Source organism: Aedes albopictus, chromosome 3, assembly GCF_035046485.1.
Source record: "Aedes albopictus strain Foshan chromosome 3, AalbF5, whole genome shotgun sequence".
Classification (NCBI taxonomy): domain Eukaryota; kingdom Metazoa; phylum Arthropoda; class Insecta; order Diptera; family Culicidae; genus Aedes; species Aedes albopictus.
The window spans coordinates 262515903-262577567 of record NC_085138.1 but is presented as its reverse complement, the minus strand read 5'-3'; the positions used below and the strand labels follow the sequence as shown (position 1 = coordinate 262577567).

Genomic DNA, 61665 nt, shown 5'->3' with positions numbered 1-61665 from the left:
AAATCGACCCAAAAAACGGATCTTTTAACGCCGCTGGTTTCGGTACGTGAAGTTGACCATTTATGACGTAAAAAAATACGAGAAATCGATTGGTGCTAATTTCATTCACCGCACGGCACGGGAAGTGGTCCATTTTGCCCCATTTTGCCCTTTTTTCATACAAAAATAAAAATAAAATGTACTTTCAAACCACTAACACGACTGTAGATCATTGAAAATAGCTGCAGGTGTAATTAGAAGTTTATAGGAATCATAAGAATACATGAAAGGTCCTTTTGAATGCTTATTTTGCCCTATATGCCCCAATAACTGTCACATATTCACAATTTTTCCTAATTATGAAAAGATTTTAAATGTTACTGACTTAAAGTTGATTTGTTTGGCATAAACAAAAAGCGGTAGATCGTTTATCACCAGAATAATCTTCAAGAGTTGTCCAATTTGCCCTATTTTGCCCTATTTTCATGGAAAAATGAGATTTTTAATGTTTTTATGAAAAACAAATACTGCTATGGAACGTTGAAATTAGTTTTAGGTACAATTGGAAGCTAACAGTTATCATGCGTATAAATGAAAGATATTTTCCCTATTTTACCCTACATGCCCCTAAAACTGTTGAATTCTAACATATTTTGTATGATTATGTAATGTCGCTGGATGCAAAACATGAAGCCCTGGATCTTTTTTGATATATACATACAAAGGCGGTTTATCGATTAATACTACAATCATTCTCGGAATGGTATATATGCTGTCCATTTTACCCCAATTTATCATGATTTTCTCATGTAGTGAATAAATCAATTTGCCCTGATTTTTTGTCAAGTAATGAATAAATTAATTTCCCTTATTAGCATTGGTACTGAAACCAATCTTATCAAAAAGACATATATATGAATCTTTCTATAATTTCAGCTTTTGATGGGGAACTAAGGGCCTAATAAGCATTTTATAAAATATGTCAACTATGCGCTAAACTGATTAAATGGGGCGTCTCAAAGCAAATTATATATATTTAAGATGCCCTGTTTAATCAGTCGTGTGCATATTTAGGCATTTGGACTACAAATTAAGATTAGGGTTAGTGCTTATTATACCCTGTATTCCCCACTAAAGTCATATATTTTAACTGTCCTTTCGATTACATTGGTTTCAGTAACAAAAGTCCATCAGTTTGGACATAAGCAAAGGGGGGAAATCAACTCATTCATGAGGCGACAACAAATCAGGGCAAATTGGGGTAAAATGGACAGCTATTTGTACCCTCCCGTGAATGATTCTAAACCTTATCGATAAACCGTATTTGTCTATATAAAAAATGATCTAGGATTTCATGGATTGTAACCAGTGACATTACAAAATAATAGAAAAAAATGTTATCATCCAGCAGTTTTAGGGGCATGTAGGGCAAAATAAGGAGAATATATTTCATTTATGCGCATGATAGCTGTTAGCTTCATATTGCAACTAAAAATAACACTAGTTTACAGCATTTTTGAACTCGGTAAGCTGATGATCATTTTTGGCGCAGAATCATGCCCTGATTTCGAAAACGCGAAGGATAAAAATTACAGTAGAGCGGAAATTTTTTCGACTTTCCATACAAGGTTGATGATTTGAAATCGATTTTTGTTCTATTTTTAAGTAAAGTCGCTCACTTAACACATCTCATTCTCCGGAATCAATGCTCCGATTCAGCTGAATTTTTAACTGTAACTCGCCTACATATGATATGTCAAATAAACGGTGAGAAAGAATTTTTAGATTGGTTTTTTCTTATTGAAAAAAATACATTTCTTCATATATTTTTGGAAATTTTGCTAAAATTTAAGGAGATCGTCCCAAAAACTTGCCAATATCTTGAATTTCATCAATCTGACGCAAAACCTGCATTCAGATGATCGAATGGTATTGTATTCAGCTTTAAATTTATAAAAAAAGATTTGAATTTGGTTGCACAAAACGCAAGATATTTGAATTTTAGTAAATTCCATATTTTAAAAAATTGTAAAACTCGATATTAAGCTAAAACTCAAAAACTGTTCTACTTTAAATTTTTTGAAGCGCGGATTCGAAATCAGCACTAAATTGTACTTCAAAAATTTTGGTCGTTGATAGAAGTTCACGACTTTCGTTTTATTTTGTAAACTAGTGTAATTTCAACGTTCCATTATAGTATCTGTTTCTAATAAATGCATTTTAAATCTCATTTTTCTATGATAATAGGGCAAAATGGGGCAAATTGGACAACTACTGAAAATGGTTCTGGTGATAACAGATCTAGCGCTTCTTGTTTATGTAAAAAAAAGAAAATCAAATCAGTAACATTAAAAATCCATTCATAATAATGTAAAAATCACAATTTCCAGCAGTTGTTGGGGCATATGGGGCAATATAAGCATTTAAAAGGATCTTTCATATATGTTTATGATTTCTATTAACCTCTAATTACACCTGCAGCTATTTTCAATGATCTACAGTCGTGTTAGTTGTTTGAAAATACATTTTAATTCTCTTTTTGTATGAAAAAAGGGCAAAATGGGGCAAAATGGACCACTGCCCGTGCCGTCCTCCTCTCCTCTTCTTGGCGTAACGTCCTCACTGGGACAAAGCCTGCTTCTCAGCTTAGTGTTCTATGAGCACTTCCACAGTTATTAACTGAGAGCTTCCTCTGCCAATGACCATTTTGCATGTGTATATCGTGTGGCAGGCACGAAGATACTCTATGCCCAAGGAAGTCAAGGAAATTTCCTTTACGAAAAGATCCTGGACCGACCGGGAATCGAACCCGTCACCCTCAGCATGGTCATGCTGAATACCCGTGCCGTGCGGTGAATGAATTTAGCACCAATCGATTTCTCGTACTTTTTTACGTCAGAAATGGTCAACTTCACGTACCGAAACCAGCGGCGTTAAAAGATCCGTTTTTTGGGTCGATTTTTCCCACTGTGAAATGTGAAGCGGTGGGGGGTCGCGAAACGAAGGTTGGGAAGCTATGGTCTAGTTCATTCAAATCTCACCGGGGACTACGACAAGGTGTTGCCTGCTGTTGAACATCGGCTTTTTGTACATAAAATGAAGAAATCGCCTGTTTGATAAACGCCTCGCCTGTTTGATAAATGTGATGTAGAGCTAATTAGTGTACATATGTATGTACAACTCTTCTCTGCAATTATGACAAAACACTTCAAAGACACTTATTTTCTTTCAGTAATTACATACAACAAAACTTTCGATTTTAACTGAACGGTCATTTATTCATCATTACCATCGCGCACTGAACCACTTCCCATAAAACATACAGTAGTTACCATAGAACTTATCCCGGTTGGCTTTGCTTCCAAAGTCAACAGCATGTTTAATACCTCCGATTTCGAAGTTGAGCCTTATTTCCGATTTTTTGCTCTGCTTAACGACGCTCACGCCTCGTACAAATTTATCCTTGAACACCATTTGAATGTACTTCTCGGCATTGCGATTGCAATCCTTCACCATTTGAACCCGAACACACAGTACTGCTTTCTCGCATATGAACACCCGGTGCGAGCTCAGCGTTTCATTGCCATAACGGACCCTGTCGGTGTAGAGCACCAGACCATAGCTGGATGCAGAAATGTTTTCATCTAGATTGAACAGCTTATAGTTTTGCATGAGTGTTTTGCGGAACGAATTGATCTGCACCTCTACAAATGCCAACTTGCGGAACAAATCTTTCTCCGGCTCAGAGGTAGTTTCACTCATTTTTTCGGATAGCTGAACAATTTGTGATTGTACAAAGTTCAGATATTTATTCCAAACTTCAATGATCAGGAAAGTGAAATCGTCCGTCGTCTGGGCTACCATTGTACTGCTCAAAGAAGTTCGCTGTTGATAAGAAACAGGAAAACCGAGAATTAGGATCAGGATAGATACCGTTAAACTCGAATTACTCACCGAAGCTCTGTGAATGTTTTTCATGATACCGGCTGCTTTCTTAAAGAGTTTCAAGTACTTATTGTAGGGCTCGAATAATTCCTCCTAGTAATACAAAAACATAGATATTTATTTCATATAATAAGATCGTTGTATGAGTTTTACCTTGAAGTACTGAATAAAAAATTCGCAAATTTCATCGACTCCCACGCTTTCTTTGGAGAAATCTTCATACACTCTTTTCATGTGAATTACAACCAATTGATCATACGCCGAAATGAAGCGATGAATCTGTTGTGATAGTTCTTCCGGGAGCTCTCCAAAATAATACTTTCGATTGATTGCCAAAATCTGGCAAAAATGCTTTTGAGCTGTGACCAAACTTTGTACTGGTTTCTCAGAATCCCTGAAAGCAAATATCGCGCAATATGTAGTTCTGTAAACAAAAGTATACCATGACCATCACCAAACGGATATACCATTAGCTTACCAATGCAGAACGGAAACAGATGATCGAATAATGGTAATGTGAGGTAAGTGACAACACGATAATGAGTTCTCTCAACAAACACATATATTTTTTGGTTTCAGCTAGATAAAAGCGTATTTTTATACGTAATATGTACACAGTCAAGCCCCTAACTGTAACCTCAGCTAAAGCGTTGCACTCATAGAGCAACATACCATGTAGTTTGAGAGCCAGATTCATAACTGTCACCTGTAAAAACCAAAAACATAATCAGGCAATTTCCAAAAATCTCAACCAAGCCCAACGACTTACGACTGCTGTTATTGCTAACGATACTTTTGCCGCTGGCCGTGCTTCCCCGGTTGATGGTCATCACGCTGGGCACTCGCTGTTCGTGCCATTCCTTCTTGCTGCTAAGATCGTTGATTCGTTGACGCTCCTGCATGGCGAAGCGTTTCATCGTGTCTTCGATGTAACCGGCCATCTTCTGCACGGTGCTCATGTCGCTGTTAGAAATTTCCACCTCCTGGATGCCGCGCTTTTTTGCGAACACGCACAGCTTCGTCTTGCCGTCGTTGTACAGCCCCACCTCGGAATCGACGAAGTGGCCACGGTATTCGAGATAGTCTTTGATCTTCTCCGTGTAGATGATGCACTTCTCGAAGAAGAAAACCTTCGCCGGATAGCGGCGCCTTCGGTCCCAGTCATAGACGTCCATTTCGAACATTTTGCGGAACTTGCCCTGGTGGAAAAGGTTGAGCTGGAAGAAGAGTAGAGATGACGTTCAGAATTCGGTACAGTGAGACAATGTTTCTTTGGCCTTGGTTGTTGTGCGTGTTTTTGTGTAATGTGGTTTTATTCAAATGTGTCTTAAACAGTTTATACTGGGCGGTATAAATAGTAACATTCATTTCCCATCAAAGCTTTATCAAGAAAATATTACATATTATGAGGCGAAATCCGACTCCTAGTTTTCCCAAATTTCTTTCAGTTTATACACACATTTTTATTTACAAGACATACATCAAACAGATAGTTAGTAGGAAAAAAATAGGTAGTTATACAATTAGTCAACTAACTCCACTCCGGTTTCAGAAATACCGATTGATTTATACCTAAAGGTGTCGAATAGGAACCGGATATCATAGAGCTCAGAGTCATCTGACCACTAGGTATAAATCATCAGCCTCAACAGAAGAATCCTCTTCAACAGCTTCCCGGCAGTGGCCGGCAGACAAATTGGTCTGTACGCCGACGGGTTGCCAGCTGGCTTCCCATGTTTGTGTATTAGAATCAATATTTGTCTTTTCCTCCGCATGTGTAGAGTCCAGGCAAACCTGTATAGCCAATTACTTTCTAGATTCCTCTAGACAATCCATCTGGTATTTCTCCAGCAGTTTGTTGTGGGATTCCTCCATTTAAATCATCTGGGTCTCCTCCAAGAAATTCTTGCAGGGTTCCTCTCCTCCTAGAGGTTTTTGCGAGATTCCTTCAAAAACTGCTAGGGTTTCCTCCAGATACTCCTTTTGGGATATCTCTAGCAACTCTTTCCGAGTTAATTTGAGGAACTCCTTCCAGGATTCTTTCGGGAACTAATTCTGGGGTTTCTCCAGGTGCTCCTACCTGGATTCCTGCATGATTTTCTCCCGGGGTTCTTCTCCCAGTATACGTCCAGCCAGAAGGTTCTTCTGGGATTCCTCCAGCAAATCCTCCCGGTCTCAGCATTCCTCCAGGAGTTCCTTCTGTAATTCTTGCAGATTGTTATGGAATTCATCACCAGGTTCATTCTTGAATTCTCTTAGATGATCATGAGTTGTTTTATGCAATTACTCCAGGACATACGTATGGAATTATTTTATCAGTTTTTAATACAATCTCTACCAAACTTTCTTGGTGAATTCCCCCGCAAACTTCCAAGGGTCTCTAGGGGTTTCTTCCAGATTTCTTCCAATAGTTGTGCAAATAATGCCATCTAGGGATTCCACCTCGAAATCAAGCTTGGAGTCTTAGGAAAAAACTTCTGAAGACAATCCAAAAGAAAAAGTCTTGGAAAAAATACTAATAAGAAAATCCCTGACGGAACTTTTAGTCTTATCTTATAATGGGCCCCCATAGGAATCTCGAAAGAATTCCTGAAGGATTCCCGGAAAAAATCTCTGTAGGAGTTCCATAAGGAGATCTTGGAAGAATCAAAGATAGAAAACTTGGAGAAATTCCTGATGGAATTTCTTCAAGAATTTGAGAATCAATCCTGATTATATCCCTGGAAAAATCATGAGTATTTCCGGAATAAAAATCAATATTCATGGGAGGTTCAGATTGATGTTCTGAAACTATTTCAATGAGGTCTCAGGAGCAATTTGGAAGAATATATCGTTTCTAGATTATTCAGGGAATCTCACCGGAATATATCAAACAAATGTTTATTATATCTCACCGGAATGTCTCCTGTCATAATAACAGGCAAGCTAACAACGGAGTTCTCCTTCAAAATTAGCCCCAGTTCCACTAGATCATCGATTCCTAAACTTGATTCTCGCAACCCTTCAGTATGTTGCTACCAAGCTTGCTCTTCCTATAGCCACCGGGGGGGGGGGGGGGGGGGGGGGTTTAGGGTTAAACCCCCCCCCCCCCTTCAGAGCCAAAATATGTGGAACAAATTTTTAGTATAAAGCGCTTTGCGACGAAAAAATTTTTCGGCTGCGCCGCTATTTTGAAACGACAAATACAATTGCTCATTACTGTTTACAAAAGGTAAGTGTCTTATCAAAAAAAGTATCATTGATTGTTGAAAACCCCTCCCAGAGACAATTTCTGGCTACGCCACTGACAAACAGACATATTACTTGGAAGAAATTGGTTTCAAAAACATCGGTTGGCACCTCAGTAGCACTTTCTATAATGCTCAATCCGAAGCATTCATTTGCAGGTGTTGTTTCCCTCGGCTCGATGTAACAATTTAGCAGATGACGACTCCCCCCGTGGCGTCATCCATTCATGAAACATGAATGAAGGTTCATGATTGATTTATTGTATGTAAACATTGATCGGCGTCGCGTTCATTTCTTTCCAATATTAAGAGGTGATGTAGGCACTACAACGCCACCATGCTACATGCGAGCACAGTCCGAACCACACTTTATTTTCAAAATGACCGTTAAATCGTGCGATGATTGCGATTTGAGTAGTATGTCTGTTTGTATGTGCTATAACAGTCTAAGCGTGCTTATAAACGGACTGGGCACAGACAAATAGACGTAAAACTTGCAAAATTTCCATCAACTACACTTTTAACGATAATTTTAAATCTTCATATTTGTGGCTTTAACAACCAGAAGCGCATGTATCGTTTTTCTTTGCGTTTGACGTTTCACACTAGCGCGTTCTGTTGACGATATCACACAACGCAGTGTTTCGTGAAACATTTCCATTGATGATAGTGTGAACTGGGTGATGGTTTACCAAGACAATTGTTCTAGTTGTTATGTCTGTTCGTCTGTGGACTAAGGGTCGCCAAACGAAGTTTAAAAGCTATGCATTCGATCATTGCCCCTATCTGTGGAATCAACAAAGCATTAGAATCCCACCATAAAGCCTTTTAGAGTCTTCTTAAAACCCCATCTACACATATCATACAGTCCAGGGGTTTTCAGATCGTGCACCGCGGTGCGCTTGATACACCGCGAAGCCTTTGCAAGTGCACCGTGGCAGTTCGAAAGTTCTACCTTCATTTAAAAATTCTCCTTTCAATGCTGTGAATGTTAACAGCATCAAACACCCTACAAGGAATTTGTTTTCAAGAATTTTGCTAAAATATCTTAGAAGTAATCCAACTAGTTATACCTCCTCCCCCTTTGGATTGAATGGCACCTTATGCAAATCAACAGATTTCGTTTTTAATTTAAACTTCTGGCAGCCCTGTGAGCATCGATAAACACTTTGCTGGTAACCTTTTATTGCTGTTTTGATTTGATTCGGAGTTCTGTTCCAACCCGTTCCATGAGCAGAATGACGTTTGAACCATTTTAGTTTGAAAGATGTGCAGATTAGCACATGTCAAATTAAAAAGTGTTCAGATTAGAAGCGATCAAACTAACGGGGGTAGACGGTTCTGCATATATAGGACGTCAGAAGGGACCCATAAATGATTTCTATCAGTTTTCAGGAATTCAATAAAAAATGATTTCAAATGAACCTTTTTCGGATTCAGAAAATCTTGAAGAAATTTACCAAGGGTTTGTAGGGATTTTTGGCAAAGATTTCTTCAGAAATCCTGCAATCTAATTGGAAAAACAGATGCCAAGCAGGAGTACGTCGAGGTTCTAAAAACCCGCCAAAAGCTTTTTAATGTGGCAAGAATTCCACAATGAGCCTGTTAAGGACCTCACACGAAAATGTAAAAAAATATGCCCAGCAAGAAAACATTCATTGTCAAACAACTGTGTCAATCAAACGAAAATCGAACTTGTAATAAAAACAAAATGCATGTCAATGTAAAAATCACATGTGTGGGAAAAATTATTTCTAAAATGAGTGCATGCACTCTTTGGACAATCATGAACAGGTGCACCGCGTAGAGATTTATTTCCTAAAAGTGCACCGCAAATTAGAAGGTCTGAAAACCACTGTACATATATGAGGAATATATTCAACAAAAACCGAAATGTCAGGTAGCATTCCTCCAGAATTACATTGGAATCTCATAATTTAGATTTTTTTCAGCATCCACCCAACAATAGTCATAAATTAACACATTTCCGCATGCGAGTTAACTACACCAAGAACTATGCTTTATATTATGTTTCCAGTTCAAAACCGAATTAGCGACATTTTTTCTTCGACTTCCGCTGCTTTTGTCTTGCGTTAAACACAATGTCGGAAGTGGGGCGCTGTATAGAGCACCAGGTGTACAATACAGCGCCCCACTTCCGACATTGTGTTTAACGCAAGGCAAAAGCAGCGGAAGTCAAAGAAAAAATGTCGCTAATTCGGTTTTGAACTGGAAACATAATAGATTACCGTGCAAATGTTCAATCGTCTAAAATATTTGTTCACACGTCAAACACCAAGGAAAGTAGCAAGTAAACAAACCGATTATTCCATGCACCACCCAAAAAGTGTAACCGACGCTTAAAATTTCTAGCAGCGAAACGAACCAATGTATGCTTTTCCTGGTGGGAACATATTGTGATGTGACAAAAAATTTCTGCAGGGGGTCGAATACGGTGCAAAAAAAGCAATATGCATTCCGAATTCAATCGCACACTAGGTAGGTAGGTATTCATGAAAGTCACGAAACGTCAAAGATTTGCATAGCAACAACGGAGCGATTGCTCTATAGGGGCTGTCCATAAACCACGTGGTCATTTTTTTGGGACTTTTCAACCCCCCCCCCCCCCCCCCCCCCGCGTGGTCATTTGTTCATACAAAATTTTTAATTTGTCCATACAAAATGAACATTGGCCGAACCCATCCCCCCCCCCCACCCCGACCACGTGGTTTATGGACAGCCCCATACTGCTGTTCTACGCCCAATTGGCCCATGTTATATGGGAATCTCATATTGCATCTTTTGCACCGTATTCGACCCCCTGCAAAAATTTTTTGTCCCACCACAATATGTTCCCACCAGTTTTAGCATACATTTGTTCGTTTCGCTGCTAGAATTTTTCAGCGTCGGTTACACTTTTCGGGTGGTGCATGGAATAATCGGTTTGTTTACTTGCTACTTTCTATGGTGTTTGACGTGTGAACAAATATTTCAAACGTTTGAACATTTGCACGGTAATCTAAAGAGCAAAGCAAGATGCATGGGACAACTATGCATAGAACAACAGTATGAGGCTCTGCATGACATTCTCTCCCACCCTTCTGAAATTCTCTCATTGAAATTTTGTAAATAACAAGGCCAGGGCCTCCATTTATCCTAGTGGTTAATTCTATTCATCGCCAATCCGGAGAAGGCGGGTTGTCTTTGCCTCACAATATACAAATTCATACAACGGGAGCCAAACGAAAGTCCTACAATTGATAACGTAGAGCCATAAAGAAGAAGAAGAAGTAGAAAAAGAAGAAGAAGAAGAAGAAGAAGAAGGCCAGTAAATGTCAAAATTCAATAGAAAATCAAAACAATGCAAAGGGATATAGGGCACTGCAAACCGTGGCTGCTAAGTCTTTGTCGTTTCGTAGCCTTTTTGTTTACGATTTGGACTTGGAAAAATGTAGCAGCTTTTGGACTTCAAAGAATTTTGCTGGCTTTTCATAGGTGGTTTGATTTAATTTAAAAAATAGGACTCGCGTGCGTATAAAAGTGTGCTTATTTATGATTTGATGACGGCACGATGGCACCCCTCTAGGATCTCTATAACTTCACAACAATTACATCCGGGATTCCTCCTAGAGATCTTTCATGATTTCGCCACAAGTTTGTTCCAAGACTCCTCCTATGTGGGATTCCCAGGAAGTAATTCCGGGACTCTTCCAGAGTTATTTTCCGGGATTTCTTAAGGAACATCTACTGAGATTACTTCAGGAATTCCTAGATTCCTTCATCCTACTGAAATTCCATTCTAGATTCTCCTTGGAATTCCTCCTATTTTTCATGGAATTCCTCTGAAAGTTGATACTGGAATTTTTAATGAAAATCCTCCAAGAGTTTATTTGGGAATATTTTGAAATATTCGTCCCGCAACTTTTGTATATGGAATTTTCCTTAATGAAATTCATACATAATTTCCTTGAGGAAATACTCTAGCAAGTTCTTTCTGGTTTTCCTTAAAAGGAATTTCTGGAGGATTCCCAGAACTCCACGGGAAATCCTGGCAGAAAACCCTTGAAGTTCCAGTAGGAATCTCAGAATGAATCCTGGAAGGAGGTTCTTTCATGCAACCTGTTAAGAAACTCAAAAAAAAACACCTGGAAGGACCCCAGAGGGAATTTCAGAAGGAACCCCAAAAAGACTCGCATATATAGCTCTCTGAGAAATCACATGAAATCCTAAAGGGATACTAGAAAAAAAGTGGAGAGACCACGGAAGAAATTCTTTGAAGAATCTCAGAAAAAAATGCTGGGCTAATCTTGGATGGAGTAATCTTAGAGGTATCTCGAAATCAATTTCTAGAGAAATGTCGGAAAATCCAGGATTTCTTAAAATAGTTGATTTTGATTTGTCTTTGTTCAAGAGACTATCAACCCTTGGCTGGTTCGTCTCTCCTTAAAATAGTCTCAAATATTATTTCACAAATTAACCAGACAAAAATCTCTGGAAGAATCCCGTGAGTACTTCCTGGAGGAATCCTGGCAAGAGCTCTTCAAGGAATCCCAGACGAAACATCTTTAGGGATCTCAGAGAAAACTCCAGCAAACAAAGATAGGAGCACTCACTTGCAAAGAGTTACAATCCTTGCTATTTTCTCAGCTCAGAAGTGTGCAATCAAGAAACGATGTATGGACGGCTTTTGCCTTGTGGCTTTGTCTAAAAATTTGCCGAATAGAGTAGGAGTCGCACACACATACCGAAGTCGTGGGGGAGCTACGAAGGCAACTCTCCACAAGGTGAATGTAAATTACACTCACCTCATGGAGAGTCGCTTTAACAGCTCTGTCATGACTTTGGTATGCGTGTGCGATATTTACTCTGTTTGGAAAACTTTTAGGCAAAACCACAAGGCAAAAGTCGTCCATACATCGTTTCTAGATTGCACGCTTCTGAGCTGAGACAATAACAAATGAGTGTAACTCTTTGCAAGTGAGTGCTCCCATCCCTGCCAGCAAGAACCCAGCAGGAAACTTCTGAAGGAATTCTTAATAAACTTCCGGAAGAATCTCATCAAAAATGCCCTGGGAATTCCACAAGAAACTTCTGGAGGAGCCCTGAAAAAATCACGAAGGATTTCTTGGAGTAATCTCGGATGAAGTTCCGGTGAAATCCCAGAAGTACCAAAGCTCAGGAAGTTTCAGAGAGTTCCAGGGAGTTTCAATGGCGTTTCAGTGTGTTTCGGGGGATTTCAGAAGGGTCTTGCGTGTTCCTCAGGAGGTTTCATTGATGTTTAATGGGGACGATTCAAGAAGTAGTATTTTAGGAGGTTTCAAAAGTAGAGTTAGGGAACGTCGATAAATAACGTCACGCTAAAATTGTTCGTTTTTCTACCTCCTCACCCTATATCATACTTTTTGTATTCGAGCTCCGAGAGTATTTGTATGGATCACACTTTGCTAAATTCGCCCCCTACCCCATCAAAGCGTGACGTGATTGATTAACGTTCCATTAGAAAGAGCTTTAGGAGATGTTCTCTGAAACGCCCATTTAAAACTCCTCCGGCAAACCTCCAAGAACAAATCTGAACCCCAACTGAAAAGCCCTTGAAACTCCATGAAATCTTCCAGTAACCCTTTGAAACGCCACTTAAGCGCCCTTGAACCCCTCATAAAGTTTTCCTGAAACAAATGCAGTACATAGGGTATGTGTGCCACCAGTAATCTTACGCTCCTATGTTCATACTATTCGAAAACAAGCGATTACGGCATCGATTGATTCCGTTCTTTTTGTTTTCATGGGTGCTCACTTCTAACAAAAAATACAAAAATAAGAAACAAAACAAACAGCGCTTCAATCCTTTGTTTTTCGTAGGATGAAAATGGGAGCCACATTATTAAGCATGTGGCATGTGGGAACCAATACCCTAGTAACTCTTGGAAGATCGCTATTTTAGAACCCAAAAAATGAAAACGGTCGCGAAAACGCTGGAACCATTATAGATTCCGTTCTTTTTGTGTTCGCGCGTGTTTACTATGAGAAAGAAATGGTTCTGGAGGAATTATTGAGTAAAGTAATCGAGGAACAAAACACGTGCCTATAAATTTCCCCAGAGAAAGGCCGCGTGACTTTTGGGCAAATACACCAATATCTAGCTTATTTATTGTTAGTGTACGATCAGTGTAAAGCTTGTTGAGTGATACCTTCCACCACGTGTGTTTTGAGTTGAACCCTTAACGATGAAGACACTCACAGGTTTATTTTTGTCCGGATTCTTGTTATTGTTTGCCCTCAGAATCAGTACCGGAGGTGTGTCAACAATTTTGCCAAAACAATTTGCTGCCACAGAGAAGGAAGCCATCAAGTCCGTCCGAATGCATTTGAAATCCTTCTCCGAAAGCAGGTTAAATCTTTAGAATTCCAGATTCCAATCTTGCAAACACATGGAAATGTTCTACTCACCTCGTAACATTCGCAAATATCGTTGATGCTCATGGCCTCGTTTACGATGTCGATAAACCGCTCCAACCGTTTTTCTGCCTTACACAGAACTCCGATCTCATCTTTTACTGTATCCATAAGGGCGTCGGCTATCAACTTCAGAGCTTCTTTGTTGATTTCGGCTAGCAACAGTTTGTACCTCGGTAATCGTTGAATCGGTTGAAGAAGAAAACTGTTGAGTCCTAGTTTATCACCAACTTGGTTTTGTCTTTCCTGGAATTGGTAATTGGGGAAATAAGTAAATCCTATTCTAAATAGGTATCAAACTCACTTGAAAGAAGTCCAAGTTTTTATTGCAAATCTTCTCCGACTTTGGTCGATTCAACGCAAACAAGATGTAGCAGTAGAATCGATTTTCCTCAATGAATTGGATAAAGGTCTCCGCGACACCCTGTATACTGGCACAATTTTCGCGCAGTTTTGGTAGGAACTTGTCTTTGTGGAACTCGTAAATGCTCTCAATGTTACCAAAAATGTGGTACTTTTGTCCCCTCAGTGCAGGCGGCAAATCCTTTTCGTTCATCACACCCAGGTAGTTCTCGATTCCTTTCTCGAGAGTTTGTACGTAGTTTTCCTCATTTTCCAACAACTCTTTTATGATGTTGCTGATGCGTCTACAAAAGAAATGGAAAATCTTATCACGCTATCAAGAATGCATTCAGTCCGGATGCCATACGCTGATTTGATTGACGAATCTGAATCAGGCCTGGAATTGCTTAGCGCAATCAGTTCCTCGTCATCGGAAGAATCGAATGAATCAGTGTCGCTGAATTGGTCGTCGTCATGGTAGTGCCCATGACCGGCGGGCTCTTGAGATATGAACGCATTTCGTGCTTCTGCCACCACTGCGGGTTCTTGTGACGTATCCGAAAGCTCGAAGTCAGCGGAGTCCCTGAAATACATTTGGAATTTATTAACACCCACGAACGTTTCCAAAACAGTTATTATGACTAACGGTTATCAAATTACGCAAACAAAGGGAGCGACAGCACGTCACAGTCGGGAGGGGAATACTGATAAGAAATTAGCTATAAACAACAACTGTATTTCCCGCTTCATACAGAAATGTAATTCAATACGGTTCGAGTGCTTTGCAGGTGAGTCACATTCAACAGGCACAAACAGTAAATAAATCACATAAAGGATTATCGTGGAGTTCATTTATTAGTTCAATGTTAAGTAAACTGTAGTTTAAGTACTAGAAATGTTCCAGTGAGTTCCGATGAAAATGCTGAACTCACGATAGACTTCGATACAAAAAATGAAAAAAAGTATGAGTGATTTAAAAAATCAAAGAATTACGATGGGAAATCCGGGTGATCAAAATCCCTTGAATTTCTAGGAGCACGAAATACTGATGAATCATCCCATTCTCAGCATTCTCGGGACGAATGTTTCTGGAATTCCTCTAGTTTTGTAAATTTCTTAGAAGAATTGGGCAGAATTGAAAGTGGAATTCCAAGAATAATTCCTAAAGAAAAACTTTGAAAGAGATCATGTAATTCCCACAGGAATAAAAGTTATAGAAAGAATCCATGATGATTGATGCATTGAAATGTTGAGAGAAATTTCCTGCAAATCTCAGAAAAAACAACCTGGACTGAATTCTAGAGCAAACCAGCACAGCAAATAATTTTGAAATATCGGCGGCCAGTTTGCTGCGTGGAAAGGATGTAATTTGTACATCACTTCTACGGCACGCACTGGCCCAGTGATGAATTTTTCGTTTGACAACAAATTTTCACCGACTAGAGCGGGAATCGAACTCACACTCCGAGGCTTAGCGATACGCCTAGATGACTGACGCCTCTAATTGCACGGCTACGAAGCCCTGAAACGGTTGGTGCGATTGGATGTGTTGTTTACGGCAATTTATGCGACTAATGTGTATAACCTTAACACTGTAAAACAGCGTTTCTCGAACTATGGGTCGCGACCAACAGATTATTTTTGGTGGGTCGAGAAAGCTTGAGCGATATTATAATTAATGATTTACCGTCTCCCCTCGTTGGTTTGACCACATCTAATCTGAGCACTTTTTAATTTGACCCCTTCTAATCTGCACATCGTTCAAATTAAAAATGATTTAAACGTCATTCTGCTCATGGCACGGGGTGAAACGGAACGCAGAATCAAAACAAAACAGCAAAAAAAGGTTACCATCAGTGTGTTTTTCGATGCCCACAGGGTTACCAGAAGTTCAAATTAAAAAATGAACCTCGTTGGTTTGCATGAGGTGTCGTTCAAACCAACGGGGGTAGACGGTACTTATCTTATGTCAAATGATATTGTAAGGCATTCCCAAAGTTTCCTTATACTCTTTTGGAAAATCGGCAGAGTTATCAGATTTATTTGGAAAAATCTTATTAGAATTTTCAAATATAAGCTTTCTTCTTAATTATATTCTTTTCTTTTTTGTAACGAGCCCGAAGTATTGAATTGAAACTACTGAAACCGTGAGTTTTCAATCAGAAGCTTTAACATTCTGGTAATGTTTTTAATTTTCCTTGTGTTGCAAAAATATAAGACCAAGTTGTTGCATTCACACGCCATGTTCAGTCATAAAAATTTCAGAAAAAAAATCAGCAAAAAATGCCAAGTTTTGATAAGAATTCACCAAACGTTTGATAATGTCCACTTTATTATCTGTCACGAAAACTTATCTCAAATTCTTAAGATGTTTTTAAACTGATCACTACCTTTTGTCATATTTTTTTATGAAAAGAACGAAAAGAACACTGTAGATAAAAAAAAAAACTTTTAAAATTTGTAACTTTAGGTGCTACATAACGCAAGTTAAACAAAACCTGTCATGAATGCGATAAAATATATGTATTCAAAAATTTAGTCTAAATTTTCAAAAAATGGCATATTATGTACTGGTGGGTTGCCAATTTATTTTACAATCATAAATGGTCGCAAGCTGAAAAAGCTGCTATTAAATAAGTTTTTTATTATGTTCAAGATATGAAACTTGATAATCAATTATCTCACGAAAGGTATTTTTGATTATCATTTATTTATTTTATGATAAATATGTTGTAGCGGACATTAAATGCAGTTTGATGGGTCAAGCTGCAGAAATGATGAGCGAAATAGTTGTAGTGAAAGAGTTGGATTTTTGAAAATTGTTGAGATCCGCTTTATTGATTTCACTGCCACAAAAAAAACAATAATATGGCCATATGTAGCACCTTATCGATGTCAGGACCTTTCGTAGCGCCAACATCGGCTTCGACCACTACCTAGTGATGGTCAAACTGCGCCCAAAACTCTCTGTCATCAACAATGCACGGTACCGGCGACAACCACGGTACAACCTAGAGTGACTAAAATAACTGGATGTCGCCTCAGCATACGCGCAAAATCTCGAGGCCAAAGGTATCGTGTGTCCCATCTACAAGTTGGATTACGGGAACTACCGCGCTATCGCACTACTGAGCGCTGCCTACAAGATACTCTTTCAAATTTTATGCCGCCGTCTATCACCGATTGCAAGAGAGTTCGTGGGGCAATCCTCCACTCCTCTTCATGGCGTAACGTCCTCACTGGGACAAAGCCTGCTTCTCAGCTTAGTGTTCTATGAGCACTTCCACAGTTATTAACTGAGAGCTTCCTCTGCCAATGACCATTTTACATGTGTATATCGTGTGACAGGCACGAAGATACTCTATGCCCAAGGAAGTCAAGGAAATTTCCTTTACGAAAAGATCCTGGACCGACCGGGAATCGAACCCGTCACCCTCAGCATGGTCATGCTGAATACCCGTGCGTTTACCGCCTCGGCTATATGGGCCCTATTAGGCTGGATTTATGGGTGAACGCGCTACAACGGACCAGATGTTCGCCATCCGCCAGGTGTTGCAGAAATGCCGCGAATACAACGTGCCCACACATAACTTGTTCATCGATTTCAAATCGGCGTATGATACAATCGATCGAGAACAGCTATGGCAGATTATGCACGAATACGGATTCCCGGATAAACTGATACGAATGATCGAGGCGACGATGGATCGAGTGATGTGCGTAGTTCGAGTATCAGGGACACTCTCGAGTCCCTTTGAATCTCGCAGAGGGTTACGGCAAGGTGTTGGTCTTTCGTGCTTGCTGTTCAACATTGCTTTAGAGGGTGTAATTAGGAGAGCGGGGATAAACACAAGTGGAACGATTTTCACGAAATCCGTTCAGCTGCTTGGTTTCGCTGATGATATTGATATTATTGCTCGTACATTTGAGACGATGGTGGAAACGTACATCCGACTAAAGAGTGAAGCCATGCGAATCGGATTAGTAATCAATGTATCGAAGACAAAGTACATGATGGCAAAGGGCTCCAGGGAGGAACCAGCACGCCCGCCACCCCGAATTTATATCGACGGTGATGAAATCGAGGCGGTTGAAGAATTCGTGTACTTGGGCTCACTGTTGACCGCCGACAACGACACCAGCAGAGAAATTCAGAGGCGCATTGTGGCAGGAAATCGTACTTATTTTGGACTCCGCAGTACTCTACGATCGAATAGAGTTCGCCGGAACACGAAGTTTACTATTTACAAAACGCTGATTCTCTATGGGCACGATATATGGACCCTACGTGCAGAGGACCAACGAGCCCTTGGAGTTTTCGAACGGAAAGTATTGATATTCCAAATTGCAACCATATATTTCAACTTCAGAATAGTGTGGATAGATACTCCACGATGCCCCTATGAAGTATATACAAGTATCACATGATTCTACTGATGACCAAAGCGCACTATACTAAATTTTAAACGACACCGGTGCATTGTTACGAGTGTAGATATAAAGCCCTTAACTCCAGAATGATTTGGATGGCCCAAGCAATCGTCATTGATGTAGAGTCAATCTCGCATACTATAATTTACCAGTATGGATCTAATGAATTAGTTCTGACATACATACATTGGTTTAGTATTCTATTACAAGTAAAGGCCTTACAATCAAAACTCCAGAGCGTTTTATATTGCCTAGAACATCACCAGGTCATGGCCACCATCATTTCATGTTTTAAAATATATCTTTGAATGTAACGAATGAAGATCAAGTGAATTGAAAAGAAACAAGATTATTTGTATTCAGTAGACTAAGTTCAAAACTTCTAAATCATTTCTGCCTAACACAAACAAGGAGTTTTGGGCAATTTTCATTACAATATATCAGATTTACATAGAAATATTACCCGAAACCGAGTGCAAAACAAGAGGTGTACACTACATTTGCAGCTGTATCTCCGAAATGTTCTTACATAACATAACCTCTATGTATGCATATGATAGCACAACTAATCCCCTTGATAAAAATTCGTTTTGATTTTGTAAATCCATCCACTAGGTCAAAAGCTACGAGTAAAAGTATAAAAATAGGTTGTCCACATCCTTTAAGGGTTAAAGGCATCCAAAGGGGTATCAGAAGCATCTTAAATTGATAACGATAATTTCAAGAGCGTTTCAATGTGATTACGAATGTTTCAGGGGCGTTTTTAGGCATTTCAGATGTTGGGTATATCAGAGGGTTTCAAGAATATCCTTAAATCGAAAGGCATTTCAGAGGCGTTTCTAAAAAAATATTGTGATGGGGCCTCTGAAAATCATATGAATTTTCTTGACATGCCTTCGAAATCCCCCTAAATCCTAGTGAACCCCATGTACCTAACGCAGGGACACTTCGAAACCACCGAAAACACCGCGTAACGTCTTCGAAACCCGCTGAAAATCCTTTGAAACTTCCTTAAATGCATCAGGTCCCCTCGGATCGCATGTAACGAACCAGATACCCTCCGAAACCCACGAAACCGCCTCCATAAGTTCTGCGTAACGCTTCTGAATTTCGCCAAAAATACTCTGATACTCTCTGAAATGCCTTCAACACCCCTGAGATCTCTCGGTACCCCACTGATACTCTTTGGGACCCCCAAAATGACCTTACATCCTCCCTATAATACCCACCCCCTCCCCTCCCTCTTACTTAAAAAATAGAGAAATCCCTGGAGAAAACATAGAAGCAATTCCTGACGAAATCCTTAAAGATATCAATGGAGGAGTTGTAGAAAACATCTTGCAGAATTTTCTGGTGGACTCCTCTAGGAATCACACAGCGAAACTTAAGGTGAATTTATGACGAAGCCACACCTCGAATTTTCAAAAGCACAAATGTGAATAAGGGGCCGTCCATATACCACGTGGACAGAAAATTCATGGTTTTTGACCCCCTCCCCCCTCCCCGTGGACAAGCGTGGACTTTTCATTGACCCCTACCCCCCTCCCCCATTGTCCACGTGGACATCAGAAAAAAGTTTTTTTTCATATTCCTAAAATAAATGGAAAAAGTGATTTTGAAAAGATTTTTTTAATATTGTATATTTTTTCTTCGTAAGCAATGTCTTGAAAACTTTATAAAATACAAATATTCAATAGCGTTACATAGAATACAAAGAATAGCACAAAATAGGTACCTACAGGTTTTCAGCATTGTTTTTATTTCAGCTTAATGTTTGTGAGAGTGTGGATTCGATTATTGCTCCAGTTGATGAAAAATTTTCGTCAAACGGAAAAATTTTCATTGGGTGTTTTTCGTGTAATGTCCATCGCCTGATGTTAGTGATTGTTCAATGTTTAGTCTGTACAGCCTTTGGTTGAAGACGGTGTTGAATGAAGAATGTTTGTTCAATCTATGATTGTCTGAAAAGCTAATTTTAAATCTTAGATTTATGTTGAGATAAGATTATATTTCTTAGGTTCTTACAAAAAAACAAGACTTGCATCAATATCACACATCAAGATAGTGACTATGTTTAAAGTGTATTTAACCTGTAATTTGTAAGTCCTGATGTTAGTTTTGTTGGAATTTGTAACAGTCGTGTTCGAAAAGATGCGGGGTTTTTACGCCTTCTGGAGACTGAAATTCAATGTTGTTGTTCAACACCACAGGGCTTTTCCCCACCACCTTCATTAAGCCAAAAGGCAGATGAAGTGAAAATAAATAAAGAAAATAAGCAACATAATTGTATTGCTGAGGTTTAGACTTAAATACCCATTAGAAATATCTTTTAAAGGAACCTACAAAAAACAGCTTCTGAGATAAGCCTGCCAATCCCTACATATATGTTGAAACTTTGAAGTAGTTTAAAAATTTATGATACTTCGAAAATTCCATACAGAACTTCTGACTGAAACACAAACATTTGCATGGTCTACATTCCATTTTAAATCATCAGAATATTCCTCGATGAAGAAAACTAAGTAATTAGAAATTCTGATAAATTTAAAACAAATTAGTCTGTGAATCAATACCATGATTTTTTTTTTCCTTGAAGAAGTAACGTACAACTAAAAGACAATGTATAATAAAATAAAATGTATGAAAGAACTGTTGAAGAGAATCTCATCAATAATGCGACATAGTTTGTTTCGTTTGTAGATTCTTGTTTTCTAATTTATATGTCAATGTTGTCCACGTGGACATTTGACAAACCCCCACCCCCCTCTCCGTGGACAAGCATGGACTTTTCGCTGACCCCCTCCCCCTCCAAGCTGTCCACGTGGTATATGGACGGCCCCTAACCGAATATTGGTTTGCGCTGAAAAGTTGATCGATTGGTTAGCAACAGCGGGAAACCAATCGATCAACTTTTCCGCTCAAACCGACATTTGGTTCTCCAGATTTGTGCTCTTGAAAATTCAAGGTGTGGCTTCATTATATATTCACCTTAACCGTTATGTGGCCGGCAAACCTTTTCCTTTTTTCTACACCGTGTATTTAAAATGGGTGCTGGGTACCCGGGTACCCTGCCGGCCACATAAGGGTTAAATTAACTTTTTATACTAAGCATACGCGTCAACTTATGTCGTAGGTGGGGGGCGGTGCAAGGCCTCTCAAAACCAATGATATACGATTGTATGTCATTCCCCAGAAATCCATTCCCCAGAATGGGACATTCCCCAGAAAAATATGAGAATCAGTAGTTCCATAATAACTCAGGTGAATTGTTAGTTTTTAGAGCTCTAGGTGATTTGATCGAACTCCAGCGGAAGACCAGATCACTTCAGCGTGGTTTAAATCACCCATCCATCTTGGAAAATTGAAAATCGTTTAATGAGATATCTTTCAAATTGAAATGGTTTCCATATAATGATATCTTCTTCAGTGTATTTCAAAATTCATTAAATGCATATTGAGTTAAGAACAAAAATGCGGCAACCTTACTTAAAGAAGGTTGTATTTCTATAAGAGTGGTAACTAATGTCAGTCATTTTATCATTCAACATCCAATAAAAAGAAAATTTTAATTCCAAAACATCCCAAAAGAACAGCCTGTTATTTAAAGAAGGCATATTTCAGATGAAAAAAGTCAGCCATTCTATTGGACGCACCTCGGAATGACTATTTCAGCAGTACGTTTGCTTGTGGAGTTGCATATTGTTGCTTCAAGTTGAATTATATACCAGTGTTATGAAAAATGAAAAAAAAAAGATGGTGGCTCATTAGGATAAATATTCCATGAACTGAAAAATAATAAGGCCAAAAGGACACTAGGCTGCAAAAATGTTTTTTTTTTAGTTTCTTTTTATTCGTGAATTTTAACTTAGGCTAATTCTTCACATGCAAAAATGTAGTTTGGACCAGTCGGAGACAAAACAGCGCATTCGCAGAAAAACCAAAACATATACCGTCAAGGCGCCATTCACCGTGGGGGCTCCATTCACCGTGTGCCTTCGAATATTTTTTCATTATTTCCATATTATGATTGAATGATATGACAATTCCCCTTCAATTTCACCAATACAACACTACCGTGTAAAAACAATCATTAGAAACAGTTAAAAGTATCATTTTGACACTAAAGTGTGTTTACATGAAGCGGGTTTCTGCTCGTTCACTGCATTCATAGTGAAAAAACGAAAACTGCACTAAGGTGATTTAAGCGATAAACTTAATGTAGTAACGTTTTTATTCCATCAAGAAGCAATTAAATTCACATATCAGGTATGTATTTTGCATTACCGAAGTAAGTTTAACAAGAAAGTACGATTACTCGTACTTTTTTATTGAAACAAAAAGGCACGGTAAATGGGTACCCTAAAAATCAATTGTCTCCATTCACCGTGCCCCATATTGTCCCATATATCTAGAAAAAAAATCGAAAATTTGAACATTCGTTTTTATAATAAAATCTTGCAAGTTATTACTTGAAATGAATTTAAACGAAGAAAATTCCCTTGGCTGGGTTGTTTTGATCATTTTTAAACAAAGTAGAATAAAATTTCTCATACACGGTGAATGGAGACCTACCACGGAATTAGGCGACCCTGCTACCCTTTACTAATTGTACTATATCACCAAATTTTGTGAAAAATTTTCTACTTCTGTGGATATTGCTTTAATTTTAACCTATAATGAAGGCAATTAAAAGCGGCACAAACAATATTTATAAGACTGGTGTCAAATGACAACCCTTATTTGCCCCGAATCCTCTTAGATCCACGGTGAATGGTGCCTTGACGGTAGATGGAAAGTTTAACTGTATATTCGGTAAACTACTCCGCTACTCCGCTACAGTTACAGTTTAGCTGGATCCTGCGAAAAGAACCAAATCGGTTGTCCAGATATCTCCATTCATCGCTGTCAAAACATTTCCATCAAGCTGTCACAGCTCCAACAGCTACTGTTCTTATTCGATTTCACACGACAGAAAAGTAATGCAACAATATTTTTTTTGCAATTTCTCATCGTAATAGGCTGTTTTACCTCACGCATATCTGACAGGAAAACGCCTACTTTCCCACACCAAATTAACAGTGCTGTAATGGTTCATTACAGCACTGATTTGCGTTGCGTAATGAACCATTACAGCACTGTTTTCAGTTTTGATCAACTTCTTGATGCTTTCTGGATGCAAGTTTGAAAAATTGTGACAACTGCACAGTATAACCTGCTATGATCAGATTTTCTTAAACATGTCTATGAGCATTAGAGTGGGTCATCGTTTGTATGGAAAAATGAAAAATTCAATGGTATCTCATCAGATCAAAGCTTTTTTGATCCCATTTCAGGACCCAAATAAGTGTGCAAAATTTGGTCACGATCGGTTTTGTCTACGTTTTGCGCATCGCGTTTGAAGTTTGTATGGGGTTTTACATGGGAAAACACACTTTTTTGCATTTCTCTCATAACAAGCTCGAATTTTTCTAAAACCGTGTAACCGATAAAGTGAAAACATAGCCTTGAGTGTCCTGAAAAACTTTGTCGAAGACCGCGAAGTGATCTGATGCTTATGAAAAAAGTTGTAGCGTTGGCATTGCTTGGCGAAACAGCATGATTTTGTTGCTATTGTTATTCCTTTACATGTTAAAACATAAACACATACATGCAGTTTGTTGGTTATAACTATTTTCACAAGCATCGGATCGCTTTGCGGTCTTCAACAAAGTTTTTCAGAACATCCTAGGCTATCATTTTACGGTATCGGTTAAAAAGTTTCAGAGAAACTTTTTCAACTTATGGCTAAAATGCAAAAAAGTATGTTTTCCCATACAAAATCACATACAAATTTCAATTGCAATGCGCAAAGTGTAGACGCTACCGATCGTGCTCAAATTTTGCACAGATACTCAGGACCCGAAACGGAACCAAAAAAGCTTTGATCTGAGAAAACGGTTCCGATGACCCACACTAATGAGCATCAGTATGCAGTTTGATGAAAAAGTTTCGTTTGAAACTTCCCTCAAGCGGTAATTTATGAGCTTGCAAAAAACGTTGTACGCAACTCGGTGCAGAACTCGATTTTTACAGCACTCGTCGTAATTATCCAACTCGGCAAGCCTCGTTGGATAAATGTACGACTCGTGCTGTAAAAATCGTCATTCTGCACCTTGTTGCGTAAACTACTATTTCTGAACAAGTCAAACAAGACATGACAAAGTGCACTAGGTCACGTGGAAATCAAGGTACCTTTTAAAAACTGTTATTAGTGCACTGTAGTTAATTTTGCAACGACGATACATTAAAATTTCCACCGAAAATTAGAAATGGAAAAATTTTGAACTAGAGAAAACTTTTGGAGCCATGGGGGGATTAATCATGTTTACGTTTTTCAAACAGTGGTGGTGGCATGAAAATTCAACACTCGTGCGTGTTTTCAAACCGAGCGTCAAAAGTGTGTTGATGTGCGTAGGCTAGCTTGAAAAATAAAGCTGTTCCTATTCGCAGAACCCAGCAGTTTGGGCTTTTATTTGTTACAGTTTGTGCTCATGTAATTTGAAAGTATTCCTTCGTTATATATCCAGCTTAATTTGAAAGAACAGCATATAATAAATAGAAGGAGGAGTCTTTTATAGAATAAGCCGTTTGCCCGCCAATTGGCTTCTTTGGCGATGTTGAGATAATTCCATATTCTGAATCTGCATGCAAAACTGAGCCGAAATCCAAATTTTCATGAATTTTGGTGCCCGGGAACCTATTTAAAAATCAATTTGAAGTTTGTATGGGAGCGATTTGTCCAATCACCCCTCGTCGCATTTTGTACTGGGTGGAGCTGTCAAACAGTTACCCAGCTGTCAAAAGGTGATTTCAAAAAATTTCTTTGAAATTGATTTTAGGTACCAAAATAAAGTTCTAAAAATCTGAAAAAAATCATAGTGGCTCAGAAAAAGGTGCTCTTTCGTATGAAATCAAAAAATCGATACATTTTTCTTAATTTAAAAACCCAATATACTACCTAACAGCAAAGGTGATTAGAAGGAAATGATAAACGAAATATTCCATTGTTCGATAACACGAAAAAAATTGTAAAAATAGTTCTACTTCAAATATTATGAATGTGTAAATATAACCTTTGTGTAAATCAAGTTGTCAAATGCCTTAGTGAAGGTTTTCGGATGCCAGACACTGGATTTTATCCTTATGACCAAATTCCCTTCAAATTTTCTTGGGACGATGCAACCATAATGTTATTATTCCAATGTGCATTCAAAAACAATTAGTGGAAAATTACATACTATTCATTCTACTTACACATGCTATATAAATCCGATATATTAAAACAACTTTGTTTGCATTATTAAGACATATACAAAAAAGTAGAATTGGGTTTACTCGACGCAATTTCGTGTTGCCCTGTTTTAGTGTGATTTGAGTTAGCAATTTGGACGCTCAACAGATGGCGGTATCATGCACAGTGTGTCGCAGAGTACGAACAAAAAATTAGAGTCCGTCATCTTTTTCCTTCTAACCATGTTTGATAATAGTGCAACTAGAAAGAACAGCCTTTGATGATAAGAAGGAACAATCTCTTATATAAAGGTAAGCAGTTTGGCCGCCACAGATCTCTCCAACAAAACAACTAGAAAGAACAGTCAATTTCAAAAAAGAAGGGATAATATCAGATGAAGTCAGCAGCTACTATTACAAGTCACCAATCAATTAAGTAATGGTATATGTAGCCAACCACTAGTGCTTAGTAAGCTACTGCTCAACCTACCGTATCAGGGTTACTCAAATTTTGTCACGAAACCAATTTGAAAATAAAAATGGAAACGATTCTGGAAATGTCCTTTTCTGGGGAACGGCTCTCTGGGAAATGTCCCATTCTGGGGAATGGGATTCTGGGGATTGGCATTCTGGGGAACGGCATTCTGGGGAATGGTATTCTGGGAAATGACCTACAACCACAGAGAACAGACGTCCAAGCTCATGTAGTGCAGTTGTGTAAAGCATTGCAACGGTTGTTTTGAAATAACTGGGAATGTGGCCATTACGCGGCGCTGTCAAATTTCGAATCGGGGTACAAATTTGCCGTTGTTTTACCTTTTGGCGCTAGTGTCACCAAGTGTGCACCCTAGTATAGGTCCACCAAGAGAATGTGTTGGTTTTACTTTGAAAACATTAATTGAATTCTTGTTCAACTTGTTTCTTATTGAAAATAATGAAACTTATAATCAATGGGTTGCTCAAATTTTGTTGCTGGATTAGTGAAATAATCATAAACATCTTGTTGTTTAAGCAAATACAGCTCAGAATCTGAGTAGGAAAATTTAAAGGTGCGCTAGTGAAATATTTCTTCAGAATGCGCCATCATGGTGTCGAAACTAGTTTTTGAGTGGGAAAGTCACCGTCGATGTCGCTACTGAGCTTGTTTTTTCTTTACACAAGATTTTCAAGCAATTTTGTTCGAGCATGTTCGTCTGTTCTCTGTGCTACAACCATGATATACTATCAAAAATTATCCTGTTAACCCTCTCATACCCATCCCCGCCTTAGACGGGGTACAGTTTGAGCATTTTTGTATTTTTTCTTGCCTGGGCAATCAAAACATTTATATTCTTAGCTCATATTTAGGACTGTTCTGTATATCTCACAATAGTTTTTGGTGTCTTTTAAAGGGTATTAACATTTTTTAACAATCATTGAAAATTGATGTTTTAGTCACCTTTTTGATGTCATTGTTTCTTTTGTATTAAATCGCACCAATTAACGTATTTTAAATTTTTCCTCAATCATTCTATTATAGTATAAGAGTTCTAGGAAGATGAATACACACTAAAATAATTTTCCTAAAAGTTACACGGAAAATAAAATTTCCATGAGAAAAAAAATTAAAAAATAATAATTTAACAATAATTATAAAATCTCAAAATGTTTTCATCTCAAAAAATCGGTATGGCAAATAGGCTTCCAGGAAAAATATGGAAGTGTAGGGATGTTCAAAAATAAAAATTAGAAAAATCAAAAACCAAAATTCACAAAATCGAGAATTAAAAAGAATCATCTTCCAAAACATGTTTAAATCCATTTTAGATGACGAAAAATGATATTTAGATCAAAATAAAAAATTTGGGTATTAGAGGGTTAATTCGAATCAGACATATTCACGTGGAAACTAGGGCGTTTAGTAAAAAAAATGCATTTTGTTCAATTTTGAAGGGCTCTGGCCCAACTACGCCACAAGTTGCCCTGGCCGCCACAAGTTGCCCTGGCCTAAGTTAATATACACAGAAATAAAAACAAAAAAAAAACAATTTTTGGTTTATCGTAAAAGTCAACTTATTTGATAAAATCAAGCCCTAAATCTAATATTTTGCCCTGTAGGTAGAGGTATAGCTCAAAATTATGACGTGTTAGAGCAAATGTGAGCCCGAATTCCAGCTTCTCAATATCTGTTCGAGACACATTAGTTTGCTTCTGAGACAAAATATGTTCCGCTGTGTCATCCGATGAAATACTGGAGAAATACTAGTATTTTTTTTTTTTGGAAAAATCCTTGCAGAATGAATTTTCAACGTTATTCTTAAATCTAGGGAAAAATTCTTGGAGACATCAACTTAAACGTAAAAAATGCAATATTCCTTGAAATATTTTCAATATCGCAAAAATGTTCGGCAAACCTGTCGAGCATTCTTAATTTTAAGTACTAATAACGAAATAAAACGAAAACCATGATTTGTTATCAATATTTTTTTCTTATTAAGCATGTGGTGTTGAGATGTACCAGCCTCGGGCTGAAAATCTCAAAAATAAAGACATAAAAAAGCATGTGGCTCCTATTTTCATCCTACGAAAAACAAAGGAATGAAGCGTTGTTTGTTTTGTTTCTAATTTTTCTATTTTTTGTTAGAAGTAAGTACGCATGATTCGCATGAAAATAAAACAAAAACGGAATAAATCGATTCCGTAATCGCTTGTTTTCTAAAAGGATAAATATGGAAGCTTGAGATCATTTGTGGCATACGTACCCTACATAATAAAGACAAATACACCGTTTGCGGTCAGAAGCCGCACAGACTGAACATTACTAACATTAGACAACGGACAACAGATATAATACCCAGTGACCCATTGGAGAATTGTCCGTTTGTGCTGATTTCGAAACGGTGCTCCAAAAACAATGAAGGTAGAACAGTTTTTAAAGTGTAACACACCACATCAATACCAAACTCTGCTCAAATCCCTTCAATTATTATCAGAAAAGTTCTCATAACACTTCTGAGAATAACTTTGCAATAACAGTTTTAGATATTAGAGCACAGGTTGTTCATTGCACAGAACAATTTCTATTCAACCATCAACCAGCGTTTTGTCTTGAAACATAATTGAAGTCATTATGGAGTTTCAACACACACTATTATCGATTCTGCAAAACTCGTTTTGGATCTTTTGAAAATTTTTTTCGACATTCCGCTGAGAAATTCCGGTTGTGAATTATCAAAGCTGTAGATAACTTTTTTAATCTTTCGCATATTGGATAGGGCTATACGAATGAAATCAAATATTGACGCACAATTATTGGCTTCGCTTTCGAGTAATTTGTCTAGGCTACCTGCCACCACTGGTCAGCATTTTCATAAGAGGTGGGCATAAGAATCAGAAAACATTTAAAAAATGGACTGGCCTAGTGTGGATCAATTATTTGGGGCCGAGTGAAGTGCAGCAGATTTTACTCCAAGTAGATACATAGTTTTGAGAAATTCGTATCACAACATGTTTTAAAAAAGTAAACATGATTTGATGTACACTTCCATTGACTTCCATTTTTAATTATTTTTAACAATTAGACGAAAATATATTCTGGCTTGAACCACGTAGAGTATGAAGTCTATCCGTTGTTCCTTCTGGGAATTTCAAACCCAACCAACTCCATCAAAAATATTACACTATAAATGTACAAACTGCACAATCACCTTACCTGTTCGATTCACTATCGGAATGCTCTTCTTTTGTTATCTTATCACACCCGCCCATCTCTTGGCTGTTTTCCACAACATTCAACGAAAGGTGATCCCCCGACTGATCGTCATCGAAGGTCGACACCAGGTGAATCCTCTGGCTTACTACACCAAGCTTTTTTTGAACACGCTTATCTTCCACCAGAATTTCATTGTACAAATTTTCAATCACTTGCACTGCGTCATCCATTTTTTCTTCTTTTTTATCGCACTGGTCGGCACTACTAGCAGACCCTTCAAGTTCAACTTCCGTCTGCGGGGGCACTTGTACAACACGCGCGGCGTTTTCTTCTAGCTCCCGCTGATAAACTGACCTACTGGAGCAGATGGATGATGCTGCCGAGGGGTTTCGGCTGCTTTCATCGTGACACGTCAAAGTTTCGAAGTGCTGCGTTAACCGGTGAACGTAGGACGATTTCACTCGAGGTCTACCGTCAGAACCGGGTCCACCGCCGGCCGGGAAACGTTTCTTCACCGATCTGTCTCCGGGGGACGAATCGCTTTGTGCGCTGTCTTCGACGCAAATGCCACTGTCTCGAGAAATGCGACTCGCCTTGGTCGCGCTTGGTTTACTCATTATTTGCAGTAATTAGCTAGACGATAGTCGTCAGCTAGTTGTGGGCGCACGCACGCACACTTAGTCGGCGCGGAGGCAGACTAGAACTTTTATCCCGGCGTCAACTGGCGGAGAAGAACAGAGAAACTTGCGATTAGATTTTATGTAATGAGAAATTAGTGGTGTGACGTTGCATCTTTGTGCACTTGCAGTAGGGTTGTTTATGTTTTGTTGTTCAGCTTTTTATTCACTTTTTGATCATTATCCCATCATGCAATCAAAGATTCTAAGTGTTTTATTGATGTAATAATTTAGATATATTTAAACATGATTTATTATGTTATACCCTTCTCGTTCACAAAAATGTGGGGAAGCCTATACACAGATCGAAAATAGAATGTAAAATTGTGTGACATATGATGCACATGATTGGAGCGTGGGATATCACAGAATTTTACATGACATATCATGTAAATGTCATAAAATATCATGTAAACTTATATTATATGTCATGTAATTCAGCATGACTCTGAGTGTTTACATGACATATAACGCAAATTTACATGATATATCATGTAAACCTTCGTAACAGTAAGTTTACATGACTAAAATAAAGTTTACATGACGCGTAAATCTCATTATTTTTATCTGTGTAGGCGTGTTGCTAATTGCACCTATCGTTTGTTTGATGAGTTGCACCGGTGGTGTCACTACGATATACTAGGGGTTGTTCATAAACCACGTAGACCAATATTTGGACCCCACACCATTTCCCCTGGTTGACTTTTATCCATACCAAAATCAGAAACTTTGTATGGAGCGTTCAAACCCCCCCCCCCCCCCAAGGCTGAGTAGTTTACGCACGGCCCCTTACAACCAGATAGGAAGCACATATTTGACAGGTTTCAGTGCTCTTGTCTGCTGTTGGTAATCAGACCAAATTGTTATAAATTTGACTAGGAGCGGACCTGGTGTGGTGGGTAAAACACAAGGCTATCACGCCGAGGACCTGGGACCTGGGACTCACAAAATGTGGGTTCTTCCTTCGGAAGGGAAGTAAAAGCGTGGGTCCAAGATGAACTAGCCTAGGGTTAAAAATCTCGTTAATACAGACCAAAAAAAAATGACTAGTTCATTCCAGATGCTAACAACTCAAATTTACATCGGAAGCAGCAATTGTTCGAGAAATCCCCAGGATGGATAGCTTAAGGGATAGCTGTGTTCCGCAGAAGGAAATCCTGGAAGATTTCTCAGACAAAACTACTGAAGATTCCCAGACATATCGCAGGAAGGTTTGCTGAAAGCAATCGGTGACGGTAAAAAATAAATGCTGTTTAATTTTCCGGAGAGTATTGAGGTTGGGTACCCCGGTCAGAAATGCTGGAGGATTCTCCGAAGGAATCGTTATAGGATTACTTGCTGGAAGGCATTAATGATGGAATAAAGAAATCTCGAATGGAACCGCTGGAAAATTCCGCGGAAGAAATTGCTGGAGTTTTCCCCACAAGAGATTTCAGGAGAATTCTCAGAAAGTAAACCGTTAACTCCTGAGAAAGTTCTGTCGGGAACTCCTCCAAGAATCTCTTCAAGAATTCCTCCGGGGATTCCATCAGGAATTTCTAAAAGAATAACTCCGGGGACTTCTTCAGGAATTGCTTCGGAGATTTCTCCAGGAATTTCTCCAGAAATTCCTAGAAGGATTCCTCCAAGAATTCTGGGGGTATCACTTATCTTCTTCCGAAGGACCAAAACACAGCTGATTCTGCAAAGTACAAACCAATAACGTGCCTTTCGAGTCTGTACATGGTGCTGTCGTCAGTAATAGCGAGGAGGATACAAGCCCACTGCGATGCCAACAACGTGACGACCGAGGAACAAAAAGAGTGTCGCAAGCACACGCAAGGATGCAAAGATCAGGTCATCATAGATGCAGTCATTGTGGGTCAAGTCACCGAAAAGCAGAGAAACCTAAGCATGGCGTACATCGACTACAAGAAGGCGAACGACTCAATACCACACTCACTCGCACCTAGGTAGAAGGGAACGCCATCAGGCTGATGCAACACGCGATGGAGATGTGGAGCACGTCCCTACAAATTACCGACGGAACAGCTGTGCTGCGGTCCAGAACTCTCAGCATCAGGAGAGGGATATTTCTAGGCATTACCTTTAGTCCGCTATGGTTTTGCCTTGCGATCAACCCCCTCAGCAGAGCACTAAACCAATGCAATGGGTACAAGAATAACGCACACCTTCTTTGTGGACGTCCTGAAGCTGTTTGCGGAATCAGTACAGAGGCTGCATCAACTGTTGCAGCTTGTGACGGTGTTCAGCAACGACATCCGGATGGAGTTTAGAATTGACAAATGCCGGTCAGTCCATCTTCACCGGGGTCAAGTAGTACACGCTAGATGTTTTCGCGTCAACAAACAGGAGGAGATTCGAAATATGGTTGAAGGCAAAGCGTACAAATACCTCGGCTTCCTGACACTTAGAGGTATTCCCTTAGGTATTCCCCATACAGCGATCAAGAAGGAACTGCAGGACAAGTTCTTGCATCGTGTCAACTGTGTTCTGAGGAGCTTTCTGTCAGCCGGCAACAAGGTGAAGGCGATCAATACATTTTCTGTGCCTCTGCTGACCAAGTGCTTTGGGGTGGTAAAGTGGATCAAGACTGACCTCGAGTCACCCTGCCAACTTTTTTTTAATAAAAATGGCCTGCCACGCGGAGTAGGAGGAAGAGGCGTCACCAATATCTAGGCACTGTGTGTCTCCCAGATCCAGCAGTTGCGGGCATATTTCGTAGAAAGCCAGAGCCGTCATGAAATGTACCGCACTGTGAAGCTGGCCACGTTTACAGCGCCAGCGCCCTACATCTGGCGCAGGAGGATTACCAGTTGAACTGCGACATCAAGACCGTTGACGAGATGATGAAAGCAGAAGGAGTTGCACGCGACGCAGCCTCATCAACTGGAGCTCGAGCAGCTCGAGGATGAAGCGTGTAACCCTCATCGACATCGCTGTATCGTTAGACCATAATGTCCAATCAACGTTCTCCGGCAAAATAACCAAGTACCACGACCAAGCGGAGGAGTTGAAGCAGATGTGGCAACCGGAGGACGTCCATATAGTTCCGGTTGTCGTCTCGGCAACCGTAGTTGTCCCTTAATCTCTCCTAAGGTCCCTAGACGAGCTGGAATTGAAGAAGGACCTGAACAGCATCCTGAAAGCGGTGATTCTTGGAACCTGAAGTATAGTTAAGCGGTTCCTGAATCATCACAGCTGATATTTGAAGCAGACTCGTTACGATAAAGCAAACCAGCTAATGAGATCTACAGAGCCTATTCCCCTTTGGAATTCCAATTACCCGGGGTAGGTGAAAGTTTCCTGCAATTTTTGCTAAGAAGTGCCAAAACTCTAAAATATAATAATAATAATAACTCATGGAGGAATCATTATAAAAATCTTTGGAGCAACCCTGGAGGAATTTATAAAAAAATCTTTAGGAATCTTGAATATATTATTAGAGGAACTTTTGGAAAACATTCTGGAGGATTCCTTGGAGAAATCCTTGTAAAATATCTAGATGAACCTTTTGAAGAAAGCCTGGAAAAATCATTGAAATCATTTTGTATGACTCCTAGATTAGAAAACCAAAATATTTCTGAAGCAATTCCCGAAGAATTATTTGAAAAAAAAATCCGGAAAATCTTTGGAAGAATCCCTAGATCTGTCTTTGAAAGCATTCCAAAAGGATTTCTTTGGAGGCTTCCTCAAAAAAACATGTTGAGCAAATCCTTGAAGATCTTTACCGACAATTTTTCGCAGGAGGCATAGGAATAAATCCTGAAGGAACCATTGGAGGCAATGCTGGAGAAAATCTTCGAGAAAATTCCTGGAAGGCTCCTTGGAGTTATTTGTAAAGGAAATAAACAAAGAATTATTTCTGGAATTTTTAGAAGATGACACATTCCACGCGTTACGTTTTGCACGAGAATCAATATTTTGCTTCCAAAAATTGTTATGTTATTAAATGCATGCTAACCAGCATATCAAACGATCAGATTCGAATAGAAGATTCTGTTCCTAGTTGAGAATTTGACCTTTTTAATTCGAAAAAAAAATCAAGAAATGTACTGAAACGGGAAACTATCGCAAAAAATGACAAACCTTGACTGAACGCCAAGAAATTAGATACTTTGTCAAAACATTTTTCAAAGTTTTGAGTACTATTAGAAGAATATAAGTAATTGTCTTAATTTTGGTGCAAAAACAATAAAAATCAACAGCAGTAGCCCTGAAATATCTATCAATGAAGTTCAACAACTGCGTTGCAGAAGTGCGTGGACTGTGTCAGATTCCTGTAGGAATCTTTGAAGGAATTCCTGGAGTAATCAAACGAGAATTCCTTGACAAGAATGCTGACTTAAATAGAAAAGTTGTGGAAAAAATCCTAACAATCCTGGGAATCCGCAAATCAATTGTTATTAGCATAGAGAGAAAGTTCTTGGAAAATCTTTGGTGGAATTCCAGAAAGAATCTTTAGAGCTGTTACTCTAGAGTTTATTTGGATATTTATGGCATAAACTGTGGGAGAATAATTGACTATTTGAACAAATTTTTGGAGGATTTTGCAAAAAAAAAGTTTATTTGTTTGGAGGAATCCTTGGAAAATCATTGAATAATACGTTGGAGAAAATACTGGAAGAATATTTAAAGACATTGTTTGGCGAAATTGCTAATGAAATCTACTGGGAACGAACTTTCTATAGGAATTTCTGCAGAAGTCCTTTGGAAGAATTCTTTTGAAGATTTCAAATGGATTTAAATCCTGAAGAAAGATAATTCTGCTCGGTGAAATTCATGCAGGAGCCTTGGAGAATTTTTGAAGAAATTCTTTGAGAATATTTGAATGAATGCTGGGAGGAATTCCTGGGTTACTGTTTGGACTGATCCCTAATGGATTGCTAGGAGGGATTCCTTGAACAGTTCATGGAAATAAAAATAAAATCTTAGAGAAACGCTTAGACCAATCTTTATAAGTATATAAAATATACATTATTATGATATAATTTACATAAAATATATAACAAGATAAATAGCTAAAAAAAAACTCTTGCGAAATCTCTTGGAGGAGCTCCAACATAAACTCCTGGTGGTTTTTCTGACAGAATTTGTAACGTACTCTTATGCAAGTTCCTAGGGTAACTAGGAACTAGGGTTTTGAAAAAAAAAATCTTAGATACTTGTGGAAGCAAAAAAATTAAAAGCATTGGAAAACTACTGGAAGAAATCACGAAAGACCTCTAGAAAAACATCTCTGAAGAACTTCTGATATTATTCTAGAGGAACTTTATTTTAATTTTTATCGCTGTGTATTTTAACTCATGCTAATTCTACACTTTTCTACAGGAACTATTTGAATAATATTCTGAGCAAACTTCTAGAAAAACTCACGAAGGGTCTTCTGGAAGAACTCTTATCAGTTCTTCCAAATTCCCAGAGAAGGTTTTAGAAGCATTTTCGGCAGTGCTATTTAACGAATTTTTTAAGGACAAAGTTTTCTGTAAACATCCCAGAGAAACTTCTGGAAGAAAGCTTGGATGAACTTCTCGAAGAGTTCCTGTAGGAAGTTGAAGAAACATTCTTTGGATATCTTATGATGTTTCTGGAGAGTTTCAGGAAGTTCCAGGGACGTTTCAGAGGAATCCGAGGAACCTCAGGGCTGTTCTGAGGGTTTCAGTGGCGTTTGGTGTTTCAGGGGGTTTCAGAGGCGCTTCAGCGATAGTTCAGCAAACTTCAGTGGCTCCCAGAAGCGTTCTAGGAAGTACAAGGGGTTTCAAGGGCGTTCCAGCGGTGTTATAGGAACCTCAGGGCTTTTCAGGTGCCTTCCAGGGGATTCAACGGGGTTGTATGTTATTTCAGGGATGTTCCACGGGGTTTTAGGGGTGTCGCAGGGGTATATGGGATTCCATGGGGTTCCAATGGCATTCCAGTTAATATATACCTATCACCCGAAACCCTTAAACGCCTTAAAACGTCTAGAACTCCCTCTGAAAACCACAGGAACTTTCTTGAAAGCCTTCTAAATTCCCTCTGAATATGCCGTTGCCATCCTGACACCCCCTGAAAATCCTTGATACGCCCTGAAACCCCATTGGAAGTCCCAAGGACTCTTCCGAAACTCCCATGCAATTTGAAAATGAAAGTCTGACAAATTTCTAACAGATCATTTAAAATACTCCAGTATCGCCAGACCAGCTACACTCACTCAAGGATTTTATGAGATATCTGTCTGGGACTAAGGAAGTATATACAGTGTGTGAGTGTGAGTGAACTTCTATTTTTAAGCGACAATGGTGCCTGCCACGTCAGGTTGCTGGTCAAATGTGGAGAAGGGGAAGGAAGTAATGATTGTAATCGTTTGTATCCAAAACAAACAGAATATACCTTTGCGTCTACACAAATTCATGCGGATTTCGGAGTGTTGGTGGGATATTATTGGCATTAGGTTCACCCATTGGTGCGTGGATGCCAGGCGTAAGATGATAGATTAATGTATTAATATACTCTGAAGATAATGCGGCACAATTCGCTTGATTGCATAACTCATAGGCGTTATATGATAGATTGACACTGTGCTGTGGAAGTTGGAAGGAAGGGAAACGGCTTTTTCAACCCATGTATGTTCTAGCGATGGCTTCGAACATGTGAATATACATGAGCTGTAAATGTAGAGAGCAGAGCGAAAGTATATAGAAAGATACAAGGTAGGATGAAAGGGACGGGGCAGGGATGGAACCCAGAACCTGCCTACGAATCAGAAACGGTAGTCACTATACCACCAAGCTCGTCAATAACCAATGAGAATAAATCTATAAGCTTATAACTGTGGAAGCTAAGAAGTAAGATCTGCAACAGCTGGTACGTAACACTGTGAAGAATATAAAAAACAAGACGTCCTTTTCTGTCCAAGATGTGGCCAAGATTTACACTTCGACTATTTTTGAAGAAAAAAAAAGGAAATCTGGTCACAGCTCATATTAGGGTGACCTAAGGGTATTATCGGCAGGTTTTTACTCATCGTTCTGATAGGTTTTTGTCGGCCTCATTGCATGAAACTTGGTGGAGTAATTCAGTTCATTTGGGAAAGATTTGAGGCCAATTTTTAGTTAAATAGGTTAAAAAAAACCATGACGAATAGAACAAAACGGTCGAAAATACGTAAGTTCCCATATACAAAAAAAATTCAAAACTTTAATTGAAACAATTTTTACGAGTGGAAGAAACCACACTCCCAAATTTTTAAGAGCACACATTTGAAGAACCAAATGACGGTTGATCTGAAAAATTGTTCGATTGGTACCTCCAGCGGATAAACAATCGATCAAATTTTCAGTGCCAACCGTCATTTAGTTCTTCAGATGCGTGCTCTAGAACATTCGGGGTGTGGCATCGTCATATCTTCACCTTTAGCATTTCGACAAATAAGTTGACGTGATTAAAAAACGATTCTTGAAGGAAATCAATAACAACCACCAAAATTAACATCTGCTTCATAAGAAATGAAGAAACTTTAGAACCGCTATGTGGATTATTTTATTACAAAACTAGTTATTGTGGAGTAAGCAGAACGAGCCATTCATTTGTTTAAAGCACTACCTCATATTTAAACTATTCTGATGTGTGTACGTCTTAAAGCCAATGTCAAATATTCCAACAACTCCGTCAACCAAGGATGGGACCACTCACTTGCAAAGAGTTACACTCACTTGCAGTTTTCTCAGCTCAGAAGCGTGCAATCAAAAAACGATGTATGGACGATTTTTACCTTGTGATTTTGTCTAAAAGTTTGCCGAATAGAGTAAGGGTCGCACACGCATACCGAATTCGTGAGTGAGCTGCGAAGGCAACTCTCCACGAGGTGAATGTAATTTACACTCACCTCGTGGAGAGTCGCTTCCACAGCTCTGTCACGACTTTGGGATTCGTGAGCGACCCCTACTGTATTCGACAAAGACAAAACCACAAGGCAAAAGTCGTCCATACATCGTTTTTTGATTGCACGCTTCTGAGCTGAGAAAATAGCAAGTGAGTGTAGTTCTTTGCAAGTAAGTGTTCCCATCTCTGCTGTCAACATCAGGTATCAGTAGGTCAGCTCCAGAGGCACGTTCTCCTCCATTTGGGAAATTTGTGCCATCGCCATAAACACGAGCCTATTCATCATTTACCTGAGAGAGAAGGGAAGGAAAAAAGGATGGGACAGGGAAAAGGACAGGTAACGGAATAGGGTCTTCATACACGCATAAGCGTACCACAATGGGTTCACATGGCGTCCTGAAAAGGACACTGTAATATCGCATAAGCGTACCACAATGGGTTCAAACAGCGCCCTGAAAAGGGCACTGTGATATCGCATAAAGCGTAAAGAAAGCCTATAGCTCTTTACCACAGCGGGTCAAGAACAGCAGAATGTCCTGCAGATTCAGGTTTCTAAAGTCAGTTTCACTTAATAAGTGTTTACCGAGTACTCGGAAACGCAATTGCACAAAAACTGGACAGTTACATATTAAATGATACGAAGTTCCATAATCGGATTCACAGCTATCACAGGCAAATGAATCAGCTTGCTGAATATTCGCCATGTGATAACTGAGTCGGCAGTGGCCAGTCAATGTTTTGACCAGCATGCTGCAATTCTGCTTTGACAGATTTATAAGATACTTCGCCACCTTTGGAGATGGCTCAGTACAATACAATTTGGTTTGACGACATGACTCCAAACTATTCCAATATTGTCTGTGTTGAGTGACAGCCCAGGTGTGAATCTGAAGCTTAATCCAACACTTCGATATCGGAATAGCTGGCTCAGGGCCAATGAAGTCATGTGATGCTCCAGTGCGAGCTAACTCATCAGCCAACTCATTTCCAGCGATGGAAGAATGGCCAGGTACCCATACAAGGTGAACAGCATTTGCTGAATTCAGCTCCTCGATTTGAGTTCGACAAGCGATAACTATCTTCGACCTGGAGTTGGCCGAAGCAAGTGCTTTAATAGCAGCCTGGCTATCTGAACAGAAGTAGGGTGGGTGGGGGTAAGACGGACATGTTTAGTAAACACTTTATTTTGACAGTGTAAACAATGCGATAATTAAAATTTTATCTCCATGCTATATACTTCAACTAAGGTACTTTACAGTCTGCAAGCCGATTTTGCAATAAAATTTGATTTTCCATGACTTTTGAGATAATTAAAAAGTGATCTCCAAATGTATGTTTTTCAACAGTGTGGGTAAGACGGACCGGTAGGGTGGGTAAGATGGACACGTTTGGAAATTTAGCTAATACGCCTCTAATTGTTTTAAATGATGTTTGTGGCCGATTGTATTCGGTAGATCAATCATAGTAGAATCTAAATTTGGCCTTAAATCTCTTAGCGAAACGTGTTTCTACAAATTAAAATCTATTTTGTAAATTGGAAACCTCCAGGGGCTGTCCATAAACCACGTGGTCATTTTTTTGGGACTTCTCAAACCACCCCCCCCCCCCCCCGTGGTCATTAATCCATACAAAATTTTTTATTCGTCCATACAAAATGGTCATTGGCCGAACCCCCCCCCCCCCCCCTCCTGACCACGTGGTTTATGGACAGCCCCCATAGAATGATAAACGCCTAACAGTATGCAATGTTGTGGTAATTTTACAAAGTTCAAACTGTTCCAACAACAAAAATGCCAATAAAATGAATTTTTGAATAAAAAATCAATATGAAATGCTTTATACGGCTTCCACAATCATTTTAGTACTCCATAGATTTCAATCAGTGATCCATTAGGGCAGTTCAGACTATAAACTTGTCAAAAATTCAAAGCTCCCATATGTTTATTACAATCCTTGGTGCAAAACCAGAGTCCTGTCAAATTTTCAGCCATTTCGGTGGTGATTTAATGGTGGCCCAAAAGCAAAATAGGTTTATATGGGAATTACTATGGAGAATTCTCAAAAAAGGTTCTCCACGCTATAGAGCATCAATACATGGATGAAGTCATAGGGTCAAAGCCGAATTGAATTCTTCAGACCTCAATGATGAATGTTGCCGAAGACCGCAACTCGTTTCGACTCACGAGACAAAAGTTATTTATCAATAATCGTCCATGTATGCTTGAACAGAGGACCACAGCTCTATCCACACGATTGACACGCAATCATAGTATGCGTGTTACCTTCTTGCACACCTTGTAGGGCATCGTGTATGAAGATGCGCATGCGAGTGAGAATTTGCTGAATAACTTTTTACCCGATTATCGAAATAAGTTCCGGTCTTCGGCAACATTCATCATTGAGATCTGAAAAATTCAATTCGGCTTTGACCCTATGACGTCATCTATGTATTAATGCTCTACAGCGTGGATAACCTTTTTTGAAAATTCTCCATAGTAATTCCCATATAAACCTATTTTGCTTTTGGGCCACCATTAAATCACCACCGAAATGACTGAAAATTTGACAGGGCTCTAGTTTTACACCAAGGATTGTAATGAACATATGGGAGCTTTGAATTTTTGACATGTTTAAAGTCTGAACTGCCCTAGTGATCCATGTATGGGTCTTAATGTATTTCTTACGACACTATCAAAGTAACCCCAACACTGTCCGTCTTACCCACCCTCAAGGCGGACCGTCTTACCCCCACACAACGCAAAATATTCATTCCACCACCGTTGTTTATAATCCATGAAATTTACCTGAATGTCGTTGTGTATAGGATGGAACAGTTTAAAACTACTGGGAAACTCAAAATAAAATGCAAAAACTTAGCAATTTAATGTTAAAAAGCTTATTTATTGCCGCCTCAAAATTAGATCCCAGCACAAAAGCGTGTAGCCTGGTAAATGATTGATTATTTTTTGCACTTTTGACATATGTATTCTCTTATGGAGTGGTTCAATAATCATCAACTGATAAGAAGATAGAGTTAATCGTAAAAGAAAGTCAAATTTCAGCTCTTAAGTGCCAGAACTAGTCGGTGGTCCGTCTTACCCACCCGGTCCGTCTTACCCCCACCCACCCTATATTACTTTGCCCATTACGTGCTGCTGAAGTGCTGATTGCACTCCGCACATAAGAGCAAAGATTTCGGCCTGAAAAACGGTGCAGTGTCTACCAAGTGAGTAAGACTGATACAGCCTTAGCTCACGAGAATAAACACCAGCACCCGCTCGACCTTCGAGAAGGGAGCCATCAGTGTAACATACGATGCCGTCTGAAATACTTCTCTCCAGATAACCAGAAGAACCAGAAGAGTGGACTCCCGGGAAGGGAATTTCGTGGAAAATGTCCTATATGGAAAATTACAAGCAATTGTAAGATCACTTGGAGCAAGGACAACTTTGTCCCAATTCACCAAAAGTGGAAACAACGAGGTGTGTGTTGAACTGCGGTTCACAGGAGTTTCCTCTAGTAAACCGAGTACCCGTAACCGGTAAGTGCAAGAAAGGGCTTCTTGTTTGAGATGAATGTGTAGTGGGGCAACGTCAAAGAGAATTTCGAGCGCTGCCGTAGGAGTTAAAGAGAACGCTCCAGACGTCGCCTAATGGCCTAATTTTGATTGAACCGTTCTCACTTCGCCCTTTTGCCACCACACAAGACATCCATACGCCAATATTGGATGAACAACAGTTGTGTAAATCCATTTGATATACTTGGGTTTAAGACCCCAAGTTGTACCAAAGGTTCGCCGGCATTGCCCGAAGGCCATACAAGCTTTCTTGATTCTGAACTCAACATGAGGTGTCCAGGAAAGCTTGGAATCAAGAATGACTCCAACGTACTTTACCTGTTCAGTCACATTGATTTCAGAATCAAAGAGACGTAAAGTTCGAACACCATTACGGTTTCGCTTTTCCGTGAAAAGAACAATAGATGTTTTACTCGGATTTACCGAATGGCCATATTGGCGACACCAACCCTCAACTACCTGAAGAGCGTTTTGCATCAGGTCGAAAAGGGTGCTGATGCACATACCGACTAACAATGTTAGGTAGTTGTCGGCAAAACCATAAGTAGGAAAACCGCTATTATTGAGTTGCCTCAATAGCGTATCTGCTACGAGATTCCACAAAAGTGGTGATAAGACTCCCCTTTGGGGGCATCCACAAACACTCAATTTCCTAATCGCCGCTTGACGCAATGTCGAGAAGAGATGTCGGTTTTTGAGCATTTGGTGAATCCAATTGGAAATCATTGGAGATATACCATGACCCCGTGCGGCTTCCAATATGGCATCGAAAGGCACGTTGTCAAAGGCACCCTCGATATCTAAGAAAACACCCAAGCAGGATTGCTTTTGAGCAAATGCCTTCTCGATATCGTAAATAACTTTGTGTAAAAGAGTCACAGTGGACTTTCCAGATTGGTTCACATGAAGAGGCACATTGGCCAGATAAACATCACGGATGTGATGATCGACAATACGTTCTAAGCATTTCAGAAGAAAAGAGGTCAAACTGATAGGTCTGAAGCTCTTTGCTTCTTCATACGACGCACGACCCACTTTCGGAATAAACTTTACAGTAATATCCCGCCAGGATTTGGGAATATACCCTGTAGCAAAACTGCAAACAAGTAGTTGTTTCAAAACATGTTTGAAATGATTAAATCCCTTCTGAAGCAAAATAGGATAAATCCCATCTGCCCCGGGAGATTTGAAAGGAGCAAAGCTATTAAGTGCCCATTCAATCGATTCTAAAGTTATGATACTCCGAGCCGAAGCTAAAGAATCATAACTACAAGAAAAGATATCAGGTTCATCCGAAGATGTAATATCCACACATCCGGGGAAGTGTGTACTGAATAAACATTCCAAAACTTCCTCATCAGAGGAAGTGAAATCACCATTTGGCAAACAAAGTTCGTTCACTTGAAAATCCTTAGATTTTGCAAGGATTTTGCTCAATCGACTGGCTTCACTCAGACTGGAAACATTTGTACAAAGGTTTTTCCAGCCGGATCGTTCAGCAGATCTAAGAGCTTTCTGGTAGGCCTTGCGAGCCGACCTGGAAGCCTCCGATCCAGCCGAACGTCGTCTGTTCCAACTCTTTCTACATTGTTTCCTGAGCTTGACCAGATCAGAGTTCCACCAAGGGGTTCCTCTTGTGGTCTTCACAGACTGCAGAGGGCAAGCTTCTTCAAAAGCTTCCATGATGAAGGCCGTTGTAGTATCAACGGCATCATCTAAATCACTTGGAGTGTCAATTGATGGTGAGTATCCATGAAATTTGGCTGCAACCAAATCGGTAAAGAGATCCCAGTTGGTTGACCGGGGGTTCCTGAAACGCAAAGTTTGCGAAGTAACATTCACATGTTCAAACAAGATGTAGCGATGGTCAGATAATGATTCTTCATCTGACACATGCCAATTGGTCAGCTCGTGACTAATTCTGCTAGAGCAAAGAGTTATGTCTAACACTTCCTCTCTAGCAGATACCAACAAGGTTGGGCGGTTGCCTATGTTAAGTAATCCAAGATCTGTACTACTTAAGTATTCCATCAAACTAGAGCCTCTCAAATTGATGTCTGAGCTGCCCCAGATTATATGGTGAGCATAAGCATCACTACCAACAATTAGCGGAAGGCCTTTTGAAGTGCAGTATGCAATGACTTGCTTGAAAGCATCCGTAGGGGATGGTTCATCATGCGGTAAATAAACCGAACAATAAACGTATTTCCTGTTGAGGTTTCCAACAGATACATCGATTGTGATAGCACATACATCTCTAGTAGTTAGCTCAGAGATGAGTGTAGCAACGATTGCGTTGTTGACAAGCACACATGCTCGAGGCATGACACGTGAGTTTGCCATTTCAATTTTACTGAAAGTAGCAAACACCGGGTTCACAAGGTTTTCTAGATATAAATTCCCCTTACGGAAGTAAGGTTCTTGGACTAACGCCACTTGGGCAGTACCATTTTGCATAAGTCTACAAAGATTGATCGTTGCTGTTCTTTTGTGCTGAAGATTGATCTGAGCTATCCTAACCGTAGCCACTACCCAAACTAGGCAAGATTAAACTCTTAACAATCACAGCACAAAAAAGAACAGCAACAATAAAGCCAGATCGGTATCGATTTGAGTGCGCCAAAGGCGAGGCAAAAGTCGTTCATACATCGTTTTTTGATTGCACGCTTCTGAGTTGAGAAAATAGCAAGTGAGTGTAGTTCTTTGCAAGTAAGTGTTCCCATCTCTGCTGTCAACATAGCATATACCTTTTAAAATATTGAACAACAGGTTTAATAGCCCTTGACTGTAGCTAAATAACGATAAATTTTAATGCAAGGTTTACTGACACGTGTCGTATTTTATTACTCGCATTCTGCAAACATTACTGATCCAATCGAAATCGATAATTTTGCGTAGCAAATTTTTGCGTTGTGCTGTTTTCTCTAAGAATAAACAACTAATGAACAAACATGTGTTTACATAACTGTACAAATATATGAAATGATAGCATCGACAGTTTCCCGATCTATTTCGTAACTATTGTTTCAAACATAATGATTCTTTGTTTCAAAAGTAGACCTCACTGACTTCGTTTTCCTCCTAATGATAAAGGGTTAAGAAACGAAGGAAACTGTTGATTCTGCACTTCAATGGAGTTCATTACACTTCAAGGTGTAGCAATGATATAATGCATTCAACATTATAACACAACAATATATGATTCCAAGATTGTTGGACTCACTTCATTACATTTGAAGCTAACCGAACTTATTCAAAAATGTTTGCTTATGTTCCACTAATGAGGTTCACGTAGACTTACTTTTCCACAAACCCATTGTCTAGTTTTATTTTAACCCGAAAATGACTCATCTTCGTTCTTATCATCGATCAACACATAGCTGTGTATTCATTACCAAATTGAACCCCATTCACAACAACCGAACTGAACAACCCTACCCTCATAAGGCAAACACACACACGCCCATACTCACCAACTCAATCACTGTTCCGAACCGATAGACTAAAGAGCTTGTTTTTCACTTATGGTCACGAAATTGCACAACTCGGAACGGAGAACAGCAGCTGGAGAAAAGGCACTGCAGTTGGTCGTTATCACTTTCGGACGGATCCAACTAAATGTTTGTACTTATGAATCAGTTTGCAGACGACGATTGTGCAACTGCACTTTGCACTACACTGGCCGCGACGGCAGTCAGCCAGCCCAGCCACACAATGCAATGGAAAACCTGAATGAAACTATTTCTCCATGTTTCACTTTTACTGGCGCGCGGTCACCAACTTCCTTGTTGATTGCTGCTCGCTTGTAACTTGCTATCGATCGTCGTGTACCCACTAGCAAGCTTATAATGAAAGGCAGCACACCACCGAAAGGCCTTCAATCACGGTCACGGCTATTATACCTGAAAATGCCGAGCGACTACTAGCTACACGGTGCGGCGAACTTCATTCACGGGTCGAGAGAGACTAATGCAGTCGCAGGCAGAATACACCTGAGTTAGGTGGTCACGATTCAACCACATCACCACCGCACACCGCACCGGGGGGAAAGGTATTACTCGGAACACTTGTACACAATCGGTGTCGTTGCTATCAGCCCGAGTCGACAGATAAGATGTGCTTGTTCAGCTCGGGTCGGTCTGAATATGATATGATGTGATTTTAAAAGTGTCGATTTGATCACGCATCTGCAAAACTTCAAGATGGATAGCGTAAAATTACTCAAATGATACAGTCTTACTTTGCATTAAGGCAATACAATTTGCTTACTGTCAATCTGTAATATTCTGCATTGAAACTAATAATGTTACAATATATACTTATAAAATTAGCACCTCTTTCGAAACTCACTTTCAGCTCGGGTCAAACATTAACACCTTAGTCGTGTGTTATCTCCATTGCCGCCCGCCGGAGCGATTATCTATAAGCAGGCAGCGATCCCATTTATGTTAGTAACACTTACTAGCACAATTTTTATCAACCATTCACCAACATATTTGAAATCGATCGCCCATCCATGGCTCAGTACCAACCCACACTTACGCGTATCGAGTTTTTCACCATCGAATTGCTTTTGCTGATAATGCGATAACAGTGACAATGATGACGCTGATCGCAATGCAATGTGTAGAAATGTAGAGGGACAGACGGTCGTTAAGCTAGATATACTATGATGCGGATCACATGTTTAAGAAGCGATGCCTCAAATGATGTTTATGCCCGTGTAACACAAATTAGTTGTCAATCTCTGATTGCTACGGGAAGTAATTAACCTTTCTTGGTTCTAAGGGTTTGCGATAAAGGATTTTTTCAAAGCGATATGGAACGAAATGAAATGCGACATTTTTTGTTTGATGTGATACGATACGAAATGGATTTTGAAAATGTTTCCGATACTATTCGAAACGAACCGAAATTTCCATTATTTTTTTGCTGAGTTTTCAAATAAACTCGTTTTGGCTTTTTTTTTTGTTAAATAATGTTTTGAACATATCTCGGAAATTTCATTGAAAAAATGTCATGACATTTTTAACACTCCAAATACCGTGATAAAAAAAAACTCACGCGGAATACCGTGATCAGAAAAAAGTTGGAACTTTTACTTTGAGCAGCTCGTTCTCAGCCGTCTGTGGTCCGATTCAAAAAAAAATTTCAGGGATCTTCTACCCAACTCTTCTACTTTTGTGTTCTGTAAAAAAATATTTTTCTAGGGATGTTCATTTTTCCCCCAGACTAGCGTGAGTAAGGAACATTTAAAAAAAAAACTCGCTATTTTTGATTAGCGTTCCAAATTTTAAGAGTGATGACGAAAAATGACTAGAAATCGGTATACTTGGCAAAAAGGCATACTGTAGAGGTAGTAAACTATTTGCGTGGCTATCTTGAACATCCCTTAGCTACAAATGATCACGGCTCCCGACCGGCAAGTATTCTAGTGCCCTTGATAAGCATCCTAGAAGGTTCGAGTCTTCAGCAAAGTGTTTTATATTGATTGGTACTACACTTTCACGTATTCTATATTGATCTAGATCTGCTGTTACTGAACTAGATAAGTTTAATTATTTATATGGCTCTCTAGAATACTCGATATGCATTCTGGAAGGTTGCAGTCTTCGGCAAAGTTCTTTGGATTGGTCAGTACTTCACTTTGACGTCTTCAGTTTTGATCTAGATCTGCTGTAATTGATCTAGATATGTTTTATTTTTCTATATGATTTTTTAGAATCCTCGATAGGCATTCTATAGAGATGCAGTCTTCGGCAAAGTTCTCTGGATTGGTTACTACTTCATGTTTTCATCTGTTTTTTTTTACCTAGATCTGCTGTAATTTATCCAGATAAGTTTTAGTTTTCTACATGACTTTCTGGAGTCCTAGCTAGGCATCTTAGAGCATTGCAGTCTTCGGCAAAGTTCTCTGTGTTGGTTAGTACTTCACTTTTACCTCATCGGTTTTGATCTAGATCTGCTGTAATTTAGCTTGATAAGTATTGTTTTTCTAAATTAGTATCTAGACTTCTCTACATGGGTGAAAATAATTTACCACCGGGTGATATTTTTCCGCGATGAAGCAAAAGCTATCGTCGTTTGAAGCATTTTTGAGTAATTCCAGGAAGGTGTGAGAATGCGTCGGAAAAACTACATTTGGGTTGATTTGTAGTTTCGTGTACGTAGTGATGAGTTTTTATTTTATTTTTTTTTTTTGCAGAATCTTCTTAGTCAAGAGAAGATAAACACTTTTTTTGTAATGAATTTCAAAAATTGATATTTTCGCGTTGCATAATAAATGGATGAAAACCTGGATGTTGCTGCACTAGGGAGTCATTACAAAAGAAAGACAAATATCTAGATCAGTCACAGCTAATCTAGACCAGAGAAATCTTTCAGAAAGCACATCCGGAGCCCTAGTGAACACTAGAGCACTAGAGAGACAATCAGAAAGATAAAATTGAATTAGAGCTAATCTAGATCAAAAGATTTACACATGTTACCAGTCAATCCTAGCAACTTTGCCCAAAACTATAAACCTACAAGCGCATTGAAGAGACATTTCAAATTATGAAACCCTTCTAGATCAGTGCCATCAGAACAATCCACAATCCAAGAAGTAAAAGTGTAGTGCCATGTGTTCATATGAATATTCAAAACAGTGCATGTAGAGAATTGTAGAGGGTGAGTTAAAAAAAATATACTTATCTAGATAGAATACAGCAGATTCTAGAAAGTCATATATAAAAATAAAACTTATCTAGATCAATTACAGCTGATCTAGATCAATACTAAAGACGTCAAAGTGAAGTTCTAACCAATCCAAATAACTTTGCCGAAGACTGCAACCTTCTAGGATGCATATCGAGTATTCTAGAGAGCCATATAAATAATTAAACTTATCTAGATCAGTAACAGCAGATCTAGATCAATATAGAATACGTGAAAGTGTAGTACCAATCAATATAAAACACTTTGCTGAAGACTCGAACCTTCTAGGATGCTTACCAAGAGCACTAAAATACTTGCCGGTAGGGAGCCGTGATCATTTGTAGCTAGGGATGTTCAAGATATGTACGCAAATCGTATACTACCTCTACAGTATGCCTTTTTATCAAATATACCGATTTCTAGTCATTTTTCGTGACCACCACTAAAATTTGGCATGCAAATAAAAAATAACGATTTTTTTTAAACGTTCCTTACTCACGCTAGTCTGGGGGAAAAATGAGCATCTCTAAAAATATTTTTTTTGCAAAACATAAAAGTAGAAGAGTTCAGTAGAAGATCCCTGAAAAAATATTAAAATCGGATCACAAACGGCTGAGAACGAGCTGTTCAAACTTTTAGTTCCCACTTTTTCCCTATCACGGTATTTGTTAATTCTACCATTTTATGTTCAATTATCCGTTCGTGATCATAAACATTCAATAATACTGGCTTGTTATGACATACATACATACATACATTTATTTGTTCCACATCATTAAGACAAGACATAATCAACAATAGTACGCCACAATACTCGGTTTGTGGCTGCCGCTCTCCATCCTCGGTCACGCCCAATGCTCGCCAAGTCACGCTCCACCTGGTCCGCCCATCGTGCTCTCTGCGCTCCACGCCTTCTTGTGCCAACCGGATCAGTTACAAACACCAGCTTTACAGGGTTGTTGTCCGGCATTCTTGCAACATGCCCTGCCCACCGTATCCTTCCGGCTTTGGCCATCTTCTGGATGCTGGGTTCGCCCCGTAAAGTGCAGCGAGCTCGTGGTTCATCCTTCTCCGCCACACACCGTTCTCCTGCACACCGCCGAAGATCGTTCTTAGCACGCGTCGCTCGAAAACTCCGAGTGCTTGTAGGTCCTCCTCGAGCATGGTCCATGTCGCGTGCCCGTAGAGGATTACCGGTCTTATTAACGTTTTGTACATGATGCATTTGGTGCGTGGGTGAATCTTTTTCGACCGCAGTTTCTTCTGGAGCCCGTAGTAGGCCCGACTTCCGCTGATGATGCGCCTCCGAATTTCACGGCTCACGTTGTTGTCAGCCGTCAGTAAGGATCCGAGGTAGACGAATTCCTCCACCACCTCGAAAGCATCCCCGTCTATCGTAACATTACTACCCAGACGGATCCGGTCGTGTTCGGTTCGGTTCCGCCTACCAGCATGTACTTTGTTTTTGAGGCATTCACCACCAGTCTGACCTTTGCTGCTTCGCGTTTCTGGCGGGTGTACAGCTCTACCACCGTTCCAAATGTTCTGGTAATAATGCCGATGTCGTTCGCAAAGCACACAAATTGATCGGGTTTTGTGAAAATCGTTCCCCGGCTGTTGAGCCCGGCTCGTCGCATCACACCTTCCAGAGCGATGTTGAAGAGTAGGCATGAGAGTCCATCACCTTGTCGCAGTCCCCGGCGAGATTCGAATGAACTGGACAGTTCACCCGAAACCCTTACGCAGTTTTGCACACCGTCTCCATCGTAGCTTTAATCTGTCTTTGAAGTCGATGAACAGGTGATGCGTTGGGACCTGGTATTCACGGCATTTCTGGAGGATTTGCCGTACGGTAAAGATATGGTCCGTTGTCGACCGACCGTCGATGAAGCCGGCTTGATAACTTCCCACGAACTCATTTGTTTTAGGTGACAGTCGACGGAAGATGATCTGGGATAGCACTTTGTAGGCAGCATTCAAAGTAGTGATCGCCCTGAAGTTCCAACATTCCAAATGGTCGCCTTTCTTGTGAATGGGGCAGATTACCCCTTCCTTCCACTTCTCCGGTAGCTGTTCGGTTTCTCAGATCCTGACTATCAGCCGATGCAGACAGGTAGCCAACTTTTCTGGGACCATCTTGATGTGTTCAGCTGCGATACCATCCTTACCAGCTGCTTTCCCAGGTAGAGGTTAAGTAGGGAATCGCGCCACTTGGGCGGTGGGTCTATATTCGTCTGTTTTCCACTACAACTCAGTCAAATTTAAACCAATTGACACAACTTTTGGAATGTGGTGAGATAGGTATAGTATCTACCCGTGTACAACATTTCAAGTCAATTGGTTCAAAATTGACTGAGTTATAGTGGAAAACAGACGAATATAGAAGCCACCGCCCAAGTGGCGCGATACCCTACTGACGATCAAAACGTGATATTAGTTTGATTGATATAAGAGATAAGAGCCGCGGTGGTATCAATTACCGAAACATGTTTGAAAAGAAATACGAGCGGTGGCGGGAATCGGACCGACACACTATCAAGGTGATACACAGTACCCTGCGCTCTAACCAGCACGGCTTCAACTGCACATGGATAGACAAGAGGCTGAAAGCCATCATTAACAACACAAACGTGGCTTGGTGATGGAAGTGATACAGCCGCCACACTGCACAATGGGTCCAGAGACGTATTTACGAAGGCAAAACTGTCTAAGCTTATACTTTATGTGTTTAGACACATATTGTGTTTAGAATAGTTATTTATGTAACGAGTTACAAAAAGTTGATTTTTTCAGCACGAGTCGCATGATTTTTTTCATAATGCAACTCATTTGAGTTGCATAATGTTCATAACTATTTTACATTATGCAACTCATTTCTGTTGCATAATGAAGCAGTTCGGAAAAAATGATCATTATGATACCAAAATGAGTTATATAAAATAGAAATTATAATACAGAATTGCATAAAGTTTCTTTTTAATTGTTGACCCCATTCCCCATTATTGTTATGTTAAGGTGGTTTATCTGGTTCAAAACTGTGCTTCCTAATCATTTTATTTGCGATTTCATGATGGATGGTGATGGATCGTTTAATGGGAAATTCCAGAAGTCAAGCAAATTTTAAATTTCATATGTCTCAGGACTCTCGCCACTTAGAAAGCTGGTGTCTTCGGCAATGTTATTCAGTTAGTCAAAGGCATAAAGTTAATGGTCCACTTGTTTCGAAATTTCGTCACTAGGCGGCGCTAGTTACATATTTGCAAAATCATTCAAATGATTGATTTTCTCGTGAAGTAATCAACAAGCTGTAAATTTGTTTTATTGAACGTGTATTAGTCGAGTCAAAGGTTTTTCAAAGAGTATTAGTCATAAATGTGCGACAATTCATTTCATTCAGTTCACTCAATCCAGAGATATAGCAATTTTACGAAGAACACTCAAATATGAATTACTGTACTAGAGTTGATTCAACTTCATGTAAAGTTGTCCAATCGAGCCCAAATTTGTACCGTTTATAGCTAACTAGTTGTGCAACTGGCAGGTAAAATTTTAGAATATTTGGTGTATTTTAAAAAAAGTTACAGCTTGCTGAATATATTCGAAATAATAAATAAAAGTTGCATTATTCAATTAATTTGCAATTAGCGCCGTCTACTGGCAGGACCTTGAACCAATCAGCTAATCAACTGAGAGGCCTTAACCAACCTAACAACATCACCGAAGACATCAACTTTCTAAGTGAACAGAGTCCTGAGATATATGGAATATAAAATTTGTTTGCTCACTAGCGCCACCTAGTGGTGGAATTTTGAATCAAACGGCCCATCATTTGTTAGTTCTTGACCAGCCAAATAATATTGCCGAAGACACCAACTCTCTAAGTAATCATGATCATGAGATATTTGGTATAAATATTTCATCAGTGTTACGTCTGTTTGTCTCTGGCATGACAGATATCACAGACAGCAAGACGAAATGTCCATACCGTATATCTTAAGGACAGACTTGTTAGAATCCCAAAATGGCCGCCCCAATGGCCGACTTTGGCACCTACTCACGATTTCGAGTGCACAAATCTCTTCGTGAACAAAACCAGCGCACCTGATCTTCTTATTTTAAGCTTATTACAAGTGAGCAAGAACAGAATAATCAAATGCACTGTTGTTTGAGGCTTGCTTTTTGAGATTTGTGCGTTTGAAGTTCTGATGCACTTTTGAAGCGGGATTTCAAGACGTTTGTCCTTAAGCACCATGATCACTTATATATTCGGTGTATTTGGCAAAGTTGTTAAGTCAGCCAAGGTCTTACTGGTGATTTGGCCGTTTGGTTCAAAATTCCACCACTGGGTAGCGCTGATGATAAATCAATTTTTATTTTCCATATATCTCGGGACACTGATCACTTAGAAAGTTGATTTCTTCGGCAATGTTGTTTGGTTAATTAAGTCCTTTCAGTTGATTAGTTGATTAGTTCAAGATTCTGCCAGTAGACGGCGCTACTTGCAAATTAGTAGAAGCATGCAACTTTTACTTATTATCTCGAAAATATTCAGCAAGCTAACTTTTAAGTGTAGGGAAAATTCTCAAATTTTATCTTCCCAAGTAACACCGAAAACATGATTCGCAATGGCAAAGTATTTACTTTGTCCTATAGCAGTTGTTTCAAAGTATCTCAAAACATATCTTGTGTTATATATGCCGTTTTCATGATATTTAAAACTAATTTATTTTGATCTTCCGTCAGTAAGTCGTATTAGGGAGAATATTTTGTTTTAACAAACAAACCTATTAATTTATTGGATATGTTCTAATAAAGTTCATTTTGTTTCAGTCTGAAAAGTCTAATTATGTTCTATAGCTGCCTGAAGATGTTTAGTAAAACAATATTTCTAAGTATATGTTTTACCAAACATCTTCAGGCAGCTATAGAACATAACTAGACTTTTCAGACTGAAACAAAATGAACTTTATTAGAACATAATCAAACAAAATAATAGGCTTGTTTGTTAAAACAATGTAAATTACGACCTGTGCCTCAATACCTAGCTCGATCCTAGTTGGGCACGATCGCGACATGCCGTTGTCTCTTGATGACCACGATAGCACTGTTGTCCTGGATCGGGACTACGTCTCCTCGATATAGCATACCGCAAAAATTGGCGATGATATCCGACAAGGACGAATACTGGTGCTGTGCTCTGGGTCCGTGAAGTAACTGAGCATACGACATTGGCAGATAGTGGATCCTCGAATACGGCATTGCCCATGGATGATACAGATAATTGTAAGGGCTTAATTTCAATTCGAACTTGGCCGATTCCTCGAAGTCGACGAACTTTTTATCGATGGGTACCTTTTTTCGCTAATCGTTCCATCCGCCTGTAGGTCATATTTTAGCATTAACAGCTGCCAACATGTATTAACAATCCCGCCAGAGCTAGAATATTTGAAAGAGTTATTTATAAAAGGTGTATAAATCATCAAATCAAGAATAAATTACACAATAATATCCAAAACAGCACTGCTAATGTTTACATTTACGCGAATTACTGCCGGCATAAACAATGATGGTGACAGTCATCTGAATTATGTTTTATATGTCATATAAGAGTAATGTTTAAAGTTTCTCTTGTTCTCCATTAAGTTCTATATAAATGTAATATGTTTGGTTTGTTCACATTAAGTTAGGATGAGGTTTTCTGCAGTATGTCAGCAAACATGTGTAACATACATTAAGTTCAACTTATTGGACATGTCCATGCCACACCATCGATCATAAAAATGATGATATTATTTTCCATTTGAAAAAAAATATGCCTTAATCCTCGAGCGATCGCGCTGTTGTATTTTGTACAACATGTTGAAAAAATCTCGCTTTTTGTACTCAGCATTATCATGATGCTGAAGCAGGTAGTCAACCATGCGAGCTACGGAAGGTTAAAGAAACTTATATAGCCTGGGTTTGCTGGTTGGGTCACGACCTCGGTCAATACTGCGCCCCGATTAGGCGCTGTCCATAAACTACGTAGACTTTTTTTCGGCCATCTCAGACCCCCCCCCCTCCCCCCTCGTAGACTTTTGTTCATCCAAAATTTTCGAAATTTGTATGGAGCGTAGACTTTGGCCAGACCTCCCCCCCCCTAAGAGTCTACGTAGTTTATGCACAGACCCTTAGCGGCTCGGTACCCTACACAAACGCTAAAACGGTCATCAGTGAAGAAAGCTCTCGGTTGATAATTTAGAATAGGCTGCCTTAAAAGGGACATTACGCCAAGGAGTAACAAAAGTCTTGTCTGAAAATGACCTGCATGTACTATTTTTCACGAGAAGTCAGCAAATACTATCATTGAAGTTTGAAGAAAGTAGATATAGATTATACTTTTTTGTTCTTATACATTGTGATGATATATTCCACGTGATGCAAATCCTATTGCTAACTTAGAGTTTAAAGCGCTATTTAATATAATATGTTTCAAATTGTGATAACTATATTTGCTCAATACCTACACAACCATAACTTATTAAACATCCAAAATAATGACTTTCCAGGGCAAGAGAAATAAAACTAGTTTTTGTCATACATCTCAAGACTTTTACTATGCAGTGTTTTGGAAAGCCATTATTTTTTTTTTCACTAAAATGTTAAATATTCATAAAATATTATATTTTTGATCTATGATTTGTGAATTTTTGTACGAGTTTAGCTCACTCTTGATAAAGACAACGACTCTTAATTTCAAATTTGAAAATAATACGAAAATTATTAGATTTTTTAAAGCAATACCCTTGAAAAAATACGAATTTCTAAGGCGCATCGAACTTATCGAGGTACAACTGCCTATTTCACCACAAATAATGATTTGCATTACAATTTGCGGTCACAGAATGGCAATTTTGAATTGAAATAGTGTTGAGGAATATTTATTACATGGCGTTTTTCGTGCTTGATTATTGACATTTTGAGACTTAATCAAATATACATGATTAATTACGGATATACAACAAATATTTCATGATACAGTCGCAGGGCCCTGCTAACTGAGATTCGTTGATATTATGTTTCGTAAAACATACCGAGAAACATAATTAAGTATAGCATGATCCATATAGAACATAATTATAACATTTCAAAGATGTTGCATAGGCTCCACCTTCTGCGCTTTTTCGGTCGTATATCAGTCTGGAAAACGGTTTTGTTGCTTCGAACCAAAACATTGTTACTGGTCATATTGGAGTCATATTAATTCCTATAGGACATGTTGTGTTACTTGGGTTCGAATTGCACATTTAATTAGCTATAAATGATACAAATTTGAGCTCGATTGGATAGTTTTACATGAAGTTAGAGCGACTCCAATAAAATGTTTAATATTTGAGTGTTCTTCGTTAAACTGCTATATCTCATGATTGTGTGAATCAAATGAAATGAAATTTTGTACATTTATGACTAATACATAACTCTTTGAAAAACCTTTGACTTGACTTAAATACGCTCACAGAAAACAAAATTACAGCTTTTTGATTACTTTACGAAAAAAATCATTCATTTGCATAATTTTGCAAATGTGTAACTAGCGCTTCCTAGTGGCGAAATTTTGAAAAAAGTGGACCACTAACTGTAAGCCCTTCACCTACCAAACAACATTGTCGAAGATACCTACTTTGTAAGTGACCAGAGTTCTGAGAGATATGAAATTTAAAATTTGCTTGACATCTAGCGTTGCCTAGTGGTACATATATAAAACATGCTAAGTTTTATGAATTGCCCGAAACATTTTTAGCAAGTTGTAACCTTTTATAATGTCCACCAAAACATTCAAATGTTGATTACTTGTTCCTCAAATAGTTAAATATTATTTGGTACTAATTTGGGCTTGATTGATTAACTCTACACGAAATTAGAGCCCTTCTAGTAGAATACCTATTATTTGATTTCCGTTTATCAAATTACTGTACCTTAGGATTAAGCGAACCGAATTAAATTTAATTTTGAAAGTTTATGACTAATGTATTGGTCTTCATGTCCCGTGGGCTCGACTAAAATATGTCCAAAGGGAAAAAAGTGGCAATTTATTGAAAACTTTTCGAAAAGTTTTAATGATTTGAATGTTTTTTTTTGTAAATTTGCTACAACTTTGTAGAACATTTTGAAATTGTATAGAGAATAATTATGCAGCACATTTTAGGAAAAGCCACACTAGAGTGTCCGTACTCATTTCACATTAATGCAAAAAAAAAATTACGGAACTTGGCAGAAACATTTTTGTCTCCGTAAATACGACTCTAGACCCATTGTGCACTGAGAAGCCCGCATCCAGCAGTGCTCTGTTTACAAGTGGAAAATTCCTAGTAGACAATAGGATGCGAAGCTCAGCAGCGAAGCGAAAGTTATTTTTAGACGCAACCCGGTTCAACTTCTCGGGTTTGAATAAAGGGTGTTTGTGTGTAGTGGTGTGGAACCTGTGGAACCGTGTAGCGCATCTTAACACAACGAATGGATTATGATTTATTACATTTTCTGTACGTTTTTAATACATAAATTGGTGGAAAAGGCATATCTCAATTATTGGTAGCTTTTCTTGTTTTGCGTGTAGAGGGGCCTTATCGAGCTCGCCCTCGTCTGGCAGCGCGGCCTCGAGATTCTGCGCGTATGCTGAGGCGACATCCGGTTGCTTCAGTCGCTCTAGGTTGTACCGTTGCGATCGCCGGTACCGTACATTGTTGATGACGGAGAGTTTTGGGCGCAGTTTGACCATCACCGGAAAGTGATCGGAGTCGATGTAAGCGCCACGATAGGTCCTGACGTCGATAATGTCGGAGAAGTGCCGTCCGTCAATCAGAACATGGTCGATTTGAGATTCCGTGTGGTGATCTCCAGGTGTAATAAGGGAGGCTGTGTTGGACAAAAGTACTATGCATGGCCATATTTTTTGAGGCGGCGAAATCAATGGATCGTAGGCCGTTATCGTTCGTCTGCTGGTGGGCGCTGAACTTACCAATCGTCGGTCTGAATTCCTCCTCCTGGCCTACCTGAGCGTTCAAATCTCATATGATGATCTTGACGTCGTGGCTTAGGCAGCGATCGTACTCGCGTTCGAGCGTACTGCGCGTAAAATGCGTCCTTGTCATCATCAATACTTTCGGAGTGTGGACTGTGCACGTTCATTATGCTGAAGTTGAAGAATCGGCCCTTGATCCTCAACCTGCACATTCGTTCATCGATCGGCCACCAACCGATAACGCGCCTCTGCATATCACCCATCACTATGAAAGCTGTTCCCAGCTCGCGTGTGTTGCCGCAGCTCTGGTAGATGGTCCTCCTCCTCTTCTCTCTCCTGGTAGATGGTATGATTATTACTTCTAAACGTTCGCACCATGTCCAACACACCTCCTGCAGCGCTACGATGCCGAACCCGCGGTCCTTCAGTAGATCGGTGAGTGATATTCGAAAAGTCAAGGTTCTCAACCCTTAAATAAAAGATATGAATATTTGAAACATTTTTGTAGAACATTTCGATTTTCTAAAAAAAATCATTATGAGGTTCCGCTAGGGCGATTTTTTGAAAAATGGTCTTTTTTCATGAAAAGTCTCAAAAACTCATTTTTTCGTAATATTCTGATTTTTTTCAATATTTTTGTGTTTTTTTATGTACTTCTAGGCTGGAACTTCGGTCATAGGCTGACAGGGAAAGGGGGGGGGGGGGTGTTTGCTTCGGCAAACCTGAGCGTCTGTTCTCCAGGAGGAGCGGCTCACAAAAGCGTCTGAACCCCATGTTAGGGGCGGCTGATCTACGTCCGAGTGCCAGGGAAGGACTCTAAGCTCAACTGTGCACTATGGTCCTCCGGAAAGTAGGGGGTTGGTGTCAGGCCCTACGAGCCAGCCGTAAAAAACCATTGTAACGGAAAATCAGCAACAGAATAATTCGAACCGAGACCAACGGCAACGACCCCAGCGAACAAAAAGGACTTGCGATTGGAAACTCGGTACGTGGAACTGCCGATCTCTCAACTTCATTGGAAGCACCCGCACACTAGACTGCCCCAAAAAATCGATGTTCGAAAAGTCAAGGTGCTTAACCCTCAAATGAAAGATATGCATATTTGTAGAACATTTCGATTTTATAAAAAATCATTTAGGGGTTCCGCTGGGGCGATTTTTGAAAAATGGCCTTTTCTCATGAAAAGTCTCAAAAAATCATTTTTTCGTAATATTTTTTCAATTTCTGAATTTTGTCAATATTTTTGTATTTTTCTATGGATCTTTAGGCATTCTTGAAGGGGATAAGTTTTTGAAATATTGCATTTATATTGACGGCAGAATCGTGTTTATGTTGATAAAAAGACCAGTTTTTGAGAATTTTTCATCTAGATTTGACAAAAAATACTTGCACGATTTTTTATTTTCATTTTTGAAAGTTTTATTGTATAACTACAAAGGTTTGAAATTGTTGGAAAAATCCTAGAATTCACCTGAAAGAATAGCTGGAATGTATTCAAAAAGAAATGCCTGGAGGAATTTAAGAAAGAATTGCTAGAGGAATACATGGTGAATTTTCTAGAGAAATTCAAAAGGAAGCTCTGGGAGAATACCGAGAGTCTTCTCTGGGTGAATTCCTAAAGGATTTCCTGGAGAAATGTCTGAAAGCGCTTCTAGCATGCAAGTATGTTTGAACGGATTTCTGAAGAATTCTTGAAAGAATTTATTAAAAATTTCTCGGAGATAATTGTAAAATATTTTTTCGATGACTTCTTGGAGAGTTTCCTAGCTCCAGTATCTCTCTAAAACTATCTTAAAGAATTCCAATACAAATCGCTGGAGGAATTCCTCTAGAAATCCTTCAAGTAATTCAAAAAAATATCAGATATTCCTAGAAAAAATCTTGGGTGAAACTTCTGACCGAACCCCAGAATAAATTTCTGAAAAGATCCCGAGAAGGATTTCTGAACCATCACTACAGGAATTCCTGGAGCAATTTCGGAAAGAATTCTCGGAGCTATCCCCAAAGGAATTCCTGAAGATATCCCTGGAGGAATTCCTGCAGATATGCCTGGAGCAAACCCTGTTGGAATTCCTGGAGGAATTTCTGAAAAGAGGAATTCTATAATGGAAGCACTGGAGAAATTTCTGAAAAAAAAACGCATGAGAAATCCCTAAAGAAGTTAAAAGACAAATTTCTGGACGAAACGGTGGAGGAACTTCTGGACGAGTTCCAGGAATTCTTGGAGAAACCCCTGGAGGAATTCCTGGAGAAATTCCTGAAGCATCTCCTTGAGGAATTGCTGGAGGAAATTTTGAAGGAACTTCTGGACAAATTATTGACGGAAACTCTGAAGAAATTTCTGGAGGAATTCCTGAAAGTATACCTGGAGGAGTTCCAAGAGAAATCGCTAGAAGAATTCTTGGAGGAATCCCTGGAGGAATTTGAGAAACAATATTTTGAGTATTTCCTGGAGGCATCTTCGGAGAAATTCCTGGACGAATACCTGAAGCAATCCCTGGATAAATTCCTTGATGAATTTCTAGTGGAATCTCTTGAGGAATTCTAGGAGGGACCTATGGTAGAATTCCGGAGCAATCCATAGATAAGTTCCCAGAGAAATCTCTGGAGGAATTCCTGGATAAATTTGTAGGAGAGGAATTTCTGATGTAATACCTGAAAGAAACCCTGGAAGAATCCCTGGAGGAATTCCAGGATAAATTCCTGGAGTACTCCCTGAAGAAATTCCTGGATGAATTCCTGTAGCAAACCCAGGAAGAAATCCTGACGGAATTCCTGGATGAATTTCTGGAGGATTTCCTAGAGGAAATCTGGGAGGAATCCCTTGAAAAAAATTTGAGGAAACCTCTTGAGGAATTCTTAAAGAAATTTCTGAAGAAATCCTTGGAAGAATTCCTTGGGAAATTTTTGGAAAAATGCCTGACGAATCCATTGAGAAATTTCTGGAGAAACTGGATTCTGGAAAAATTCCTGGGAGAATTCATGGAAAATCTCTGGAGGAATTACTGGAGAAATTTTTGAAACAATTTCTGGACAAATTTCTGGTGGAATCCCTGAAGAAATTTCTGAAAGTATACCCTGAAGTTTTTTTTACGACGGTAATGGTACCGCGTAAAAAAATCGCGTAAAAAGCCGCGTTATTTAAAAAAAACGTCGTAAAAAAACGGCGTTATTTCGAAAACCGTCGTAAAAAGTCAAGTCACGTTAGATGAGATTCTGACTATTTTGCGAGTGTTTTTTTGCAAAAAAAAACTCGTTTCTTTACGACGGTTTAAAAACCGCGTTTTTTACGATGTTTTTTAAAATAAGGTGTAAAAAAACCGCGTAAAAAAATCTTCAGGGCCTGGAAGAATTCCTGGAGAACTCGCCAAAGGAATAATTTGGAGAAGGATTAATCCATGGAGAAATTTCTGGGCAAATGCCTAGAGCAATCCCTGGATAAATTCCTAGATGAACTCCTGGTGGAATCTCTAGAGGTACTCTAGGAGCGACCTCTGGTAGAACTCCTGGAGCAATGTCTAGTTGAATTTCTTGAGAAATCTTTGGAGGAATTCTTGGATTAATCCTTTGAAGAATTTTCGTAAAGAAATACCTGAAGGAAACCCTGAAGGAATCCCTGTAGGATTTTCAGGGCAAATTCCTGGAGGACTCCCTGATGAAATTTCTGGAGGAATTTCTTTGGGAATTTCTGAAAGAATTCCTGGATCAGTTCCTTGATAAATTTCTGGAGTAATTCCTGAAGAAATATCTGTTCCTGAATGAAATCCTAGATGAATCCCTATAAAAATCCCTGGGGGAACTCTTGGAGGAATGCCTGTAGGAATTCCTGGCGAAATCTTAAGAGAATTTCCTTGAGATATCTCAAGAGGAATTCCTGGAGGAATCCCTGTATAAATTCCATGAGGAATCCTTGGAAGAATCTCTTCCTTGAAGAACCAATGGAGCACTTTGAGGAGCAATCCCTGAATGAATTCCTAAAGGAATTCCTGCAGGTATTCCTGGAGGAATACCTGGAGGAATACCTGGAGGAATACCTGGAGGAATCTCTAGAGGAATTCCTTGAGCTATCACTAGAGGAATTGCTAGAGGAATTTCTGGATGAATCCCTGTATGAGTTTTAAGATGAATCCACGCAGGAATTCCCAGAAGAATCCTGAAAGAATTCCCGGAGAATTTTTTGGAATAAACCCTCGCAGAATTCTTGGAGGAATCCCAGAAAGAATTCGTGAAGAAATCCAATGATCAATTTTTGATGCAATCCCATGAAGAGTTTCTGAAGAAATCCCACGAGGAAGTACTGAAGAAATCGAAACTGTGAAGAAACCGTTGAAATTCCTGAGGAAATCCTGAAGGAATCCTTAAAAGAGTACGTAGAGGAACTTTTTGAGGAATCCCTGTAGCAGTTCCTGAAGGAATCCCCGAAAGAGTTCCTGAAAAAAACCAGGAGGAATCTCGGCAGGAATCCCAAGATGAATTCTTGAGGGAATCTCTAAACAGTTTCTTCACAAATTCCTAAAAGA

The 61665-nt window shown here is 39.3% G+C and overlaps 1 protein-coding gene across 1 annotated transcript; it reads right to left on the bottom strand.

Moving 5' to 3' along the window:
* Window positions 1–3230: 3230 nt before the first annotated feature.
* LOC109422416 (triple functional domain protein) lies at window positions 3231–45481 on the bottom strand. The gene is made up of 10 exons (XM_029856918.2): window positions 44925–45481; window positions 29338–30058; window positions 14314–14529; window positions 13909–14251; window positions 13599–13850; window positions 4694–5141; window positions 4597–4630; window positions 4078–4318; window positions 3934–4017; window positions 3231–3864 (listed from the first exon to the last, which is right to left on the bottom strand). The coding sequence occupies exons 2-10, from the start codon at window positions 29952–29954 to the stop codon at window positions 3265–3267; spliced, it is 2835 nt and encodes a 944-aa protein (XP_029712778.2). The 5' UTR covers window positions 29955–30058; window positions 44925–45481; the 3' UTR covers window positions 3231–3264.
* Between the last annotated feature and the right edge of the window lie 16184 nt (window positions 45482–61665).

Coding starts and splice junctions, on each gene's coding strand:
- LOC109422416 (XM_029856918.2), bottom strand. CDS start 29,954: ATGAGTAAACCAAGCGCGACCAAGGCGAGTCGCATTTCTCGAGACAGT. Junction 5,142..13,598: donor ATATTTGCGAATGTTACGAG/GTGAGTAGAACA, acceptor CTCTTCTTCCAG/CTCAACCTTTTCCACCAGGG. Junction 3,865..3,933: donor AAAACATTCACAGAGCTTCG/GTGAGTAATTCG, acceptor TCTTATCAACAG/CGAACTTCTTTGAGCAGTAC.